Source organism: Piliocolobus tephrosceles, chromosome X, assembly GCF_002776525.5.
Source record: "Piliocolobus tephrosceles isolate RC106 chromosome X, ASM277652v3, whole genome shotgun sequence".
Lineage (NCBI taxonomy): Eukaryota > Metazoa > Chordata > Mammalia > Primates > Cercopithecidae > Piliocolobus > Piliocolobus tephrosceles.
Window position 1 is genome coordinate 5635643 of NC_045455.1, and position 72089 is coordinate 5707731.

At 36.6% G+C, this 72089-nt stretch overlaps 2 protein-coding genes across 9 annotated transcripts; one reads left to right on the forward strand and one right to left on the reverse strand.

Moving 5' to 3' along the window:
- Window positions 1–24489: 24489 nt before the first annotated feature.
- On the reverse strand, window positions 24490–40248 carry ABHD13 (abhydrolase domain containing 13). 2 transcript variants are annotated; one of them, XM_023217638.1, is made up of 2 exons: window positions 39968–40248; window positions 24490–29545 (listed from the first exon to the last, which is right to left on the reverse strand). In XM_023217638.1, the coding sequence occupies exon 2, from the start codon at window positions 29523–29525 to the stop codon at window positions 28512–28514; it is 1014 nt and encodes a 337-aa protein (XP_023073406.1). In that variant the 5' UTR covers window positions 29526–29545; window positions 39968–40248; the 3' UTR covers window positions 24490–28511. The 2 variants fall into 2 exon arrangements, with proteins under 2 accessions (XP_023073406.1, XP_023073405.1); XM_023217637.1 differs by lacking the exon at window positions 39968–40248 and adding an exon at window positions 34281–34484.
- Window positions 40249–40258: 10 nt separating this feature from the next.
- On the forward strand, window positions 40259–51119 carry LIG4 (DNA ligase 4). Of its 7 annotated transcripts, none has more exons than XM_023217632.1 (3): window positions 43099–43173; window positions 43946–44018; window positions 47262–51119. In XM_023217632.1, exon 3 carries the CDS (start codon window positions 47290–47292, stop codon window positions 50023–50025), a length of 2736 nt encoding a protein of 911 aa, XP_023073400.1. In that variant the 5' UTR covers window positions 43099–43173; window positions 43946–44018; window positions 47262–47289; the 3' UTR covers window positions 50026–51119. The 7 variants fall into 7 exon arrangements, with proteins under 7 accessions (XP_023073402.1, XP_023073400.1, XP_023073401.1 ...); XM_023217636.1 differs by having other exon boundaries at window positions 43127–43173; window positions 47342–51119; XM_023217635.1 differs by having other exon boundaries at window positions 43139–43173; window positions 43946–43994.
- Window positions 51120–72089: the final 20970 nt, after the last annotated feature.

Below are 72089 nucleotides of genomic sequence, written 5' to 3' on the forward strand. Positions count from 1 at the left end.
TTGTAAATTTCCTGAGGTCCTCCAAGCCCTGCTGAAATGTGAGTCAATTAAACCTCTTTCCAGCTAGGAGAAGTGGCTCACACCTGTAATCCCAGCACGTTAAGAGGCTGAGACAAGCAGATCACCTGAGGTCAGGAGTTCAAGACCAGCCTGGCAAAAATGGTAAAAACCCCATCTCTACTAAAAATACCAAAATTAGCCAGGTTTGGTGCAGACACCTATAATCCCAGCTACTCAGGAGGCTGAGGCAGGAGAATCACTTGAAACCAGGAGGTGGGGATTGCAGTGAGCCAAGATCACACCACTGTACTCTAGCCTGGCCAACAGAGCAAGACTCCATCTCAAAACAAAACAAAACAAAACAACAACAACAACAACAAAAAGAAACAAAGAAAACACCTCTTTCCTTTATAAATTTACCAGTCTTGGGTGTGTCTTCATTAGCAGTGTGAGAATGGACTAATACAATGCCCCAAAGAAATCAGTGGTTTACAAATAGATAACTCCCTTTAAGAAGGGACAAGATGATGTTGAAGATGAAGCCTGGCTATGGCAGACTATTTACATCAATTTGTGAGTATTTAAAAAAAGTTTATGCTCTAATTAAAGAGAACTGATGATTACAGCAGAAATCATAGACATTTTAAAGGGTTCAGCTTACAAAATTATAAGTAAAAAATTAAAGTTGAGCAAACTTTCCACTTGACGGGTACTCAAACTGTTATTCCAGATCAGCTGCAGAAAACAGCAGAGCTTACAATGAAAATTTTAGGCAAGCAGGATCAAGATCCTAAAGCACTCCTCTGAGGAATTGTAAAAGTAGATAAAGCGTTGCTTTGCCAGTAAAATCCTGAAGACAAAACACAATCAAAGCAATGGTTACTGAGAGGTAGAAGTGGTCCACTCAGAGCAAAAGGACACCAATAAAGAGCAAAAGTCATGGCAACAGTTTTGATGGGTACTCAAGACATTTTGCTTGTTTACTTTCTGAAGGATAAAAAAAAAAACATCTGGTTATTAGGAGAGTTTTTGAAAAAGTTAGCCAAAGCTTTAGCATAAAAACACCAGAGTCTTCCTTCAACACAGCAATGCTCCTGTTCGTTCCTCTCAACAAACAAGGGCTATTTTGCAAGAGTTTCAGTGGAAAATCATTAGGCATTCATTTTACAGTCCTGATTTGGCACTTTTTGGCTTCCTTTTTGTTTTCTAATCTAAAAAATTCAGGAAAGAGCACCGATTTTTCTTCTTAATAATGTAAAAAAGATTGTATTGAAATGGTTAAATTCCAAGGACCCTCAGCTTTTTAGGAATGGACTAAATGACTGGTAATCACAGCTTACAAAAATGTTCTTGATGGAACTTATGTTTAAAAATATAGTTTACATTTTTAAAATTTTATCTCTAAATTCCATTTTCCACGAGCTTCTTGAAGTTCACTCATGTTTTTGTCTGTGTGTGTATGTGTATAATATATGCATACACACAGTATGTATTCTATATACTATATTATATATAATGCATATAATATATAATGTACGTATACACTATGTAATATATAATTGTATGTTCTATATATACTATAAGTCTATATATAGTATGTATACACTATAGAGTGTATGTATGTATAGTATATATACTATAGCATATGTGGGTATATAACATAACTATATAACACATGCCGTAGTATATATATGTATACATATATACATGTTGCATATGTATTATATATAATATATAAGTACTATTGGATATATAGTGTTTATATAATATATAGCATATTGTATTATACTATATATATACATTACATATAAAGTATTAATATATAGTATATATACTATATATTATATATAAACTATATATAACAGTATACATAGTATATACATATATATGACTCTATGTATATGACATTTTTGGCTATTCTGTCACAATTAGTGATTATAATTCCAAGTCTAAAAAAATTAAAAGTAACAGAAAGTCTAACTATAAATGACATAATCCCTCTCTAGCTTAATCTTTATCATAAATATGTTTACCTCTGCCACTTTTAAGGATCAAGCTAAGGTAATGAAAAAAACATAAAGATCAAGTCTATTGCTATTTTTATTTTTAACTTAGCGGAGTTGACATTATTAAGTAAATAAAGGTGAAGAAATCCAATAGTAGTAAAGGTTGTTGATAATACCTGTCAATAAACATGACCAAAATCCATCATCCAAAATAACAAATCTTACTTGAAAGAAAAAAAATTGAATTAAATTGTATGTTAACAGATGTATGTTAACGGAAGTGTTTCAGAAAGTAGTCAATTGCTTTTGGTGGCATGTAAAGTAAATATGTAGTTTACTTGATCCAAACTATCAAGTGCCAATTACTGTGTGAAGAGTTGAATATAATGTGTTATTTTCATTCCCCTTTAGGAACATCTTCTTCTGTTCTTTTACCCTTTAAGGCTCAAATGTTTAGGTTATTTCTTATATTATCCTTTCCTTTCATACTGTTGCCTTCAACTTTCCTATGCATTCTTTTCCCTATTATTGTGGAAATACACACAGACATGCACACACACACACACACACACACCATAGTATTTACCGTTTTAACCACTTTTCAAAATATAATTCAGTAGTATTAAGAACATGCATATTGTTGTGTACCCATCCATTCTTGTGGTGTCATTGATAACTACTGAAAACCAATCTTCAGCTTAAGTCTCTCTCCCAAAATCTATTAGTCTATTCAGCATCTCTTATTGGATATTGTATCATTTGGCTTTCTCATGGGTGAAAGCAACATAAACTATATCTACCTAATTTAAATAGAAAAATATTTTATTAAAGGGATTTGGGGTGATGCCCAGAATCTCTTTAAAGGACTGGAGATGCATGCTCCAAGATGACATAACTATTACAAAGAAGTCTTTTCCAATCACAGTGCAAAAGTGAGCCTATAAAAATACCACAGCTGTTATCACTAGGCACAGATCCTTCAATTTGTACCACCATTTGCATTCATACCTCTGGAGACCTATTGCTGAACCTTCAGGAGCCAGAGGCTCTGTAATCCAGATCCAACTTCTGCTGTGGCTCATGGCTACTGCTAGCCTCAACATGGACTTCATGTAGCCTTCCTTCTGCATGTCACCAGTTTCCTTCTCAAATTCCAGAGCAAGTGTCTCTGACAGGTAAAATCTAGGTCATGCACCAATGGCCCACCCCCTGGGCCCACACCACCACCACTGCCAGTGTGAATGCATGCACAGAGGCCACCAGCCCCACACTGGTCAGCTCCCCAATGCTGCACCAACACTGCCACTAGTGCAAACATACACATGGACACCGGGTGCCTGCCCTCAACAGCCCCCGATGGACTACAACTGCTGGTGCTGTGAAAAACCTCACAGCCACCAGAAGCCCTGTGCCTGCCAGCAGCCCAGACCCAGCCTATGAGCATGCACCACACTGTGCTGCTGCAACTGCTGGCACAAGTGAACAAGCATAAGTCCCGCTACCACCACCCAACAAAGCACTTTGGCAACACCCATTGTCATGGTTTGAACAGTGGTCCAGAAACACCTCAATGCCTCCAGCGTAGCAGGTTTCTAACCTCAAGGGGCCAGAGAACAAAGCTGGGGGCCTGATACCAGCTCCCAAGATTTAGAGGACCCTTCCAAGCAGCGTTGAGCTTTGCCTTGGCCACCTGAAATCTTCAAGAAATGAAGACAGTCTACTGAACCCACCTTATATTACAATCAAATCCCCAAGGATGTCAAAGAAGATAAAAGAAAAAAAATACATCCAAAGGCCAGCAACTTCAAGAACTGAAGGAACATCTACTCATGGATGAGAAAGAGCCAGTGCAATAACTTTGGCAACTCAAAAAGTCAGAGTGTCTTCTTATCTTCAAATAACCACACTAGTTCCCAGACATGGTTCTTAACCAGGCTGAAATGGCTGAAATGACAGAAATATAACTTAGAATATTAATAAGAATGAAGATCATGGAGATTCAGAAGAAAGTTGAAATCCAATCCAATGATTCTAAGAAATACAATAAAACAATACAGGAGACGAAAGACGAAATGGCCACTGTAAGAAAACCAAACTGATCTTATAGAGCTGAAAAATTCACTGCAAGAATTTCAGAATACAATCACAAGTATTGAGAGCAAAATTAACCAAGCTGAGGAAAGAATCTCAAAGCTAAGAAGTCAGTTCTCTGAAATAATTCACTTAAACAAAAATTAAAAAATAAAGAATGAACAAAATCTCTGAGAAATATGAGATTGTATAAAGAGATAAAATCTATAACTCATTGGAATTTCTGAAAGACAAGGAGAAAGCAAGCAACTTGGAACAAGTATTTCAGGCTATAATCTGTGAAAATTTCCCCAACCTCACTAGAGAGGCCAACATTTAAATTGAGGAAATGCACAGAACCTCTATAAAATACTTAACAAGAATGCCATGCCCAAGACAAACAGTCATCAGATTCTCTAAGGTCGAAATGAAAGAAAAAATGTTAAAGACAGTTAGAAAGAAGAGGCAGGTAACCTACAAAGGGAACTCCATCAGGCTAACAGTGGACTTTTTAGCAGATATCCTACAAGCCAGAAGAGATTAGGGATCTATATTCACCATTGTTAAAGAAAGAATTTCCAAACGAGAATTTCATATCCAGCCAAACTAAGTTTCATAATGAAGGAGAAATAAGATCCTTTAAAGACAAGCAAATGCTAAGGGAATGTGTTAATACCAGACCTGCCTTACAAATGATCCTAAATGGAGTGCTAAATATGGAAAGAAAGGACAACTACTAGCTACTTGAAAACACAGTTAAGTACATAGACTAGTGACACTACAAAGCAAACACACAAACAAGTCTGCATAGTAGTCAGCTAACCACATGACAGGATCAAATCCTCACTTACCAATACTAACCTTGAATGTAAACAGGCTAAATGCCCCAATTAAAAAACATAGGGTGGCAAGTTGGATAAAGACATATGCTGTCTTTAAGAGACCCATCTCACCTGTATGACACTCTTAGACTCAAGTAAAAGGATAGAGAAAATCCTACCAAGCAAATGGAACACAGAAAAAAGTAGGGGTTGCTATTCTAATTTTAGACAAAACAGACTCTAAACAAAGATCAATTTGCATTTCTCTGATGGCGAGTGATGATGAGCATTTTTTCATGTGTCTGTTGGCTGTATGAATGTCTTCTTTTGAGAAATGTCTGTTCATATCCTTTCCCCACTTTTTGATGGGGTTGTTTGTTTTTTTCTTGTAAATTTGTTTGAGTTCTTTGTAGATTCTGGAAATTAGCCCTTTGTCAGATGAGTAGATTGCAAAAATTTTCTCCCATTCTGTAGGTTGCCTGTTCACTCTGATGGTAGTTTCTTTTGCTGTGCAGAAGCTCTTTAGTTTAATTAGATCCCATTTGTCGATTTTGGCTTTTGCTGCCGTTGCTTTTGGTGTTTTAGACATGAAGTCCTTGCCCATGCCTATGTCCTGAATGGTACTACCTAGATTTTCTTCTAGGGTTTTTATGGTATTAGGTCTAACACTTAAGTCTCTATCAGAGAAATGCAAATCAAAACCACAATGAGATACCATCTCACACCAGTTAGAATGGCAATCATTAAAAAATCAGGAAACAACAGGTGTTGGAGAGGATGTGGAGAAATAGGAACACTTTTACACTGTTGGTGGGATTGTAAACTAGTTCAACCATTATGGAAAACAGTATGGCGATTCCTCAAGGATCTAGAACTAGATGTACCATATGACCCAGCCATCCCACTACTGGGTATATACCCAAAGGATTATAAATTATGCTACTACAAAGACACATGCACACGTATGTTTATTGCGGCACTATTCACAATAGCAAAGACTTGGAATCAACCCAAATGTCCATCAGTGACAGACTGGATTAAGAAAATGTGGCACATATACACCATGGAATACTATGCAGCCATAAAAAAGGATGAGTTTGCGTCCTTTGTAGGGACATGGATGCAGCTGGAAACCATCATTCTTAGCAAACTATCACAAGAAGAGAAAACCAAACACCGCATGTTCTCACTCATAGGTGGGAACTGAACAATGAGTTCACTTGGACTCGGGAAGGGGAACATCACACAATGGGGCCTATCATGGGGAAGGGGGAGGGGGGAGGGATTGCATTGGGGAGTTATACCTGATATAAATGATGAATTGATGGGTGCTGACGAGTTGATGGGTGCAGCACACCAACATGGCACAAGTATACATATGTAACAAACCTGCATGTTATGCACATGTACCCTAGAACTTAAAGTATAAAAAAAAAAAAAAAAAAAAACCAACAAAGATCAAAAAGGAGAAAGAAGGGTATGATTTAATTGTAAAGAGCTTAATTCAGCAAGACCTAACTATCCTAAATGTATATGCACCCAGGACTGATGCACTCAGATTTATAAAACAAGTTCTTAGAGACCTACAAAGAAACTTAGATAACCATACAACAATAGTGGAAGACTTCAACACCCCACTGACATTATTAACAGATCATGGAGGCAGAAAACTAACACATTCAGAACCTGAGCTCGACACGTGACCTAATGGACCTAATAAATACCTACGGAACTCTCCACCCCAAAACAACAGAATATACGTTATTCTCATCTGCATATCTGCATACTTTAAAACTCACCACATGACTGGACATAAAATACTTCTTAGCAAAGTTTTTAAAAAACTAAAACCACACCATGCACACTCTCAGACCACAGCACATTACTACTAATAGTATTGATTTTTATACCATACAATTATATTTGCATTTAAACAAATGCAAAACCATACAATTACATGGAAATTAAACAACCTGCTTGTGAATGACTTCTGGGTAAATAATAAAATTAAGGCATAAATCAAGAAATTCTTTGAAACTAGTGAGAATAGATATACAACATACTAGAAAATCTGGGACACAGCTAACACACTGTAGGAGGGAAGTTTATAACACTAAATGTCTACATCAAAAAGTTAGAAAGATCTCAATTTAATAACCTAACATCACAACTAGAGGAACTAGAGAAAGAAGAGGAAACCAACCCCAAAGCTAGCAGAAGATAAGAAATAAACAAAATCAGAGAAGAACTGAAGGAAATTGAGACATGGAAAGAAAAAAAAAAAAAGACCAATGAATCCAGGAATTTGTTCTTTGAAAGAATTAATGAGAAAGACCGTTAGCTAGAATAATAAAGAAAAAGGAGAGAAAAACCAAATAAACACAATCAGAAATGACAAAGCACATGTTACCACTGACCACAAAGAAATACAAAAACCCCTCGGGGTGTACTATGATACCTTTATGCACACAAACTAGCAAACCTAGAAGAAATCAATAAACTTCTGGAAATATACCACCTCCCAAGGTTGAACCAAGAGGGATGAAACCCTGAGCATATCAATAACAAGTTCTGAAATTGAATCAGTAATAAGTCTGCCAATCAGGAAAGCCCTGGACTAGGCAGGTTCAGAGCCAAATACTATCAGATGTATAAAGAAGAGTTGGAACCATACCTACTCAAAGTATTCCAAAAATTTGAGGAGAAGAGACTCCTTTCTAATTCATTCTGTGAGGCTAGAATCATGCTGTCACCAAATCTGGCAGAGACACGATGAAAAACAGACAACTTCAGGCAATCGAAATTTAATAGAAAAGAGAAAACTCGATGAACATAAATGAAACAATCTTCAACAAAATACTAGCAATCCATATCCAGCAGCATATCAAAAAGTTAATCCATGACAATCAAGTAGGCTTTATCCCTGGGATGCAATGTTAGTTCAGCATATGCAAATCAGTAAATGTGATTAATGACATAAAAATAACTAAAAACAAAAATTACATAATTATCTCAATAGGTGCAGAAAAGATTTTTGATAAAATTCAACATCTCTTCATGTTAAAAATTCTCAATAAATTAGGTACTGAAGGACTATACCTCAAATAATAAGGGCCATCTATGACGACCCCACAGCCAACATTATGCTGAATGAAAAAAACCTAGAAGCATTCTCCTTAAAAATCGGAATAAGACAAAGATACTTTCTGTCACCACTCCTATTTGATACAGTGCTGAAAGTCCTGGTCAGAACAATCAGGCAAGAGAAAAAAAAAATAAAAGGCATCCAAATAAGAAGAGAGGAAATCAAACTATCCCTGTTTTCAGACAATATGATTCTATACCTAGAAAAACCCACAGTCTCTGTGTGAAAGCTCTGAGATCTGATAAACCGCTTCCATGAAGTTTCAGGACACAAAACCAACATACAAAAATTGATTGCATTCCTATACACCAACAACATCTAAGCTGAGAGCTAAATCAAGAATGTAATCTGACTCACTTTACCCACAAAAAGAATAAAATACCTAAGAATACAGCTAACCAGGGAGGAAAAAAAAATCTCTACAATGAGAAATGCAAAACACTGCACAAAAAATCGAAGATGACACAAACAAATAAAAAAAATTTCCATGCTCATGGATAGGAAGAATCAATATTTTTTAAATGACCATACTGCCCAAAGGAATTGTAGATTCAGTGATATTCCTATCAAATTACCAATGAAATTATTCACAGAATTATAAAAAAAATTGTTTTAAAATTCATATGGTACCAAAAGAAAGCCTGAATAGCCAAGGCAATCCTAAGCAAAAAGAACAAAGCAGGAGGCATCACATTACCTGGCTTCAAACTACAGTACAAGGCTACAGTAACCAAAACAGCATGGTACTGTTGCAAAACAGACACATAGACTAATGGAACACAATGGAGAGGCCAGAAATAATGCCCCACACTTAAAACCATCTGATTTTTGACGGTCAACAAAACAATCAATGGGAAAAAGGCCTCTCTAGTCAATGAATGGTCCTGGGATAATTGACTAGACATATGCAGAATACTGAAACTGGACCCCTTCCTTACATTATAACCCAAAATTAATTCAAGATGGATTAAAGGCTTAAATGAACAACCTAAAATTATAAAAACCCTGGAAGAGAAGAGATACATAGCCAACAAACATATGAAAAAAATGCTCCACATTAGTAATCATTAGCAAAATGCAAGTCAAAACCATAATGAGATACTCTCTCATGCTAGTCAGAATGGCTATCATTAAAAAGTCAAAAAATAACAGATGCTAGTGAAGTTGTGGGAAAAAAGGGAACACTTATACACTGCTGGTGGGAATTCAATTTAATTCAGCAAATGTGGAAAACAGTTTGGTAATTTCTCAAAGAACTCAAAGCAGAATTACCATTCTACCTAGCAATTCCATTATTCAGTATATACCCAAAGAAATATAAATCATTCTACCATAAAGAGATACGCACATGCATGTTCATCACAGCAGTATTCACAATAGCAAAGACATGGAATCAACCTAAATGCCCATCAACTGTAGACTGGATAAAGAAAATTTAAAAAACCTAGAAGCATTCTCCTTAAAAATCGGAATAAGACAAAGATACTTTCTGTCACCACTCCTATTTGATACAGTGCTGAAAGTCCTGGTCAGAACTATGAAATACTATGCAGCCATAAAAAAGAATGAGATGATATCCTTTGTAGCAACATGGATAGAGCTGGAGGCCATTACCCTAAGCCAACTAGAACAGGAACAGAAAGCTAAATACCACATGTTCTTACTTATAAATGGGAGCTAAAAACTGAGTACGTGTGCACACACAGAAGGGAACAGCAGGTGCTTGGGCCTGCTTGATGGTAAAGGGAGGGAGATGGGTGAGGATCAAAAAACTACCTATTGGGCACTACACTTATTACCTGGGTAGCAAAATAATCTGTAAATCAAACCCCTGTGACATGCAATTTGCCTATATAACAAACCTGTACATTTATCCCTGAACCTGAAATGAAAGCTAATAAAAAATCTAGGTCATATATGAAACCTGGGCCTTATCTGTGAGAGGGGCATCCCATAGTGGGAGATGGGCTCTGGCCTATTATGTGGATTAATTGCCAAAGCAGAGGACAAGAATTGACCATTTCAAATAATAAAAAAGTTCAATACCTTGTTTTATAGGCACTTCAAAATCATCATAAACCTGATTTGAACTTCTCATCTTTCTCCCATATCCTTGTGTTCTCCTAGGCAGAAACATAGAAGCATTAATTTTATACTTTCCTGCACCACTCCCAATCAGTTACATTTCAAGCATATCTTGAATCTTTCTATGCCTCTCCAGATCCACTACTATCATTTGAATTCAACTTTTTTTTTAACCTAGAATAACCCTAAATGGTCTCATTCATTATAACACCTGTATTGAAATACAGTTTACATGCAATACGATTTAATCTTTTCAAGGTACAATTCAATATTTGGTATTTTCAGAGAGTTGTGCAACCATCACAACAGTTCATTTTAGAACATTCTCATCACCCCAAAAAGAAGCCTTTTGTCCATTAACAGTCATTCCTCATTTCTCCCGATGCCCCTAGTTCTAAGCAACCACTGATCTACCTTCTGTCTCAGTAGAGTCACCTATTATGGACATTTTGAATCATTGGTATCATACAATATGGGTCTTTTGGGACTGGCTTCTTTCACTTGGCATAATGTTTTAAACGTTCATGCATGTTGCAGCCTCTATCATTACTCCATTTTCATTGCTAAATAACATTACATCATACGAATCTACCATATTTAATTTATCCAATTATCAGTTAATGGGCATTTGGGTTGTTTCTACTTTTTGCTATTACAAATAACACTGCTATGAATATTCAGGTATAAGTTTTTGTGTGGACATATGTTGCAGTTCTCCTGGAGTATAAATCCTGGGCCATACATTAACTGCATTTGTAAGATTTTATGAATTGCTAAACTGTTTTCCACAGTGGCTGCTCCATTTTACACTTTTACCAGCAGTGCCTGAGTGTTCAAAATTTGTCCACTTCTTAACTGACAGTTGCTTTTTGCTGGTGGTTTTTTTATTATGGCCATCCCAATAGGTATAAAAATATCATCTCATTGTTTTGATTCTCATTTCCTTATGACTGATGACATTGTACATCTTCTGTGTGTTTATTGGCCAACTGTAGATCTTGTTTGGATAATGTGTATTCAAATCCTTGGCCCATTTTTAAATTGGTGTGTTTGTCTTTATATTATTGAGTTGTAGGTGCTCTTTACATATTCTACAAACAAGTCTCTTATCAGATATATAATTTGCACACATTTTCTCCTAAACTGTAGGTTGTCTTTTCACACTTTTGATACTGCCCTTTGAAGCATAATTTTTAAATCAAGCCCAATTTATGTTTTTCTTTGTTTTGTTTTCGTCACTTACGTTTTTGTCATGATATCAAAGAAACCATTGTCTAACCTAAGGTCACAAAGTGATGCCTACGTTATCCTCAAAGAGTTTCATCGTTTTAGCTTTAAATTTAGGTCTTTGTTCGATTTTGATTTGCTTTTTTGGATGGCATGACGTAGAAATATAGATTCATTCTTTTGCATGAATGTTAACATTACCACTATTTATTGCAAAGAGTTTCCTTTCCCCATTGAATTGTCCTGGAACTCTTGCCAGAACATCAGCTGAATGTAAATATATGTTTGTAGGATTTCAACCCTAGTCCATTGATTTATGTCTATTCTTATGCCTGCATGTCTTGATTATTGTAGCTTTGCAGTAGGTTTCAGAATAAGCATAGATAAGATCTCTAATTTTGTTATTCTTTTTTAAGATCATTCTGGCTATTCTGGGTCCCTTGCATTTGTGTATAAATTTGAGGATCAGCTTGTCCATTTCTAGAAAAATAACAAAGCACCAGCTTAGATTTTGATAGGGGAACATATTGATCTATCTTTGGAGAGTATAGTAGTCTTCCTTTATCTGTATTAGGGCTGCCATAATAAATAACCAAAAACTGAGAGACCTAAAACCACAGAAATTTATTCTCTCACAGTCCTAAACAAGAGAAGTCTGAAATCAAAGTGTAAACAGGGCCATACTTTCACTGGTAGTTTCTAAATGATTCATGGGAATGTTTGGAGTTCCTGGGCATGAAGCTGCACAACTCCAATCTCTGCCTCCATTGTCACATGGCAATCGTGTGTGTGTGTGTGTGCACGTGTCTATGTGTCTTCATGTGGTGTTCCACTGTTTATGTGTGTATATATCCATGTCTCTTCTACTCTTATTTATAAGGATACCAGTCATATTGAATTAAGGGCTCATTCTTCTTCAGCAGGATCTCAACTTACATTTTAATTATATTTTCAAAGACCCCAGTTCCATATATGGTCACATGCATAGGTTCCAGAAATTAGAATTTCAGTATATCGTTTTTGTCATACACAAATCAACTCTCAATAATTCCCATTATCTTGGATTTTATTAATAATATATAAAAATAAAATTAATTTTCCATCTTGATCTTCAATCCTGCATCCTTATTGAATATGCACGATAGTTCCAGTGTTTTTTAGTGGATTTCTTTATGATCTTCTATGAACAAGATCATGTGATCTGCTAATATAGTTTTACTTCTTCCTTTCTTATCTATATGCTTTGTTATTTTATTTTCTTTCCTAATTGTCCAGAATAGAACCTCAAGTAAAATGTGGAATAGAAGTGACAAGAGTATATATTCTTGTCTTGTTCCCGATCTTAGGGGGAAGATTTCAGTCTTTCATCATTGGGTCTGATGTTGGCTGTATTTTATAAATGCTTATTATGATACTGAGTCATTTCCTGTCTATTCCTAGTTTTTTAACTGTTTTTTTTTTCTTTTTTCTTTTTTAAGGAGATAGAGCCTTTAAGGAGGTAATTAAGGTTAAATGAAGGCATAAGTGTGGGGTTGTAAACCCCCAGTACTGGTGTCCTTCTAAGAGGAAGAGACAATAGAAATCTCTCTCTCTCTCTGTGCATACACAGAGGAAAAGTCATGTGAGAATACAGTGAGAAGGTGATCAACTACAAGTCAGGAGGAGAGCCCTCACCAGAAACTGAATTTGTTGGCACCTTGGTCATGGACTTTTAGTTTTCAGAACTGTGAGAAAATAAATGTCTGTTTTTTAAGTGAATCAATCTGTGGTATTTTGTCACGTCAGCCCAAGTGGACTAAAACATATGGCGTATTGCATTAGTGAATGCTTAGAGTTTAAACCATCTTTGCATTCCTGTGATAAATGCCACTTGGTTATGGCAATTGATTCTTTTATATATTGCTGGATTTAGTTGGCTGGTATGTTATGAGGATTTTGTACCTATGTTTATATGGCTAGCTTGATCTTTAGTTTTCTGTCTTGTAATTTCTTTGTCTGGGTTTGGTATCAGAGTAACACTAACCTCATAGAATAACTTGGAATATGTTCACTCATCTTTTATTTTTTGGAAGAGTTTGTGTAGGATTGCTGTTAAATCTTCTTTAAAGGTTTGGAACAATTCACTAATGAAGGATCTGAAATTAGAATTTTCTTTGTTGGATGGATTTTGATTATTTATTCAGTCTCTTTACTTGTTTCAGGTCTATTCTGATTTTTAATTTCTTCTTCCATCAGTTTTGAGACCTTGTATCTTTCTATACATTTTGTCCCACTTGATCTAAATTATCTAATTTGTTGTTTGTTCATGGTACAGCAGTCTTGCCCTTATTTGTCATTTCACTTTCCATAGTTCCAGTTACCTGCAGTAAATTGCAGTACAAAAATATTAAACAGAAAATGCCAGAAATAAACAATTCATAAGTTTTAAATTGCACACCATTCTAAGTAGTGTGATAAAATCTCATGTCATCCTGCCTCACTTTTTTTTTTAAATAGAGACGGGATCTCACTGGAGTGCAGTAGTGCAATCATAACTCACTGCAGCCTTGAACTATTGGGCTCAAGAGATCCTCCCACCTTAGCCTCCCCAGTAGCTGGGACTACAAATGTGCGTCATCACATCTAGTTGATCCCAGGACATAAATCATCCCCTGTGCTGCATATTATACCCACACATTAGTCAATTAGTAGTTGTCTTGCTTATCAGATCATCCTGACATCCAACCATTGATATTATCATGGCTCAATGACCTGAGATCACCCAAAACACATGGTTCTTCTAACATACCAGAGGATCACTAGTAGCCTAACACTATGCCACACCACAACACACAAGTCATTCACGTCGTTTTCTCTCAGTGGGTAGGCAGCTCATCATCTTGCATTATCACAAGAAGAATAAAGGCAAGTACAGTACAATAAGATATTTTGAGAGAGAGAGAAACAGACTATATTTGCATATTTTTGTTACAGTGTATTTCTATAATTATTCTGTTTTTATTAGTTATTGTTAATCCCACGCTGAGCCAAATTGATAAATCACAGGTATGTATAAGGAAAAAATATGGTACATAAAGAGTTCAATATTATCTGTGGTTTCAAGCATCCACTTGGGATTTTGGAACATATCTCCCACAGATAAGTCGTTACTACTACATTTCTTTAAATCTTTTAATTTCAGCAGTAATGTCCCCTCCATTCCTGATGTTATTAACATAATTCTTCTCTCTCTCTCTCTCTCTTTGTTTCATCAGCCTAGTAAAAGGTTCTTCAACCTTATTGGTCTTTTTCAAAGAACCAACTTTTTGTTTCACTGATTTTTATCTATTGTTTTACTATTATTTATTTCATTAATTTGAACACTAATATTTATTATTTTTAATCTGCTTGCTTTGTGTTCAATTTGCTCTTCTTTTAGTGTCTCAAGATGGAATATTGGTCTATCAAGTAAAGAACTTTTTAAAAATACGGTATTTTACACTTATGAATTTCCCACTAAGCTATATGCCTGTTTTTAGCTGCATACTAAGTTTTGGTGTGTTGTATATTTATTTTCATTTATCTTAAAGCATTTTCTAAGTCTCCCTGTGGTTTCTTCTTTTACCCACTGGTTATTTAGCAGTGTGTTCTTGAATTTCAACATATTTGCGAGTTTCTCAAATTTCTTTCTGTCATTGAATTCTAGTTTCACCCTATTCTGCTTGGTGAATATGCTTTGTTATTTCTATCCTTTTAAATTTTCTAAGATTGATTTTATAACCTAGCCTATGGAATCCTGAAAGATCTTCCATGTGCACTTGAAAAGAATATGTATTCTGCTGCTTTTGTGTAGAGTATTCTATCTGTGTATGTGAAGTCTATTCAGTTTATAGTTTGTATAAGTTTTATATTTTCTTGTTGGTCTTCTGCTGATTTGTTCTATCCATTATTGAATGTGTAGTACTGAAGTCTATGACACGTTGAATTGTCTATTTTTTTCTTTCACTTTTGTCAGTTTTTCTTTTATGTATTATAGGGCTCCATGGTTAGGTGTACATGTTTACAATTGTTATATCTTTCTGATGGATTGACCCTTTATCAATATAAAATAATCCTCCTTATATTTGGTAACATTTTATTTTACAATCTAAACTGCCTGTCTTAATTTTATATTGGTATTATAACACATTTTTTAAGATTTTGTCGCTTAAAGTATCAATTCATTCTCTTACTTCTCTTACTTGTCTGCAGTCAGAAACCAAAAATCAGTTTCATGAGCTAAATTCAAGATGTTGGTAGGCTGGTTCCCCTGCAAACTCTGAGAGAATTAGTTTACTTGCCTAAACTTCTAGTAACTGCCTGCATTTCTTGGTTTGTAATTCCTTTCTCATATCTCTACAATCTCCTCCTTCTGTTGTCCTATCTCCAACTTATCACTTTGACATCCTGGTACCCTCATAATGACTTGTTACCACACGAAACTCACTTGATAATCCAGCAAAATCTCCCCATCTCATCTGGGGAATATTCAGTCATCCTACCACAGTGTCTGATAGAAATATAGCCACTTAAGTTTTCTTATAGTTACTGTTTGCATTTGTTATATCATTTACCATTATTCCACTTTAAACCTATTTGTATCTTTCAATATAAAGTATGTCCTCTAGAGAGTACCTTGCTGAATCCTATTGCCCACACCAATTGATTGTCAGCAATCTCTGACTTTAAACTGGATTATTTAATCCATTTGCATTTAATGTTATCATTTGGTATAGTTATATCTGCCATTTTAGTTTTTGTTTTCTATATGTCTCATATCTTTTATTTTCTCCATTTCTCCTTTACTCCTTTACTTTGCATTAATGTTTTTGAGTGTAGCATTATTTAATTCAATTCCTTTAATAATTTTTTCACTATGTATATATTTTTTGCTATATTTATTATATTAATATACATATATATTTAAACAGGGTTGCCCAAGCTGGAGGACAGTGGCACAATCACTGCTCGCTGCAGCCTCAAATTCCTGAGCTCAAGCCATCCTCTTGCTTCAGCCTTCTGAGTAGCTTGGATTACAGGAGTAGCTTGGACTACCACCTCGCCCAGCAAATTTTAATTTTTTTTTTTTTTTTTTTGTAGAAAATGGCGACTTGCTATTGCCCAAGTTTTTCTCAAACTCCTGGCCTCAATTCACCGTCTTGCCTTAGCCTCTCAAGGGGTTAGAAGAGCTACCACACCTGGCCTCACAATATATTTTTAAGTGATTTCCTTATTGGTTTATCTAAGACTTACCATACTTATCATAGTTTATCTACTTCAAATTTATGCTAACTTAATTTCAGTGAGATACAGAAATGTAACTTCTACATAGCTCTCTTCCCTCTTTCCTCTTTTGATATTGTTATACATATAAACATCTACTCATGTTATAAAACCAAAACCAAAATAAATTCTTTTAATTTTACTTTATAAAATTTTATATTTACTAAGGAGACTTAGAGATAAAAGCAAAGCAAGTATATTTATAGAGTTTGTTGTAACAGTCTTCTTACTTACCATTTTAGGTCCACTTTTTTTCCCCTGAGGATTCAAGTTACTATCTGACATCATTTCATTATTCCACGGCAGCTTTGCTCCTACCCACTTCCTTTGTTTTTATCATCAAATTACATATTTATTTGTTGTAGACTGAATAATACAATTATGCATATATATTTTATGCAAGTTATTTACATAATTTAAGAAAAAGAGAAGAAATATGCATGTATACTGTCTTTTCTAATTACATAATTATCTTTACCAGTGCTTTTTGTTTTTTTGTGTGTGGATTCAAATTACCATGTATGATTACTTACTTTCAGTGTGAATGACTTCCTTTAGTATTTCTCACATGGTGGGTCTGCTCACAAAAATTATGTTTTTGTTTCTAAGAATATTTTGCTTCATGTTCATTTCTGAAAGTTTTGTTGAATATAAGATCTTGTGTGACAGCTCTCTTTCAGCACTTGGAATATTTAATACCATTACTTTCTGTCTTCCACTAATCAATTCTGAAGATTAGTCAGCTGTTAATCTTATCGGAGATTTCCTTATACATGATGAGTTGTTCTACTCTTGCTGCATTCAATGTTTTCTCTCTTGTTTTTCAGCGCTTTTCCTATGCTGTTTCTAGGTATGGATCACTTTGTGCTCATCCTACTTGGAGTTCCTTGATCTTGGGTGTATAGATTGATGCTTTTGATCAAATTTGGGGAATTTTTGGTCATGCTTTCTTTGGATATTTTCTCTGCTCTTTTCTCTCCTCTCTTTCTGGCACTACCATTATGCATATGTTGGTGCAGTTCTCTGAGGCTCTGCTTATTTTTCTTCATTCTTCTTTGCCCTCTGTGTTTCAGATTGCCTAGTCTTGATCAAGTTTATGGAAACTTCATGAAGTCGATATTCAAGTTTGCTGATTACTTCTGCCAGTTTGATTCTGCTGTTAAGCCTGTCTAGTGAATTTTTCATTTCAGTGATTGTGCATTTCAACATCAGAATTTCCAGTTAGTTCATTGTTTAAAATAATTTCTATCTCTTTTGATACTTCTCTGATGAGACAGAGAAAGTTTGATGTAAAAGAGTTTGATGTAAAAACTGTTTTTACAAAAACGGAATTATCCCATGCCATAGCCATCTTCCAAGTGTTTACTTTGCTCTAGAATATGACTGTAAAACCAGAGTATCTATAGCATTTAAATTGATCCAACACACATACATTTAAACATTGCTGATAAATTGTCTTTTTTTCCTTATGACTGGATAAAGAACCAGGTAAACAAAAGTTGAATTTGCATTTATCCATAATGTACTACAATGAGCATTCTTTTTCCAAGTAAATTCATATATGTTAAAGAAAACATCCTATACTTTTGATCAACCTTACGGAAATCTAAAATAGCTTTTGATTTCTATATACTCAGAATCACAGAAAGCCCTTGCTAGGCTGGGCGCGGTGGCTCACGCCTGTAATCCCAGCACTTTGGGAGGCCGAGGCAGGCAAATCATGAGGTCAGGAGATGGAGACCATCCTGGCTAACACGGTGAAACCCCATCTCTACTAAAAATACAAGAAACTAGCCAGGCGCGGTGGCGGGTGCCGGTAGTCCCAGCTACTTGGGAGGCTGAGGCAGCAGAATGGCATGAACCCAGGAGGCAGAGCTTGCAATGAGCTGAGATCATGCCACTGAACTCCAGCCTGGGGAACAGAGGGAGACTTTGTCTCAAAAAAAAAAAAAAAAAAAAAAAAAAGAAAGCCCTTGCTAGAAGCGGCCACTGGAACCAACTGAGCCAAACAGCCACTTTTCACAAGGCCCTGAAAGGTGATATATCATCCCAAGGTCACACAACTTCTTATACAGAAGAATCTCTTTCAATAGCAGTTCAATCATATTTACAAGCTCATTAAATAAAATGATACTTTTTATGAGAAAACTGTGACATTTGATAGAAATATAAACCACATTTGTAGGCAAAAAATAAAACATTTTATATAGCTTGACATTAAATTGTTAACCGCATCACTATTTTGACAATCCGAAAGGAAGGAGGAAAATATGAGGCTGCTTCACCACATATTCTATTTAAATTTCTCATTTTATATGTGGAACAGTGAAGATTAGACTGCAGGCTCTTTAATTTCAGGGCTCCTATGATGTGTAAAGTATACTTGTTGACATCTTATAATAAGGTAATTCTAATCTAATATTCAGCTCGTCTTCCTCTTATTGGACCTAAGAAGCACAGCACCTTTAGTGAAAGAGTCCAGTGATATTAAAAAGGAACCATGTAATGTTACCGGACGGACTACAGGCCTCAGCCTTCTCCAAAATGCTGATGATCGGGGCACTCTTACCATGCCCCTCACTTCTTTCTGAATCCTCACCAGAAGCCCAGTTAATGTCCACATTGCTACCAACAGTCTCTTTAATGCAATCTACACTTTTTGTAGTACATTTCTCGAAATTCTTCTAGCCTTATTCACTATCTAACTCCAAAGCTATTTCCCCATTTCCTCTACCAAAATCTGTATTATCTCCCTATGAAAGCCATAATAAATTACCAAAATCTTGGAAGATTAAAACAATGGAAATTCATTCTCTGATCATTCTGGAGGCCACCAGTCTGAAATTAAGCGCCAGGAGGACCACCCCCTCCAAAGGCTTCTGGGGAGGAGTCTTCCCTTGCTTCTAGTTTCTGTGGCTGCTAGTGTTCCTCGGCTTCCTCGTCTCATGGTCTGGTCACTGCAGTCTCCACCCCCATCTTCACATATCCTTCTCCTCTCTGTGTGTGTGTCAAATCTCCCTCTGCCTCTCTTTTATGGCAGTTATGATTGGATTAGGAGCCTACGCAGATAGTCCAGGATAATCTTCCCAAGTCAAGAACCTTAATTTAATCACATCTGCAAAAACTCTTTTTCCTTACAAGGTAACATGTACAGATTCCAGGGATTAGAACCAGCTAACTTTGGAGCCATTATCCAGCCAATACAGAAACTAAAGAGATTTCATAACTAAATGTAACCTGTGGTTTGAAACTCAATCCTGTTAATATAAAGGACATTAATGAGATAATTAGCAAGACTTGAAAGGGATCTGAGAATTCAGTGGTAGTAAATTATTGGTTAATTTCTTGACTGTAATGGTTGCATTGTGAATGTGTAGAATATTTTTAATAAATACACATGGAAATATTCACAGGTGATGGTGCATTAGTTCAGGAACTTATTTTCAATGATTTAAAAATAATTATTTTACTGTACTTCCAACTTTCTGTAAGTTTGTGATTGAAAACAATACCACCAATAAAAATTTGAATGGAGAAAAAAGAAAGAAAAGGAACCGGATTGAGGGACTACTAATACTTCCAGAGGAAGAAGTGAGAGGTTCAAGCAGAAAGGGAAATTCAACAAAATGATATAGGACTATTTAATCTCAAGGCAGATCAAAAAGTGTGCTCTTCTGAGCTACATTGTAATTGAAGCGTATATTTTTCTCACATTCCAGTATTCCTACTCCCTTGCATTTTTTTTCCATCTCTTAGTAGCAGATAGTATATTTTGCTAAAATGACCTTCTTCTGAAAAATTCCCCATGATTTGCCTTTTATCTCTTCCACCTTTACTCACATAAATAAGAATTAGAAGGTAATGAATTACTCATTAATATGTTTTCTTGAATTTAAGGCTCTAAGCATCAATTATTCTAATAAAGGAAATAAATTGCACTATTAGAACAAAAATGATTTATATTTTAGATTAGCTACTCCCCTTATAAAATGGAACACAAATAATTGTTATAAACATATATATTCCAAATACAGGGTAAAATTTGCACATGGAAAAATTTAAATTCTCCTTCCCTTCAAAAAAGCCTTCTATTGTTTTTCTTTTAAGTGAAAAACACCATAAAACATCATTTTGGCCACCTACCCCAACTACCTTGTATTCCAGTAAACAAAATGTCATGTAAACCAACCTCTAAGGATTGCGTTTTAATTAACATAATTATTTTAATTACATGATTGTGTTTTAGTAAGTGTAACCATCACCTTGTACTGCATTAACACCTTTATGACTACCTTGAGTTTAATGCCCAGATTTATCCAACTGCATACTGCAGCCTTTACAAGCTTGTGGGGTGCGCAGTGATGCAAATGGAGACTACTGAAAGTTCTAGAGCTTTCCACTCCCGCAAAAAGTGACTCTGAGTACAAATGTATTTAAATGTTAATATATTTTCCATCAATATCATTATGTAGTGGAAGATTTTCTGTATGGCAGGAATTTTTTCATTCATTAAATGTTTATTGAATGTCAGCTATGTGTCAAAGGCATTGGTCTCTCCATTGAGGAGTGAGTGTTGTGCCCACCTTCACAAAATTTATAATCTATTGGGTGAAACTCTATACTTGGTGTCTGTGTGTCTATAACTCAAGGTGTTAATGAGTAGTTAATGACTAATGGCAGGATATTCAAATATAGGTAATGGTGAAATACAGTAATAGACTGGGAGGGATGGCAGGCTTGAAAAATTATTAAATCAGCTCTCATTCATCTCCAGGGCCACTTTTAAGAAAGAATTACAACTGTTTATTGTCTTACTCACTTTGGGCTGCTGTAACAAGTATCATAGACTAAATGGCTTAAACAGAAATGTATTTCTCACATTTCTGGAAGCTAGAAAGTCCAAGATCAAGGTGCTGGCAGACCCTATGTCTGGTAAGGGCACTCTTCCTGGTTGGCAGACAGCTATCTCCTTGTATCCTCACATGGCAGAGAGAGGTAGGAGTAGCTCTCTTCATGGGGGCCCTCATTCCTCCACACTCATAAGGTCACTGCCTCGCAAATCCCCACCTCCTAATACCATCGCTTTGGGGATTAGGGTCTCACACATGAATTTTGGGAGAGCACAAATAGTCCATAATATTTACTGTCTCCAGAGATTCTGCCCTTCCCACATCCTCCCTAATGCAATCTGTCCTGTGTTTTGAGGCGTGCATGCTCTTTGCAAAGAGGAGCCTGGAACTCACTTATACCTCAAGAAATATGCTCTAGAACAAAAGACTAAGAAAAATGCCCGTGTCACATTAATTCAAGTGTCTGCGTCATTTCATTTGTTTTAAAAGTAATGGTGATGATGAATTTTTAATAAGGGAACCATGGCTACAGGGTTAAAAAAGGACGGAAAGAAATCACAACTGGCACAGTCACTATCACCCAAACTGGATGTCCCATGACAAGGGCTTCTTTGGCCTTCCACTAATGTGCCCACCTGACTTTCTGGTTCTTCCTGTCTTATCCAACACCAGATCTATTGATACTGCCACACTTGTTGATCTCCACTGATCTCCGTTCCACATCCACTACCTGTACTCTTTGCTCCTCTCTCTCCTGAGCTTACAGTTACCAGTCTCTTCTGCTCTGCTTAAGATGGAGCCCTCAAGGAACATACAACCTGCACAATTATTGCCCCTCTTATTTTCTGTAGACTGCTGTAATTACATGGGTAACTTCCAATGTTTCTACTTTAATTATTACTTTGGGGTGCCTGTGTAACTTCGAGGTTTGTTGCTATTTTAGGTCTAAACCTTTAAGAAACGTGAAGTATTAAAGTAATGGCCTTCGTCTTTTTCTTCTTAAAGATGGAAAAGTTCGGACAAACTTTATAATCAGTGTGCACATTCTATACAGAAAATGTATGTAGTACTACAACATGCTCAGCACTGTGCCAGGTGCTATGTAAGACAGGAATCACATGACATTCCTGTCAGATCAAAAGACAATATATTATAAAGAAATGAATTGAATATAATCAAGTATCAAAGTACAAAATGCTTTGAGTGCAACGGGTATTCAGAAAAAGAAAAAAAAAAAAACTATTGGTAAAGCTACCATAAATTTGGTCAGGGACTCAGGGACCTAGAGAGGTGGGAGTGAGGTATTGGATCTAGAGGTTAAAGCACCAGATATAAATAAATGAACAGAAGAGGAGTAAGTTTGATTGGAAAGAGAAAGAACAGAGACCTTTTACAAGGTTTAGTTTGTAAAGGACTCTATAAAATGAAAGCTTTGACTTTGATCTACTGAGAAATGCAGCCACCGAAAATCACTGGATAGGGAATGATAGAGAGTTTTTCTGATAAGTTAGAAAGAATAGGGCAATGATCCAGTTTATATTCAGTTATTAAGAATAAACGACAAAAAGGAGTCAGAACAATACTTGGAACACAAAAAGCACCCAATAAAAATGTTGACTACTATGAAATAATTTGAGGGACTGGTATGGTAGTAGTGGAAATGTTGGGAAAATAAATCTTATTGGAAAAACAGCAAGATGTGCTTCAAAATATCAGGAATAAAAAGACGACTCCAAGATTTTTTGAGAGGATAACTCTTATGAGACTAACATCTAGATTTTCCTACAGAAACACACATTTAATGACTTTGAAAACATGTACGTTACTGTGTAATACTTATTTCAATTCATAGTCAATTCTTTTGGATTCCTGAATAACTGATCAACTTGTAACCCACTTCAACATTTCTAATCTATTCCAACATGAACAAAACTTTCAAATTGTTTGGGTAAATTAGCAAATAAATAGCTGTCCTCAATTTAGAATTAGAGACCTGGATTGACATCTTGGTTCACTCTAGGTAACCTTGAGCATGTTACTGAACCACTGAGTCTATTTCTTATAAAATGGGACTACGAATCACTCGAAGGTTTGTTGTGAGGATTCAATTAACACATTCAACACCTGGGCCTTATATTTGAAGACACTCAAAACATTTCCTTACCTTCCTCTCCCCTTAGTGAGATAGGAGTTATAGTCTCTAGCCAGATCCAATTGTTCATGCTTTTTAGTTATGTAATGGAATGTAAGGAAAGAGTTGGAGAGTGAAATGGCAATGTGAAAAAACTTATCTTTCAAACTTAAGAAATAGTCATCTAAAAACGACTTCACCCTAGGATTCAAGTTGGCAATCTTTCAGGGTAGTACATGAGAGACCCTAGCTCCCACCAGATCTACCCATACAAAGATGGGCTCCAATACATGAATTCTTCATCTTCCCTTTCAGGGGACCATTTAAGATTCATCATACACATCCTATGATCCAACTCATTCTGACATATTCAAGCGTGCACATTTCTTGTTAGGAAAAGCAAGGTATAGGCCCCTAAAGGCTGAGTTAGTATCAGGCCATTTTTTTGATCATTAAAAACCATTAACTAAAATACAAACAAGAGGAGAAAAAAAGCAGAATTTTTTAAAAAAGCATTTTATGAAATCTGAAGGCAACATAATAATTATGAAGTTAAAATGTATTCATTCCTAGATTCAATTAACTAAAGAAATACATTAGGGATTAGTCATTCACCAGTGGTTCATGTATAGTTTTAATATGAGCCTAAATTAAATGTATGTAAGAGGATAATACTCTCTGGGGAATGAAATATAAATCTAACTTCTATTTTTTTATCCACACCATTACTAGAATAAAATTCATTAATTTCAGCATAAATTAAGGAATTTTACATAACCATTGAGAAAACTTTAATGTCCTACCATAAAATTCTACATTAACAATTTTTAAAAAAGACTGAATACAAACTATCTGAAGACATTAATCAAATTTTTAATGTACCAATTTATTGCATGTCAGTACAGAAAAATAGAAAGTATATTTTAAAAGAAATTTATTGTAAAAAACAAATGTAAATGTTTGCTTGCCATGGTTAGCACACAATGTACTATGACATTCAAATTTGAGTTATAAAATTTTATTACTTCAAATAAAATATGGCAAATAACAAAAATGATTTACATTATGAAATGGGATTAACTTTATACTGAACATACTTGAATATGTTAAAAACAACTTGAATTTTCCATATACGCTGTACTGACAGAAATCATTATAAATTATGGTAAACACACACTCACCTGTTACATATGTATATACGGCACTTTTTGTAAAAAAGTGTCTCATATATAGTCCTGTGTTTAAACTACATTTTAAGATACAAAATATAAATGGAGGTATATTTGCGCCATTTGGCAAAAATGTGTAGACTGGTATTAAGATGACTGCATTTGTCTTGCCATACAAATGAATATATTATTTCCAATTTGCTAAAACGATGTGTGTGTATATATATATATATATAGTATTAAGAATAAACAGAAGTACATTTCATTTTCTACCCTATCAATTTAAAAAATAAATGTCTGTGCTCTGTCATTTCCATCTTTACCTGAGTAATATGAAAATACATAAATTTAAGTGGATAATCCAAAAGGGTTACTTATGACTAATTTTTCCTCTCACAGTTTTAAAAAATATATATAATTATCAAACACAATAGGAAAAAGGGAAAGGAGAAGAATCAGTGGAACATTTCAGTATCTCAACCGTGACTTAAATTTAAAAAGTGACTTCTGTGACATCCTTTTTACAGTTTACCTTACCTATCCCTATCCTCAAAGAGAAAAGGGTCTCCTTAATCTAAACTCCTCTTAAGCCATCTGAGCTTGAAAGATAATTTATAAAAAATGAAATACGGCCTTCACTCTTTAATTCCCCCAAACCTATTCCCACCAAGCCAAATCTTACAAATGTAAGAAATATGTAAGCATCAGATGGTATGAATTCTCAACAGATATTATAGCGTAATTACTCCAGTGACATATTACCCAAGCTGTAATCTATGTAATTATCAAGTGTCTACAGGTAATCATAAATTTCAGCAGCCCTGTAGCAAAATTCAGAACACCATTTTTATGAAAATATCAATTTTAAGTCAAAAACATTGCAATAACAGGGTAGTTGCAATGTCAAGTGCCACAGCCACTTTGTTAGAAATGCTTTGCATCCAAATGTTTTGCACTATTTCCCTTCACCAATCTCATTATTTTCTATATCTAAATGTAAAAACTGTGTCACACTTTTCTTTCTAGTTGTTTTATACTAGTATTCTATTACCTGTCACAAATTATTTTTTCTCTTAATTTGCAGAATTCTTTTTAGGGTCCTTTTTTATATTTTTTTCACCAGTTTTTCCCCCCAATCATTCCCTTTAAAATAATGGATGTGAGATTTTATTCTAAATGAGCTGCATCTTGCCATATTTAAGATCACTCTAGGATCCCCAAATTTATAGTAACTTAGTAACTTAGAGTTCTTTTGTAAACTCCGATAGCTGCTCTTGCATAAATAAGACAGAAGTTAATACACAAGATAGGTACATATACTTCCATTCACTAAGCTATGGGTCCAAAGTGAAGGAGTGACTCCTGAAGAAGTCTCATTTTACCAGGACCAATTGCTTTGGCTACAAAACTAGAAATATTTTCAAAACTGATGCCATGGGCTTCATGGACCCTGATACTAAATTTGTTTTCCACCTCTTACTCATCTAACGAAACAGTCTCAAATACAGATGCTACTGAAGAAAGATGTGGTACAGCCCTAGGCACAGCCTCTGCCCTTAGCTGCAGAAAGAAAAGCTCCTTAACCCTACGAAGATAATGAAGGTAGGGGACGGCAAACAAGTACTCTATACTTTTTGAAGTCCTGGCTTAAAATTTAAAAAGATAGTTTATCAACCTGGAGTATCAAAAAGAAAAAGCAGCATAAAAGCAAAATACTGATGAAGAAATAGCTTTTATACCTCATCAGCACATTCAGAACTAAAGCTGATAAATTTCTCTGTAGTGTAATGACTGATTACATAAAAACATAAGGTGTTTTTTTGTAAACTTTAAAGAATGATACATATATAAGGTATGCCATGTAAGCTCATGTCTAAATATACATTTTGTTGTATTTTCTTTTTAATACATTTATATTTAGAATAGTCATTCTACATAGCAAGGACTGACAAGAAAAGTAGCCTTTAATTGTGGTAAATTTATACATACAAAATATGCCTTCCATGATATGCATTACCAACTTGTTTTAAAAAGCGAGACTTTTTACAATTAATAATTTATAGAAAAACATTATTCTTAGAAACCATACTTGCTATAATTTATTTTTTCTAAACACTGGCATAAAGTGAATAAGAATGCTATTTGGCAAAAGTATTTCTAGCCCTATCTCCATTGAAAGTTTTAAATTGAGGTCAACATTATTGACCCATTATTTCTCTGTTCTAGTTGCTTGCAGAAAGCCACTAAATACAGCTAAAATATTCAAAATATTATATGTTAAAGCTGACATAATATTACACAAAGCTCAATTACATCTAATTTTTGAGGACTGCATGAAACAACTTGGCACAATTATGACTCAGAGCATGTATTTTTATTAAGGTAAATCCTGCAAGTTTTAAGGGGCTTTTTTCTAAGATTTTCTTACTTTTCTATGTATCTAAATCCTACTTCCCACCTATAGCTATTTAACTGCTAAATGTGGTAATCGGTTTTGTATCAAAAAGCTCCAGAATTCCTTCATTCCCACACTCCTACATGTAAAACTTTTAAAATAAATAAATAAGACTTCCTAAAACTGTCTTTTGATTGTAGGAGTTATATTTCACAGCAACTGGAACATTAAACCAAGAACATTGTTTTTTGTTGTTGTTGTTGTTGTTGGACTGTGTAACTTTTATTTTCAAGAAGTTCAATAAATGATATCTTGCCTTTGATAGGATAGATATAACTAGGTACTGGGACTTAAAATCAAATGTGAGAATTCTTATAAAGTAGTATGTACAATCCTGTAAAGATAAAAGACTTCCTCATTTAATTCTAACTAGTGCTAATCTTCACTACGACTGCTATGAGTGGTTCAGCTGAAGACTTACAAAATCGATAGAAGCTAAAATTCTCTTTGCCACCAAAGTTACAAATGTCAAAAAGTTCAAATATGCACATCAAAGCTGCAGTAAAATTCTAAATTTCTATTTCTACTTGCCATGATCCAGACTGTACCTAACAAAAACACGGTACATTTATATTGGAAAACAGGGTCCCATTTATTTGTAAGAAAAAGCTGGATCTCAGCATTCACCAGAGCAAAATTCAATGGTGACCTGCACACAGGTCTCAATTTCACTTCTTGCCAAAAACAAAATAGAGTTTACATAAAAATAGATATAACCCAGATAACCATATACATCAGTATATGACCAGTGCTATTTACATGTAAAATGTTGCATTGCATAATTCAAGGAATAAAATACCATCATGCATTTCATTTAACTTTTAAGGTGAAAAATGCAGTTACAGAACTAAGTTTGCTTACCATGATTGTCCCAATATTTACTTAAGAAATAATACCCAAAGGTTTCTTGTTTACATATCTCTTTCCACATCTAGCTATTCATCTGTGTAACAGATTACACCACTTTGGCAACAAGAAACTTTTGAACAATATCTAATATACTGACATATTAAACTAAAGATATGAATACCTAACCACATTGAAAGTTTTGATGAAAATGTATGAAATAATCCCAAGAATTAGTTTTTCAAATGTAAAAAACTATTTGGAATATCATAAAGGAGCAGTGAAGTCCTTTCAAAGTTTAATGTCACTCTTCAGACAGGTACAGACATAACACACTTCTAAAAGGAACATTCTTTATCATTCTGCACAAATCAAAATACAATGCAATAATCAAAAAGGGAAACATTATATAATTGTTACATTTGATGAAGTTTTTGCCATTTCTTCAGGAGAATGGCTCTTTACGACTTCTTTGATGAACTGTTCCAGTGCAGTGAAATAGCCTTGGCACTGCCATGTATCATTGTGAGTCCCATCTGGAAAAATGGCTAATCTCTTAGTCCGAGATGGGGAGAGTTCATAAAGTTGTTTCATCATTACTGGAGGAATTAATTGATCTGAGAGTCCAGAGATGAAAAGAGAAGGCATTCTACACTGAGAGATTTTTCTGTAGGACAAAAATTTATTTTTGTAGCACCATAAAGGAAGGTAACGCATTGGAAAGAATGAAAATAAAGTGCTGGCCATATGTGGTATGCTTAAAAATGTGTTCTCCACCATAATGGCTGAAATCCTATGTGAATTTTCAGAAGCCAAATGAATAGCCACTGCTCCACCCAAGGAACGACCAAAAAGAAAAATTTTTGTTTTATCAAGGTCAGGTCTAGTCATCACATAGTCTAACACAGCTTCGGAATCTAAGTAGAGTCCTTCTTCACTTGCTTCTCCTTCACTTTTTCCATATCCTCGATAATCAACCAGCAAAAGGTTAACTTTGAGGTTAACCAACATAAGTAATGCATTTGGCAACCTGTGACCTATGTTGCCTGCATTCCCATGAAAATAAATTATAGTTGGGGAATAGGGTGAATTGTCTCCAGTGTATCGTATCAAAATAAGATTCAGACGTATTCCATCTTTGGTTCTGATGAAAATGTTTTCATGTGGAATGCCAGTGGGCATGGGAACATAAAGACGTGAAGAGGATGGCTGTTCTGGAAAATAAAGTAGTACATCCTGGAATTTATACAGAATACCTGCTATTGATATGAATATTAACAAAAGTAAGATAATGCCTCCATACAGATGAAAAGTCACTATTAAAGGTAAAAGAGAAATACGGCAGAGAGCCCAAGACCATGAAGCCAAGGCTATTAGCCATCTTTCAACAAAGTTCCACAGCATCCAGGACTTTTCCATTGTAGCTCTCTGTAAGTATCCTAGAGAGAGAGAGGGAGAATATTAATAATTCAACATGTATCGATTATTTTTTAAAAATCAATAATATAATAAACTATGGTACTAGGCCACACGTAATTGTTAAATATGGTAATAGGCATAGTCCATCCACAAAAGTAGCTGCTATAATTTCCCTTGTCCTTTCTGTTCTCATATGTTCTACCATAGCCCTCCACTGTCCTATTTATGAAACATTAGTATTCTTCAAACTAATTTATTTTTAAAAAGTGCTTATTTACGGCCAGCTACCTTCATTTATATGTTCTCACTGATATGACCCCCCAAAAAGTTGATGCGATAGTGTCATTTTTTTTTTCTTAAAAGAGAAAACAAGTTCAGGGGCGTAAGTAGACTGGCCATCATCTGGCTCTCAATGTAGATGAGCTGGGAGGCAAACAAGCATGATTCTCCTAACAGTGGTACATTTACTGTTAGGTTACGTATGTCCAGGGCAAATTGAACTGAAGAGGCAGTTCAGAAATTCTAACATAGCAAGACCAATCTAATATACTTTGTCAATTTTTTTCATATACTGTAGCAAAAACTAAAGAAACTAGGATAAGAAATTGGGCAAAACAAAACAAAATTTAAAAAAAACTAGGGAAAAAAAGAATAAAAGTATCCCCCCTCTACCTTGAAGTTTTAATACTAAACTTAAATAATTTACTTAAACACTAGATTCTAATATTGTATTATTTTTAAGAAAATGATTAATGATTTATCTTTCATATCTAATGAAAAATAAATATATTGCTAGTGTCATGAGATCGGCAGTATCTTTTATATACTCTTTACTGAAGTTGCACATCCTGGGGTCAATAGACTGCTAAAATGTATTGATAAGGCAATAAATACTTGATGGTTCAGTGTGAAACAAATACACAGAAATCCTCTGAGAACCAGAAATAAATAAAGTAAAATGACTCACTGGAGAACAACTTTTAAAAAGATTACTAAAATATGTAACTGATATAAAGAAAGTAAAGAAAAACTATTAAAAGATAATTTTTTGTTTTCAAAAGGTTTATACATGTTGTCTTAAACAGGCAAAAGAACTGAGATATGTTACAAATTTTTTTATATACTATTCATCTACTTATGCTTATTTACTGAATTTTTAAAAATACATTTCCTTCTTTCCCACTAACCGAACTGCTATAAAGAAGTTATAGACTGATTATACAAATAATGAGTTGAATGATTTAACAAATTTCATTTTTTACTATTACTTCACTAAACATAGACTTTTACATTTGAATTATTCAAATGAACTGAACCTTTTTGAACATAAACCATTTTTCTCTGATTTCCCAGGAATCAACACTGCCACCCAGTGGTAGCAAGTTTTATTACAGTATCACATCCTCCCTGAATAACTACTTATCACCTATCTCCAGTCTCAACTGCCTTTTCAGTAGAATGAGAGTTTTTTAAACGCTTACCTATAAGGCTGGTCATTAGTATCAAGTAAGATTAATAATAAGATCATTCATAAATGTTATAGACACGTTAACTGTATTTGCTTTTGTGACTAGTATTTCTGGCTCTACTACTTTCTTAATGTGTTCTGCTCAAATTAGTTCTTACTTAAAAAATTATTATAAAATCAGATAAAATAGCTCCAAATATATGAATAAAGCATAATTTACAATGTGAATTTTACATTTACATTTGTATCAATTTACATAAATTTTCAACTTAAGAACTTTGAAAAGTTATTTGCGTTTTAGGAGCCTCTAACATCTAATTTTAGCAAACAATAATGAATTAAAATTTATAAGGCTGGGAAGTGTATTTCTCTTTTTTCACTATTGTATCTCTAATGTCTAGTACAGCACTTTATATATACTTATGACTAAAACATTTTTAAATAATCTAATTACATATATAAATTATTAAATTTATTTTAAAAAATAAAAGTATTCTGAGCAGTGGGCACATATGTTTAAAACAACATCAGAAAAAGAGGCATATTTGTTTGGGTCTTTTACTGGCTAGGAATAATAAGGGATAAACTTATAGTTTTCCACAAAACATTCCTGAAAAGTCACATTAACTAAACTGTTTTGTGATAAACAATCATAATCTTACAATGAGTTCTTGGACTACAGAAGTCGGAATAAAAGTCAATTCATCTTCAGTAGTATCAAATGGGAGTCATTGTTAAGAATAGGTTAATAAAAATTGCTCTGGGATGGTGGAGTGCATGGGTATGGGCGTGTTTTCTCTTTAAGATATTCTTACATTGGTGGTTTAGAGTAAGAACTCCACTCACAGATTGCCTTACTTTTAGCTAACTCCGCTTGCTAATAATCTCTGTTCCCTAGTCTGTATGACAGTTTCATCTCAAAGATGATCTTAAAGGAATCAGGACAAGTAAACAATATCAGGAAGGACTTTCAATTTACTGAATTTGCTGAAAAGTAGCAGCAAAGCACAATTACCATGCACCATCTGCTGAGATGTAAAAACAACTTCATACCCAGATGTTATGACAGTCAATAAAAACAAACACTGCCTCTAATAAAGTCGACTGCATGGATCCTACAGCCAGCATTATGTTTTCTATTTATTTTGTCAATAAATTAGTGTGAGTAAAGGGTTAACAAAATCTTTCTCCCTCTTCAGATAAAAAACGACCTCTCCTTAACCTTCCTGCACTGTTTCCCTGGAAACCTGATAAAGGTGGGATATCAGTTGTGTTTCTAAGCAACAGTGTAGTAAAAACGGCTCCTACTGATGAGCTACATCTGGATTGAGAGGACTGTGAGCAGGGCTAAACATGCCCAGTGGGAAGTATAAACAGGGGCTTTTCTGAATCGAATATGACTTGTAATTGGCTTGTCATTTGCTTAGTCCTGGATGCTATACTCATATGCTGTTACAAAAAGACATGAAGCAGCTGAGCAGGGGTGGCGCTCACTCCCACCCTTGTGTCATTTTCCACTAGACCTGAGCTATCATCTGGGAACAATATACCTAACACTGACATGTTGGGTTTTCAAAAAAGCAGAGAGGCTGACGCACAGTATGGTTCACTACGGTCTACTGGGTCTTGTGAGCATCAATGTCCAGTTGACCCCAAGACCACTGCTACTAGTCATGAAGAATGAGTGAGGCAATCAAGTATGTCCTATGTGGTAAAACACTTATAAAATGTGTCTTCAGAAGAGATGTATTATTTGTCAGGTTCTTCTGCATGTGAAATCCATTTGCTGAGAAGATCTTAGCATCATAAAAATCAGGAAAAAGGATGCATTTAATACACTCAAACTTGTATCAACTAGAAGGGCTGCTAAGTGGGAAAGCCCATCAGACCTGTTCTATGTAGAATACAGAAATGTAGATAATCAATAACTTCTCATCTTCCAGTCTTCTTTTACATCATTATTGTATGTATTTTTAACCTTGTGTCTACATCTTAAATGAATACATCACAGTCCCATTACTCAATTTTCTGTTTGCTGTGTTATCAGATCTGGTATTACATGTCAAACATTTCTAAAATCCACCAATCTGTGGTTTTAATCACCCCCAGTAACTCCTTAACCATTTGCTATCTGAGAACTTGCTGAGTTCCCACAATGATCTCTCATAAAATGTAAACTTCACTTTAAAATAAATCTAGTGGATTTTTCTCAATCCACACTGCAACACCAGACCCCCAAAGTGTCATCTGCTGTTGGCTTCTCCTCTATACTCAAATTGCTGTTTCTCTCTGCCCTATACCCCGAAAAGCAAGCATTTTCCAAGGTCTTCTCCACTCTTTTATGTTATTACGTTCTTTCCCTCAGTGATTTCATTCCTTTTCATGGTGCCAATTATCACACCTGTGTATGAATTATTCCCAATCTACAAATCTACTCTTCACCTACAATCTTAATTTACCCGTTCCTCACGTACCTGATGCTTTACTGATATTTCAAACTTATCCAAAACTAAACGCATCCTGCTCCCTTCCCAACGTTTTGCAGGCTTTATGCTAATTATGCACACAAAAAAGCATGACGTGTAAACAAATGTATTTTTTAAAAACCCAGGATATATAGCAAAGATTTAAGTGTTACAGTTTATTATAACCTGTACCAGTCTTGTATTTGAATGAAAAAAAAATCAACCTTAGAAATAACTTTTGTGCTTTCTAAATGAAGTGGTTTGAAGTGTCACATTGATATTAGTGAGTGTGTCTCAAAAACTAATCTACTGAAAGCATGACTAATCTTTATCATCATGTACAGTATAAATTAGATATGATTGTTTTCCTTTTAAAAGAATGGTTTTGTCGTATTAGTGACATCCTGCTATACTACATAAGTAGTTTGATCATCTGATGCAATTTAAGATATGGTGCTCATCTTGAGGATTTACGGTCCTAATTGGCTTGTTGTACACCTCTAGTGCTCCCTACTTACTGTCTCTAAATTTAAGTCCATTATTGGTATGTAATAAACAATTTGAGACTAAAAATAAGAGCAGTCTAGAACTGTAAAGCTCTCACATCACCTTGCTGGCTAACAGTGTTAGCTGAATGGTAAGTCAGCTAATGGCATGAGTGATGGCTACGCTTATCTGATGTGTACTAATCATCTCCTATGTTCATACAGGTACCTGGAGGATCACAAACGGTTCCATTTTTAAGGAAAATTATTTAATTTAAATAACTATTTTATAAACTGATGCTTTAAAAAAAGAGATCAATATTGAAGTCATGCCCACCATGAATGGAATGAGTCCTCAGAACATCACTGCAGGCTCCCAGGGAAGTTATGAAATCCAGCATGCACCACTGAAGGAGGCCTATAGTTGATTTCCCAGCCTCTTCCGGAAGAGATGGTCATCAGATTCCAATGCATCCTAGTATACTATACAGCCCTTGCTCTCAAGTAGCTTGTGATCTACTCAGTAATGTTCAAGCGACTCTTGAGCTACTCAGGAGACAGACATGTATACAGATAACTACATATATCTAACATAAGTTCATTTAATTATAGAGCAGACAAAGAAAAATCAAAGAAAGATGACAATTGTCCTTACAAACAGCAAAGGAAAATCAAAACCTTAGCTATATCTTTCCTTCACAACATAATTTTAGTAGTCTCTGGATTTCATCAAGGTTGATTACTTAGAGAAACCAAGTGAAACTTATGCAATGTTTTAAAAGCAGGACAAAGCGTAACTCCAGGATTAAGAATCTCTATTACTTTCCATCAAACAGCTGTCTGTGACACTTATTTTTATTCATTTAGCACAATTATTCACAGAAACTGCAAGTATTCAGCATAATCTAAATAAATACTTGGCAAGGATAGCATAGAGGAATTTAGAGCTGTTAAACTGGATGGACTTTGAGGGTTCTATGAAATCTGAGATCTTTCTATGCCAGTGGTTCTCAAAAGGTGGTCAGAAACCTGAGGGTCCCCAAGACCCTGTAATGGGGTCCACAAGATCAATATTATGCTCATAATAATACTAAAATGTCATTTACCTTTCTCACTGTTTGACATGTGCACTAACGGTGCATAAGCAATGATTGGGAAAATTGCTGGTGCCTTTACAAGAATCAAGGTAGTGGCCTCACATGTTGGAGTCACTGTATTCTTTATCACCATAAGCTCACAGTAAATGAGGGAATAATCCAGTTCACTTAAGAATGTCAAAGTAGTAGTAAAAATTACTTTATCTCAACTAACAAGTACACATCTTTTTAACACACTGTGTGATAAATGTGTGACAAAATTGGAAGTGCACATAAAGCATGTTGTGCTGTGTATTGAAATACATTTGAATTGTGAGCTGAACTAGCTCCTTTGTTCAGGTGACAATATTTTTATTCAAAAAGACAACTGACAAACTATGGTTGTTCAGACTTAGAGGTTTGGCAGATATTTACTAGAAAATGAATGAGGTTGCCAATAGTTCCTCAACACTTAAGAGACCTTTTTGATGGCACTGTGGTAATCTATTAATATTAAATGTGCCACCATTTGGAAGAATCTGCATAACTCAATAAACCAACATATTCCAAATGACCAATGAATGGTGTCACAAAATCAAGCAAACATGAGTAAAAAATTCACTACAAATCAATAGATTTTGATGTAACAAGAGACAAAAATTTCTCTAATGTAGGTTTCAGATGGCATGATGTAACTGACCTCTAAGGAAGTGCCTCCTGTTGAGTGATGGAGTCAGTCGCACCAAAGAGTATCCACAGTTCTCTATTACAATACCCTTCTCTTTACAACGACAAATTTGTGTGAGCCTCACTTCCTTCATGTTTCACTTAAAGAGCCCAATAATCCGCCTGCCTTCTATGAGGCAGACATTAAATTACAAAAATATAATCCCACATCTCTACTTTTTGTAATTAAAATTGTTTTACATAAAATTTTATTTATGTGAGTATGTAATGAACTTACCACTGCTATTTTTAAATGAATTAAAACTTTAATACAAAAAAATCTTTGGGACCTTTACATTTCTAAAATGTAAAGGTATCTGAGACCAAAAAGCTTGAGAATCACTGTTCCACACTATTTAACCATATAACTGTATTGCCTTACGCCCCGAGACTTGCCCTCTTCAAATTAAGATATATTACATTTATTTAAATCCTTTCTGCATTATTACACAAATATATTTAAAGTTTTTACCCAGTAATATTTTCTCCAAAAATTAAAAATAAATAAAAACTTAAATATATCAAGAACTGAAACTCAAGAGTATAGTAATACATTTTAATTATTGCCGTAAGGTTAGTAGGAGAGTAAACTAGACAAAATCTACTATATCATAGATAACATTTTATAATAAAAATTGTATTTTAATGAAGGTCAGAACTGCCCTACAAATTAAATTCTAGTTATTCTAATTACTTTTAATTAAAAAGTGTACATTGGGCCAGGCGTGTGGCTCATGCGTGTAATCCTAGCGCTTTAGGAAGCCAAGGCAGGGGGACTGACTGAGCCCAGCAGTTTGAGACTAGTACGGGCAACATGGTAAAACACCGTCTTTACTAAAAATTACAAAAAATTAGCCGGGCATGGTGGCACGTGCCTGTAATCCCAGCCACTAGGGAGACTGAGGCACGAGAATCACTTGAACCCAGGAGTCGGGGTTGCAGCAAGCTGAGATCATTGCCACTACACTCCAACCTGGGTGACGCAGTGAGACTTCTCCTCAAAAAAAAAAAAGTGTACATTGTATTGCACATTGTATATTGAGTTACGGATTCTGCCACTAGCAAGTGGTCTTTTAAAAATACAAAAAAGTGCATTACCCATAGGTGAATTACAACAAATTTCCCAAAAACAATTTGGCAAAAGGCTAAACAATTTCAAATACAATTAAAAAGTCCTAAGTCATAAATGTACTATTATTTCTTTAAAGGTCTTAAAGTTCATCCTAAATTGATAATTTTGGGAACAGCTTGTTTAAAAATAAAAACAGTTCATACATTAAAAAAGAAAAAGATGACTACAAGTGGAAAGAACAATGTGCAGGTTCAAGTGAAGACTGTAACAAGTGGAAAGCGCGTTCATGTGTCAATGCCAACATCCACATCCCAGCAGAGAATGAGGACCCCACATCCCCTGGTGCTCATTAATTACTCTGGGTGAATCACAGCTTCCAATCACATGTGAAGTAATGTGGAACTCAGATTCAGTATTCTTATATCAATCTCTCTCCTCTTCTGTTAAGCATTGGGAAGTTAAGAAACCATGCCAGCTGCACAGCTAAAATGGAAACACAAATAGCTGCTATCAAGGTGTTGGCTACACCACAGAATGAATTATCTATTTCCCTAATGGTTACCCACATGCCATCAATAATGAAAAAGTATGTATTGATAGTCCTATGGGACAAATGAACAGTAACTGCCTATGGAGATGCTGGATAATATCTGGATAGTTCAGACAGCATTTTAAACTAGGATTTAAATCTGTATGAGCAGATAGCTCAAAAATTATACCAGGCAGCAACTTAGTAGCTTTTTCGTGTTTGAAATTCTTGGCAAATAGAGTCAACTCTGGCAGAAGTAAATGAGAGATTATTGTTACTATGGAAGCCAACCACAATTTGTTCCGAGATTATAAATATCTGAAATGTTCAAAAAAAAACCACAAGCCTAAAACTGTAGTGATGTTAGACTGATAATGAAATTCACAAAGTTTCCAATTTATAAATGGGCAATGTTCTAAAACTTTACCTATAAACTAGATGGATGAAACTCAGAATATTTGTTTTATATAAAACCAGTGTTATACAACATTACGTATGCCAAAGTAAGTACAACGAGAAGCCTTACTAGAAGTATCTAGATTCTCAGGCTAGCTCATCAATGCCTATAGTCCATGTACTGGAAATACTACATCTTTGCAAGGGATTTCAGCAGAATTCACTGTTGTAGGAGTTAACACCGGGTGAAACAGAAACATAAAATGTAATAATGGATTGCAAAATCGGTCATTTGAGGAAAACTATCTTCATTAGAAGAACTGGAGCGTTTTTTAAGTCTACACACACACACACACACACAAAACTATTTAAAGGTCTTAAGACTTTCCTGACGCAACTAAACAAGGATTAGAAAGACTTCAAAATCTGAGTAATACATTAAACAGAGAAACAGAAATAGATTCCCCTGAGATAAGTTATGAGGACAGATCACGGGAAAATGTCAGTCCAACAGCTTCCTGTACCTATCACTAAGTTACATTGCTAGCCCAAGACAATTTGGTTAGTAAACCCTCTTATTCACATGCCAAGAGGCCTTTGACGTGCCCAAGAAGAGGGCAGTGTGCCAAGAGCTACCTGTAGGTACCTGGCTTGCTTTCATCATTCCAAGTTAACTATCAATCGGAGGCAGTGTGGTGCAATGGAAAGGAGACGCTGTTTTGGGTCATGGTCTGTTGTTAATAGATAGGTAGCTTTTGCCAACTCACTTAGCCTCTCTAAATATATATTTCCTCATATGTAAAAGGAGGATGAAAGATTAAATTGAAACACTGTTGAGATAAAATGTAACAGTGTGTTAAGTGCAGCTACTTCTATGAGACAAAATTTAAATTAATTATCTACTATAGCAGAGTATGTGAAAGTAAGGACAACTAGAAGTTCTATTAGTCCTGGATTAAATAATGGACATAATTCCCTAGAGGCTACCGTATCCGAATACAAGAAGTAATCAGAGCAATGCACTCTTTTTCTGTTAAAACCAAACTCAGCTAGTAGATCCTCCAAAAAGCTTTCCTTGGACCCCTACTCCCTCCTGCCATCCATTCCATATTCTGTAGTTTGTGCAAACTTACGTGGCAGAAGTTACTATTACAGCGTAATTAACCTGCTTACACAGGCTGTGAGTTCCTTGATGACAGAGATCTCATCCTATCCAACTCCACATTTTTAGTATGCAGCAGTGCCTCATGCATAGTGGGCCTCTATTAACAATTATTTAATTCAGCAGCTGATGTCTTAGGTAGGATTTCATGGCATTAACACTAAATGGGCAATCACGAAATCTTACACAGTGAAATAAAATTTGGTATTTTAGTCAAAGACGAGTGATTTCCCTAAGCATGCATACAAATAAGTATTGATCCACGAACCCTCTCCCGTCAAAAGAGATCAGTGAAAATCCAATACCAACACACAAAGCCAATATACTCATCTCTCTCTATCCAGTTACTATCACATAGTAAACATAAATAAGAGTTGTTAAATGGGGACGGACTTTTTTTGGTTTTGATACTTTGGGCAGTAACACTAGTAATTCATTTTACTTAAATGTTGACTAAAATCTACAGCAAAACTGACTTCGATTGTATGGAGTGCTTTTTTGATATTTCCTGAATGCCCCAGAACTTCCTGCCCTGATATTCACAGGTCTAACCCTGTTACCGGCGTGATTAGATTGGGACCCTCCCTTTCTCCAACCTAGTAGCTGCAATTATTCTATTTTACTTTTCATGTCTGTGGGGGAGAGGAGGGTTGCATTTTAAAGATCATAGGTTTTTGAAATGCAATTGACACAGAACACTAAGATACGTTTTAGGTTCCAATTACAAAACGACAACCGGCGAGCCTCTGGCAATGCGCGCACCTTAAGTTTCCAAAACAGGTATGTGGCTTCAGTTTGCTGCCCCTGGTGAGGGGTGAGCGGAGTAGAGGCAGGGCTGCAGCCCAGAACGGAACGGCGCCCCGAGCTGGTCCTCCACAGCCCCCGGCGCTCGGCCCCCTCACGACCCCCCCGGGAAGCCGCACTGGCCCCGGGGCTCCCCCCCACGGCCTCCCGGGAGGGTTTCGCGCCTGTCTTGAGGAGCCGGCGGCTCCCCACGACCCTCCTAGAAGGCGCGGACCGGCGCTCGGGCCCCGCGGGCTCGGGGTCCCCAAGCCGCACTTACTCAGACTCGCGGACAGGCTGCGCAGTCGGCCGCGGGCACGAAACCGGGCGCCGCGCAGCAGCGTACCCCCGCGTCGCTTCCGTCGCTCCTCATCATCCTCCTCCAGCCCAGGGGCCGCTGCCGTCGCCACGGTCTAGCCCGCAGCTCCTGCGGTGCACTGTGGCCCCACTTCCGGCCCCCGCTCGGGTGTCGCCGGCAAATGCCCCCGCCGGCTCCCACATAACCTGTTCTCCGTCTCCGCTCCCGGAGTGGGAACCCTGCCCGCTCTCCCGAGCATGCGCAGAAGCCGCTGCCCGGGAGCCCCTGCGACGGTGGCCCGGACGGAAAAGATACCTCGGCGGCGTGGGCCCGGCTCCCTGTTCCACGACCTGGGGATCTTGGCCTTCAACCCTCCTCCGAGCACCAGGAGTCCCTCCAGTTACGTACCCCAGTCCTCCGCCGTAAAGAGGTGCCTGACCCGATGAGCTCGGGAGTCCACCATCGCTCTGCAAACAGCAGGTTTGCGGAGGAATTTGTTCTACCTGATAGGGTTGTTGAGAGTGTCGCAGTGAGGTCCAGGATTTAAAGCGCTTCTGTTTTTCTCCCTTTACCCCTACCAGAGTGGACTGCCAAGGGCGAATGCAGGTTTTGTGAGGCCTGAACCTTGTGCCATTTGGAGAGCCCTTTTAAAGAAAAATAATGTAAAATTATTTTATTTTTGCAAATTTTACCGAGGTACACGACCATGGGAACACCTCGTTAGGGCCCCTCTCAAGGCCTTGGAAGTGTTCACCACAAAAATGGGCCCTTGAAACTTGGGCTTCATTAGCTTCACTGTCAACCCCCCTGTGCACTGAAGTGTACACACTTGTTTGTTTACAGATGTGTGCCTCCCCCTCCCTTGGGCTTTCCTTCTTCTATGTCCCCTATTTTGTATATACAGAGGATATTTCATAAATTTGTGGGTTTCTTTTTTCCCCCCCCTTTTGAGACGGAGCCTGGCTCTTGTCGCCCAGGCTGGAGTGCAATGGTGTGATCTCTGCTCACTGCAACCTCCGCCTTCCAGGTTCAAGCGATTCTCTCGCCTCAGCCTCTCAAGTAGCTGGGATTACAGGAGCCCGCCACCACGCCCGGCTAATTTTTGTTTTTGTGTTGTTGTTGTTTTGAGACGGAGTTTCGCTTTTGTTGCCCAGGCTGGAGTTCAATGGCAAGATCTCGGCTCACCGCAACCTCCGCCTCCCGAGTTCAAGCGATTCTCCTGCCTCAGCCTCTGAGTAGCTGAGAATATAGGCATGCGCCACCACGCCCGGCTAATTTTGTATTTTTCTTTAGTAGAGACGGGGTTTCACCATGTTGGCCAGGCTGGTCTCGAACTCCCGACCTCAGGTGATCCGCCCACCTCGGCCCCCCAAAGTGCTGGGATTACAGGCATGAGCCACCGCGACCGGCCTAATATTTGTGTTTTTAGTAGAGACGGGGGTTCACCATGTTGGCCAGGCTAGTGTCGAACTCCTGACCTCAAGTGATCTGCTCACCTCAGCCTCTTAAAGTGCTGGGATTACGGGCAGGAGCCACGGGCCCGGCCTGTGGTGTTGTTTTTGTTGAACATATATGTCTTGCTGCCAGCTCGAGAGCTCCAGGTCAAAGCTGGGTTCTTGATTCATAGCTTCCTAATGTCTATTACCGAGTAAGTGCCAAGCACTGAAGTATACCACCTACATAAGTAAATTAATAATCATGGCAACTCTAGAAGATACTTAGTGGAAAAAACCCTTGATTGTCTTTGAACCAAGCAACTAAAATAACATGATAAAATGGAGACTGGGCTTTGAATCAATTTGGAGTTTGCCGGTTTCATAATTCATGGTTCCTCTCATGTAACTAATACGGAGTCCAGCTTCTGACATTGTAGGAACTCAGTAGAGGTTGAACAAGGTACAGATGTACACGAATAGGTATTCATAAGATGGGCAAATGGAGACTCCTCTACCTTAACAGTATTCTTTTTTCCTCCAAAATAAATTGATAACTAAATTGAAGAGTAGATACTCACAAAACAGTATCATGAGACTTTACAACATCACAGATGAGTTTAGATATTCAGACTACTTAGGTCAATTAGACATACAAAGTAAATAACTGAATGTTCTTGGGCTAGACGGAACCCTAAGTTCTAGCTACACTACAAACTAGCACTGAATTAAATGTGTCAGTTTTGAAAAATGAGGTTTTTATAATTTACACCACCTCTAAGGCACTTAACAGCTCTAATATGTTTTATCAGGGCCCATTGCAGCAAAATTTGTTTTATCGTAAAGCAGTATTTTATGCTAAAATAAAATAGTTCTAAAAGTTGTTCCCACCACTCTTTATGAATAACTTCTCACTTCTCCATGGCAAAGGAGGACGGACCACAGCAAAACTTCGGTGGAAAACAACAGCTCCTGGAACATAAAAACTGGGGTTGTTTTTAATCTTCCCACCCTGAATATCTAGCACCATTACTATATAATAATAGGTGCTCAATAAAGGTTTGTAAATAACTTTATTTTTAATCCTTAAACAGATACTAGAAGAGTCCATAGTTGATTTCTGGTCATGCAACCGTTCTGTATTGTAAATTATGTATTGTTATGTATTATTTCTGTATTAAGAGAACTCAGACTACAGTAGCAAACAAAGAAAAAAAAAACAGCTCTATATAGTTTGCAAAAGCCTGTTTTTTAAAAGTGTAAATGAAACAACCGACGTTTTGAGGTTGGGGGGGGATGCCTGTTCTCTCTTGGGAGCTTTCACAAGCAGCGAAATAGTATAGTTACCACTGTTTCACGTACAGAGAACAAGAATTAGAGGCTATCACTAGCCAGGGCACAAAGTGATCTTAGGTCTCCCTCAAGACAAAATCCGCTGGCGTGCGGGATCAACTGCTTGCAAAGAGCATCTGCTGCTGAGGCCAATAGGAGCCCTGTGTACTCAAGACCCTAACCAGGATGCTCCAGGTCCCGCCTCCCCTGCCCCGTGGGGCGGGGCCCTCCCACCTCCCACCTCCCACCTCCCACCTCCCACCTCCCACCTCCCACCGCGAGCCTGGCTGCGCCGGCGTGCTAGAGCCCAGTGAGGGCACGGCCTCGGGTCTGCCCTGCGCCTGCGCGGCCAGCAGCTGGCGGAACCGGCATCTTCTGGCGCCAGCTTCCGGCTTAGCGGCTGAGCCTCAGGGTTGACGTTAGGTGGGAAGTGTGTGGGGTGGCAGGTGGGGGTTGGGGGGGGAGTTGGCATGGGGGTGGGGGGATGAGATGTGGCAGGTTGGGGGTGTGGAGGGAGTCAAGTGTGGGGTGTGGTCCAGCAGGCGGCGGGAAGTCTGTGGGGCAGCAGACCGGGGGGAGGTCTGTGGGGCGTCAGGCGGGGTGTCTGTGGGACGTCAGGTTGGGATCTGTAGGGTGTCAGGTTGTGGGTCTGTGGTGCGTCAGGCGGGGGATCTGTGGGGCGGCAGGTGGGGGGTGTTCGGGGCGGGGTTTGGGGTCTGTGTGGCGGCAGGAGGAGGGGGAGGTCTATGGGGAGTTGGGCAGGGGGTCTGTGGGGCGTCAGTTTGTGGTCTGTGGGGCGTCAGGTGTGGGGTGTGTGGGGCGGCAGGTGTGGGGTGTGTGGGGAGTCAAGTGGGGGGTGTAGGGCGTCGGTTGGGGGTGTGGGGGACCGGGGGGGTGTCTGGGACGTCAGGCGGGGAGGTCTGCGGGGCGTCAGGCGGGGGTCTAGGGGGCGTCAGGCGGGGGTCGGTCTATAGGGCGGCAAGCAGGGCGTTTGTGCAGCGGCAGGTAATGGGGGTTGCCGAGTTCACGGCGCTGTAGACTGCGCCGCGTTAGAAGCCTGGCCTCTTGATGCTGTGCTCTTATCTAGACCCAAGCCCCAGGTCGTGGGACGCTTTCTCCCATTTTTGACTCCCTAGAACTGTGTTGCCTGCTTTACCTGCGTGCATGCTGATGCTTTCTCATGGCAACCCCGCAGGAAACCATCAAGATCTCATTTTACAGCTGGGATTCCCTGGTTAACAGAGGTAACGGAGCTTGCCCGAGGCCAGGTATTCACTGGGAATCCGTTAAGTGTTGGGGGAGAGTAGGGGAAACGGGCAGAGAAATGATTTAGACTCCCTCGGGATTTTCCATTTTCTGAGAGGGTACAGGGGGCATTGGAGCGGGAGAGACTTTGGGCTTGGAGGGAATTACTTTATTTCTCTTCTTATACTTGGTTTTTCTTTAACTTTTGGGATCCCAGAGCCCTTCTAGCCTCTTTGTCCGCTCATTTCTTTCTGCTGAGATTATCCCAAATTGTCACTAAGTGCTGTGGAAGATAGACAACTGTAAATCCTTTGTTTCCTAGGGAAACACAGCTTGTCAAGGGTTGCGTGAAGGATACTTCAGTTGTATTAGTCACTTTCTCCTTTTTTTCCTCTGCCTTTTTTAAGTGCAATAACATAGCACTTAATCACCTTCCATAGTCTCCTACTTCTGAGTAAAACCTGCCGATTTGTTTTCATGTGTCACTTCAGGACAATTTAGTCAGCAACTGAATGAATGATGAATCGTTATTGTGTACTAATTGCTTGCATTCATACTCCTGAAAGCTTTGCTTATTGTTAAAGAGTGAAGCTTATTCCCACCTTTTTATCTCAGTATTTTACGATATTTATATTTTAAATGTTGCTTGGATCGGCAAGCAGTATAGTATTAAAATAATCAAGACTTACTACTTTTTAAAGTACATTTTGTAGGTTATCTGATTGTATCTCCATTCTAATTTCTACATAGTTTTTAACCCATTTTATACTTTAGGAAACAGAAGCTTAGATAAATTAAGTAATTGCCCAGTATCACACAGCTGTTAAATGTTACTATCCACATTTGAACTCAGATTTATTAGAGTCCGAAACCTGAGCCCTAACCAGGAACCTCCTCATTTGTCTTATTGCAAATGGAATGAATCAGCTAAAATCCTCAGAATCCAAAAAATAAAATTAGCATGTAAAAATGAATGCAAGGCCTAATCTTTGACTTTGTATGCCATTGTAATGAGCAAAAATACTTAGGCTAGTTTATAGCAGTTTTGGAATCCTTGTTATCTGTGTAGCCATTTTAGGATACATGTGTATCCACACCATTACCTACATTTTGTCATTATAAAGTAATTTAAGTCCTTGCCTGGGATTTGTTGAGCGAAAGTTTAACTTTGAGACTATATAGAATCTATAGATACATCTGTAGAAACTATATACCAATATTTGAACATTAAAGAAATATTAACCTACTTCATTTTACATAGTTTATGTAGAAATTGTAGATCTAGCATTGTGTACTGTGATATACTCCCTTGAGGGGGCATATTTTGAGAGATAGGGCAGTGAACATACATAACCAGGTGTTACAGTCAGTTATGCAAAGCAGATTCAGAGAGAGGAAACAACAGTATATTCAAAGATAAAAGTTTCAGAAAAGTGGTCTCTCATGGTTTTATCCCTTGATCTCACCCACTCAGTAGAAGTTGGGTTTCCTTTGTCAGAAATTAGACTGAGAAGTGCAGCTTTTTTCTCTATAGGCCACCAAATAGCTGTTGTGAACCATTGCCAGGGCAGTCAGAGCTCCTGAATATTTTTAACCAAACTGAATCTCACCCACTGTGCGTCTGCGTGTGTGTGTGAGTGTGTGGTATGTAACCAGACCATAGCTTTCCCTAGTGTGCTTATCCAGGAGTCAACTCTAGGTGTTCAGTAATTCATTCAGCAAACCTCCTACATGTCTGCCACTAGTAGCACAAATTACAGCACAATTTCTGGCCACTAGAGACTGATAGTATAGTAAATGTAGTATTGTAATTAGCCATTTGATTTATTTTACTGGATACTAGATAATGTAGCCTTGTGCATGTGTGTGTGGCTCATTTGCTGTGATGGAGAATTGGAAGATGGGGAGTCACATGTTCTCTGCAGTGTAATAGATCTCCCCATTCCCAGTAAAACTCTGACTCCACTGCCTGAGATACATGGTGTGCCAGGAGGTGTCTGAAACCACAGGATAAAACAGTTTCTATTCATGGCGCATACATTTTACTTGAAATCTATTTTTGGAAAAGTTATTTTAACATTACATAGTTTAAACCATATTAAAATTAATATATTTATCTTCCAGTAAAACTTGTATGAATATTTAAAACTAAAGAAATTTACACTTGTGAAATTTTAGGAAATATTCTTGCCCTAACTCAGCAAGGTACCCATTATTTCTTCTCTGACTTTAGCAGATACTTTAGGGAAAAGCTCTCCCCTCAGGACATTTTACATTTGTTTTATTTTGTTAAAGCACCTGAGCACTTGGCATTTTATTATACTCAGTTTCCATTGCACTCCCCCCAACCTTTTTTTTCTTTTTCTTTCTTTTCTTTTTTTTTTTTACAGAATATATGTTCTTTTAAAGCAGAAACATGCGGTATTTTCCCCTGGCACGGTGTATGTAGCACATTTCATATGTAGTCATTAAATACTTAGGGAATAACTGGCCTGGAAATACGAAAAAAATAAGCATGCTAATAAATTTATACTTATGAGACAGTAAGTGACTATGGTAAAATAGGTAAAGTGAGGATTTTATGGGTAGGGCCTCTTGAGTTGGGATCGAACGCTGGTGTGATTTGGCATAGCTAGCAGTGAAGAAGTTAAAGGAAACACAGACATAGGCTTTGCTTGGCTGGAAGAAGAGGGTACCTGTGTTTTCCTTTGTTTTGTTTTTTGATTAAGGGCCCTGCCTATGATTAGGATTTCTAGGAAGTCAAATTTCAATTCAGCAAACGAGTGATTTGTTATAAACATCTGTTTGAAGAAGTTCATTTCTGGTGCCATGTGGTAATCTGACAGGGAAAGAAGAGACATATGTGAAGGGCCTTCCCTGAGAACTCAGAAGTGAAGTGAATTAAGCCTGATGAGTTTTTTTGTCACCATTATCAGCAATATTTGTTTATATTATGTGCTAAATAATTAATATATAGAATAATTGGAATTTAAGGAGAAAATTGAAATGATTTCTGTATTATAAATGCAGGAAATATAGCTATACAGCTGATGATACTTTTCATAGTAACTTCAAATTAGGGTTAAAACAAAATAGTTGTTATTAAATGTAGAGGTTGAAAAGATACATCATTTAGAGCATTGGTCTATTTAGCAAACATTAATAAACATTTATTATGATCTTGGTGATCATTGTAAGGTCTTTACATTAAATGTTTAGTTGAATCTTATCTTTTACTTAGAGTTATTCTCTTTTTGCTTTACTAGTTAAACGAGAAGATTCATCACCGCTTTGATGGCTGCCTCACCAACTTCACACACTGTTGCATCTCACGTTCCTTTTGCAGATTTGTGTTCAACTTTAGAACGAATACAGAAAAGTAGAGGACGTGCAGACAAAATCAGACACTTCAGGGAATTTTTAGATTCTTGGAGAAAATTTCATGATGCTCTTCATAAGAACCAAAAAGATGTCACAGACTCTTTTTATCCAGCAATGAGACTAATTCTTCCTCAACTAGAAAGAGAGAGAATGGCCTATGGAATTAAAGAAACTATGCTTGCTAAGCTTTATATTGAGTTGCTTAATTTACCTAGAGATGGAAAAGATGCCCTCAAACTTTTAAACTACAGAACGCCCACTGGAACTCATGGAGATGCTGGAGACTTTGCATTGATTGCATATTTTGTGTTGAAGCCAAGATGTTTACAGAAAGGAAGTTTAACCATACAGCAAGTAAACGACCTTTTAGACTCAGTTGCCAGCAATAATTCTGCTAAAAGAAAAGACCTGATAAAAAAGAGCCTTCTTCAACTTATAACTCAGAGTTCAGCACTTGAGCAAAAGTGGCTTATACGGATGATCATAAAGGATTTAAAGCTTGGTGTTAGTCAGCAAACTATCTTTTCTGTTTTTCATAATGATGCTGTTGAGTTGCATAATGTCACTACAGATCTGGAAAAAGTCTGTAGGCAACTGCATGATCCTTCTGTAGGACTCAGTGATATTTCTATCACTTTATTTTCTGCCTTTAAACCAATGCTAGCTGCTATTGCAGATATTGAGCACATTGAGAAGGATATGAAACATCAGAGTTTCTACATAGAAACCAAGCTAGATGGTGAACGTATGCAAATGCACAAAGATGGGGATGTATATAAATACTTCTCCCGAAATGGATATAACTATACCGATCAGTTTGGTGCTTCTCCTACTGAAGGTTCTCTTACCCCATTCATTCATAATGCATTCAAAACAGATATACAAATCTGTATTCTTGATGGTGAGATGATGGCCTATAATCCTAACACACAAACTTTCATGCAAAAGGGAATTAAGTTTGATATTAAAAGAATGGTAGAAGATTCTGATCTGCAAACTTGTTATTGTGTTTTTGATGTATTGATGGTTAATAATAAAAAGCTAGGGCATGAGACTCTGAGAAAGAGGTATGAAATTCTTAGTAGTATTTTTACACCAATTCCAGGTAGAATAGAAATAGTGCAGAAAACACAAGCTCATACTAAGAATGAGGTAATTGATGCACTGAATGAAGCAATAGATAAAAGAGAAGAGGGAATCATGATAAAACAACCTCTATCCATCTACAAGCCAGACAAAAGAGGTGAAGGGTGGTTAAAAATTAAACCAGAGTATGTCACTGGACTAATGGATGAATTGGACATTTTAATTGTTGGAGGATATTGGGGTAAAGGATCACGGGGTGGAATCATGTCTCATTTTTTGTGTGCAGTAGCAGAGAAGCCCCCTCCTGGTGAGAAGCCATCTGTGTTTCATACTCTCTCTCGGGTTGGCTCTGGCTGCACCATGAAAGAACTGTATGATCTGGGTTTGAAATTGGCCAAGTATTGGAAGCCTTTTCATAAAAAAGCTCCACCAAGTAGCATTTTATGTGGAACAGAGAAGCCAGAAGTGTACATTGAACCTTGTAATTCTGTCATTGTTCAGATTAAGGCAGCAGAGATCGTACCCAGTGATATGTATAAAACTGGCTGCACCTTGCGTTTTCCACGAATTGAGAAGATAAGAGATGACAAAGAATGGCACGAGTGCATGACCCTGGATGACCTAGAACAACTTAGGGGGAAAGCATCTGGTAAGCTCGCATCTAAACACCTTTATGTAGGTGGTGATGATGGACCACAAGAAAAAAAGCGAAAAGCTGCTCCAAAGATGAAGAAAGTTATTGGAATTATTGAGCACTTAAAAGCACCTAACCTTACTAACATTAACAAAATTTCTAATATATTTGAAGATGTGGAGTTTTGTGTTATGAGTGGAACAGATAGCCAGCCAAAGCCTGACCTGGAGAACAGAATTGCAGAACTTGGTGGTTATATAGTACAAAATCCAGGCCCAGACACGTACTGTGTAATTGCAGGGTCTAAGAACATCAGAGTGAAAAACATAATTTTGTCAGATAAACATGATGTTGTCAAGCCTGCATGGCTTTTAGAATGTTTTCAGACCAAAAGCTTTGTGCCGTGGCAGCCTCGCTTTATGATTCATATGTGCCCATCAACCAAAGAACATTTTGCCCGTGAATATGATTGCTATGGTGATAGTTATTTCGTTGATACAGACTTGAACCAACTGAAGGAAGTATTCTCGGGAATTAAAAATTCTTACGAGCAGACTCCTGAAGAAATGGCTTCTTTGATTGCTGATTTAGAATATCGATATTCCTGGGATTGCTCTCCTCTCAGTATGTTTCGACGCCACACCGTTTATTTGGACTTGTATGTTGTTATTAATGACCTGAGTACCAAAACTGAGGGGACAAGGTTAGCTATTAAAGCCTTGGAACTTCGGTTTCATGGAGCAAAGGTAGTTTCTTGTTTAGCTGAGGGAGTGTCTCATGTAATCATTGGGGAAGATCATAGTCGTGTTGCAGATTTTAAAGCTTTTAGAAGAACTTTTAAGAGAAAGTTTAAAATCCTAAAAGAAAGTTGGGTAACTGATTCAATAGATAGGTGTGAATTACAAGAAGAAAACCAGTATTTGATTTAAAGCTAGGTTTCCTAGTGAGGAAAGCCTCTGATCTGGCAGACTCATTGCAGAAGGTGGTAATGATAAAATACTAAACTACATTTTATTTTTGTATCTTAAAAATCTATGCCTAAAAAGTATCATTAGATATAGGAAAACAATAATTTTAACTTTTAAGATTGAAAAGACAATAGCCCAAAAGCAAGAAAGAAAAATTATCTTAAGAGTGTAGTATTTGATCATTTTTTATGATTACGGTGAAATAATTAAACAGTCTAAAGGAGGTGTTTTATAATATCCATATAGAAATAAGAATTTTCACTTAAAGATACTAATAAGATACATTTAGAGACTTTTAAAGTCATGAAAAGCATTAACCTTCTCAACAGTATATTCTAAAAAATCAAAACTTTAATAATAGTTTTTATCTAGTAAAAACATTGCAAGAAAATAGGGTAGAATTGTTATAATTGGACTTGTAAAAATATGTCTTTTTACTCAGGGTTTAAAATGTCCCTTTTAAATGTGAAATGTAAACAAATTTGTTTTTTAAGGTTAAGGCCAAATGTAATAACAAAACCCTGTCAATGATGGTTTTAGCTAAATTAGAGGAAGTTGTATGAGACTTAATGATCTAAAAGCTTAAAATTGAATTGGTTTGATTAAAAATAAAGCTTGCAATTTTAAAAGTAGCTCACATTTAATTTCTTGTGTTAAATAGAACATGCTTAAAAGGAAGTATTTTTATGTGAATTTGCATTCCAGTATAAATAGTATTCACAAAACAGATTTTTGTAGATTTTATCTATTGAATAGGTGTCAATATGGTATGCACATTGTAACTTTCATTAGAAATAAATTGCTTTGACTTTTAAAAATGACTTTTATAGTTAGATTATTTAAAGTCAATATATATAGTATAATATATGGATTTATATACTGAATTTTGGAATACAACCTATCTCATGACCATATTGAAATGTATGGAATTTGATCCGTGAGATACTATGTGTGCATTATTTGAAAGTAATTAGAAATTTTATCCAAACCGTGGAACAAATGTGTGTGATTTTGTTATACTTTTTAATTTAAATAAAATGTTTAATGTACTATTACAATAATTTCTTATGTTCTATTCTTTTTAAAACAATTCATAATAGTTGTATCACACAAGAGTTTCTGGTGTCAGGAAAAAAAATTTTTTTTTTTTTTTTTTGAGGCAGAGTCTCGCTCTGTTGCCCAGGCTGGAGTGCAGTGGCACAATCCCCGCTCACTGCACCTTCTGCCTCCCAGGTTCACACCATTCTCCCACCTCAGCCTCCCGAGTAGCTGGGACTACAGGCGCCCACCACCGCGCCCAGCTAATTTTTTGTATTTAGTAGAGATGGGATTTCACTCTATTAGCCAGGATGGTCTCGATCTCCTGACCTCGTGATCCTCCTGCCTTGGCATCCCAAGGTGCTGGGATTACAGTGTGAGCCCCCACGCCCGACCCAGTGTCAGTAAAATTTCTGACTGGTGCCAACCTATTTCCTCTTTAAGAGCCTTTGTATTTCACATTACCAATGAGCTGTATTAAAAATTTTAAACTTAACATACAAAATAAATATTTAGTGTAACGCATGTATAAAGCAAAGTGTATGCTTCATTTAATCAGCTTTCCTCAATGAATTTTGAAAATATTTACAATTCACTAAAATATAGCTCCATCATTTAAAATTGTACAATAGTTCATTGCCCTGTAATGTAGCCCATTATTGTTCAAATTTTACACTATTTCACCATGCCACCCACACCTTTTTTTCCTTTACTTTTTTTTTTTTTTTCCTGACAGAGTCTCACTCTGTCACCTAGGCTGGAGTGCGGTGGTGCAATCTTGGCTCACTGCAGCCTCCACCTCCTAAGTTCTAGCTATTCTCCCACCTCAGCCTCCCGAATAGCTGGGATTACAGGCGCCACTAGAATAAAGTACATGAATAAAGGCACCAAGTCAACTATTTACAGGATAAATATTCTGAAGCCAACTGAAAAACACACTTGGCTCTTAATTCTCCAAGGCTATGGTTTCTTGCCAGAAAACAAGACAGCAGATTTACCAAGAACTGCTTGCTCCACCCTATTCCATATCTCTGATGACTTAGAAGTAACCTCAAGGAGTTCATTTCAGGCTGATGGCAACTTCTTTAAAAGTCAGGTGGCTAGAGTAGCTGCCTTATACTCATGTGTTTGATCTGGGATCTACGTGAACAGGGTTGCTTTGGCCCCTTGGAATTCTCACTTTTGGAAAAATACATTGTGTTTAAAATGTTTAGCTTGGAATTCTTTGAGCCCTAGAATCCATCCTGTAAACAACACTACAATTCACTTTCGTTCAGTAAAATAAGTTCTTATGCTCATTAGTAGCCCTTTGGGTAAAAAGAGGGATAAAGTAATCCCTGCCCTCAAAGAACTCGCAGTGTATTGACAGATAAAGATAATCTGAATACAAAAGGTAAGTGTATTCCTAGTTAAAGGAATGATGGATTGTCCTGGAAAGTCATGGTGTAGGGGAAAGAGCACAAGCTTTAGAATCAAGTCATTCGGGGCTCAATTACAGTTCAGCCACCAATTATCTGTTATTTTGAGCAATCACAACTTCTTTGAAACTTAGTTTCTCAAGTTTCAAATGCAAATGACACCTGTCTTGTCAGAATGTTTGAGGACAGAACCATAGCTCCCAGTACATACTAAGGACTCTAGATTTTACCTGCTATTCTTACCCACACCCAGGTTAGTAAGTGAGTAACTGGGGGAAAATGAGTAGAATTTCATCGGGCATAGTGGTATGGAAGGTTTTTCCTGGAGGAGGAGAGATTATAAGTAAAGCCATAGGGGATACAAAAGTGTGTGGAGATATTTGTAAAGCATTGAGATTTAGGGGTGAGGGAGAGAGACAGGTTAAAGTAGGCTAGGGTAGATTTTGAAAGGTCTGAAATGCCACACTACAGAATATGCACTGTATCCTGCGCTCAAGATAAATGCATAAAGAATTGTAAGCAAGATACTTTAGTCTCTCGTGTAAGGCTTTTTTTTTATTATTTCATTTTTTTTGTTTATTAGACCACTTTCTTAAAGTATGATAAACATACAAAAGACAGTACATATTTGAAGTATACAACTTGATGAGTTTGGAGTTAAGTATACACCTTGTGAGACCACCACATTCAGGCCATAAACTTATCCATTAGCTTCAAAAGTTATCTTCTTCCCCGGTGTTTATTGACCGAGTCCCCATCATGCCTTCTGTTATTTAATGAGACACAAATATGAGTGCCTCTTGAATTCTAGGCTTTGTCCTAGCCCTGGACAAACAACAGTAATCAAAGTGGGCAGAAATTCCTGCCTTCGTTGAGTTTACATTTCAGTGGAAAAGAGAGGAAAGAGAAAAATTCATGTTTCCTTCTCTCTCTGATTCTCCCTCTTTGGAGGCTATTTCCCTCAGCATTTCAAAACCATGTATTTTCTGACTGGTGCTTCTTTTCACATGCAAGCATTTCTAAGAATTGTCTAAACTTCTAGTTTCACTTTCTGGCTTTTCACTCTTAAAATTACATATATAATGTTCTAACAAAGTCTTTGACCTCTTCATTGATACACCCCATAAATGTTAAGAGCTTGTTGGGTGTTCCTTTAAAGGAACACAGGCACTTACATAGCGTTCACCAGGAAAAAATGATAACCATGTTCTGAAGTTATGTATTTGGAGTGAACATTGAAGAAGGAAGATAATCCACCCAACTAGTCAGCTAGATGAACCAAATAAGCATTAGTGATTCTGACTGATAGACATCATGGAGAGGTTGCCTTAGATGGAACACATGCTTCCTTTGATACTTGAAAAATTTTGGAGCACAGAAAAAACACGGAAGCCTTCCAAAATCATTTATTAGGGCTTAGTAATCTTGATATTACCCTCTATCAAAAATAGCATAGAATGTAGAGTGACCAGAACTTTCATATGTTGCTAGTGGGAAGTTTTAAAGTGATATACCTACTCTGAGACTCTTAAACATGTGATTTGCTCATCTTACTCTGAGTTAACTGTACTTCAAAAAATTATTTAAATGAATATTTGAAACAACTATTGATTGTATAGTTATATATGTAAAACATCCCAATAATGCATTTTTAATTAATATTACAGTTAGAAGAGCAAGAAAGTATTTCCAATATTTTAAGAAATGTGAGGATAATATGATATTAAATATATATTATGGCATGTAGCTGTATTAATAGATTAAATGCAGCAATAAAAAATTGGTATATGAAATTCAAAAGCATTCTTTTTTAAGCAATAAAAACAAAAATAAATAAAAATAGGAGACTTCTTAAAAGTGATAATGCTTCAAAAAAAATGCTGGTAGCTTTTGAGATTTTAGGATGATGGTGGCAGTGGCATCATAGTTTTTGAATCCCTATAAATTCCCACACAAGAATGAAACAACTGCATAGCAATCAAAAAACCCATGGACAACATCTACAATAGGACTAAGTGATGAATAGATGAAAACAGGTGAGCTGTAATACTTGCATGCATGGCATTCATACGTGTGTGAAGAAAACAGAGGGACCTGAGAAAAGCAGAAACTCCTTAGCAGGGATTTACTGGAAAGCACAGTGGGCAAGACTGAGAGCAGCACCTGAAACTAAGAGGGAGTTTGTCCAGTGGAATAGCAGGTGAGGGAAAGGAGCCCTGGGTAAATCTGAAGGGCCTGGTACCTATGAATTCTCAGAACTGAGCCACCATTGATGCTTTTCAGGTCAGGACCTTATGACGAAGAAAAACTGGTGGCAATGGAATAAAAGGTGAGCAAAATTGGGGCAATAGAAAGACAAAGGAAATAGAAGGTCCACATGAAGGTGAAGAGGAAGCAGCCAACATTTTAGAAAGCAAACCATTATGGTTTTGAAAAGCAACACAAGTAGGAATTCTGTGACTTTAGAAAAATTACCATTAACTACACTTTCTTCTAGATGCTCAGAGAAGCTAAGCTAACCTAAATACAAGGAACCAAATGATATGGGGGCTAAATTGACACAAATAAGAAGAAAATAGTGTAAATGAAAGAATGCATTTCTGCAGAGAATGAACTCACATAAGAAATGTCCCTAAAGCAGATCAAAATTGTAACCTGTAGCTTCAAAACATCTGAAAGATTTTTTTTAAGTACAAGAGGTGAAAGAACAACATATTATTTCAGAACTGGAAAAACTCAGAAATTAGCTGACAGAACTTAGGGACTAGATATAAAAGAAAAAAAGCTATGCGCCATTGGAAACTTAAACCCATAGAAGTAATTAATATGTGTAACAGAAAACATATTAAACTACATAAAATATTGAACCACATAAAATATCATTAAGTCAGCATTGGTGGGGGTGGACCAAGAAGAGGTCTGGGACATCTGCCTCCTTCTGACATCACCGTCCCCTAAATCTAACCCTTTAAAAGGCGTGTGACCTCCTGGTCTTTGGTAATTCAGTAGGACACAAATGTGATGATCTCTGAGGTCCTTTCCAACTTAAACATTGTGGTACATCCAAGAGCCGTTTACTGGAAACCTTGAATTAATTTATTGATGCACCTTTTATATTTATTAATTTACCTACTTACCCTTGAGATGGGGGTCTTGGTCTGTCCTCCAGGCTGGAGTGCAGTGGCGCAGTCATGGCTCACTAAAGTTTCAACCTCCTGGGCTCAAACAATCCTCCTACCTCAGCCTCTTGAGTAGCTGGAACTACAGGTACATGCCACCATGCCCTGACGACTTTTCTTTCTTTTTTTTTTTTTGAGATGGAGTCTCGCTCTGTCGCCCGGGCTGGAGTGCAGTGGCGGGATCTCAGCTCACTGCAAGCTCCGCCTCCCGGGTTTACGCCATTCTCCTGCCTCAGCCTCCTGAGTAACTGGGACTACAGGGGCCCGTCACCTCGCCCGGCTAGTCTTTTGTATTTTTAGTAGAGACGGGGTTTCACCGTGTTAGCCAAGATGGTCTCGATTTCCTGACCTCGTGATCCGCCCGCCTCGGCCTCCCAAAGTGCTGGAATTACAGGCTTGAGCCACCGCGCCCGGCCACCCTGACAACTTTTCAAAAAAAAAATTGTAGAGATGTGATCTAACTGTGTTGTCTAGGCTGAGCTCAACTTCCCGCCCTTCAGCAATCCTCCTGCCTCAGTCGCTGAACTTTTATTTTTACGGTGAGATCTTGAGCTAGTATCCATGGTTGGTTTGGGAGATGGGGCTGGGTGGTGAGCTGATAGAGTGATCCTGGGGAGGTGAGGGAATCTCTATACGTGCATCTAGCAATGACTTTTTCAAGTCATGGTTTTTCCAAGGAACAGCTCTTCATTTCCATCAGCCTTTGGTTTGGATATATGAGATTCTTTTTTCTTATGTAAATGAAATGTCTTTCATAGATGTGATACTTTCACTAATCTCTAACATCAGTATATGTATGAACAAACCACTTCCTAAACAAATGCACCTTCAAGACAAATAATCATGCCCTTTTCCCCACAATACAATTAGATAGAATTCTCTCCCTTTTGTAGACAGATTGTGTATAGAAATACAGGACCAGCATTGCCTAGTGATTAAAAGTCAAACCTTACTTACATAACTCTGCATAGTATTGTTGCTCAAATAATAGTAAGTGTTTTGGTATTAATGTTAACAGGCTTTCTGTTATGGGATAAGATAAATAAATGAAACAAAAATCATGAATTCTTGAGAATCGCGATGAGCTGGAATTTAATTACCCAGTGTGAACTAATGATGGTAAAATGGTCATAGCTTTTGATGCTCTTAATGAAGAGCATTACCATTTCTTAGATTTTTCTACTTGCTGGTTAAGGAATAGATAGCCATCTGGCAGCTACCGTTAGATTTAAGGTGTATCCTTGCAGGATATGAAAGGAAATTGAATTCATTGACTAATATGAGTCTTCAGATTCTTACAAAATATATATCTTAGTATTTAAGGACAAAAATATCATTCAGCACTATGAATTCCTGAAATTCATACTTTATGTAATTTAAGGGAGTAAGGTACATTCTTTTCCTCATGACTCTAACAGGGGTTTCTACAATTATTGGAGCAAGACTTTTGGGGTTTCTGAAACTAAATTACCAAAAGAAGTGTACTGATTTTTTTTCCATTTCATTCTGTTAATTATTTCCTTTCTGCTGGCAAGTTGGTATTGTTAATAGCTGTAGAGGATGCTGGGAGTTATGTAATTTAGTCGTAAGTAACAACAAGCCATTTATAGGGTGTCTGGCTTTGGGGTAGAGCATCATTTTTCAACAGATAGTTTGGGAACCTCAAGGTGTACAAAGATGTTTCCATATAAAGTTAGTAATGATTTTAATATATTTGGCTTTTTATATAAATTGATAGATAACTAAAGTTTCCTTTAAAATTGAGTAAGTTGAAAGCCTGTGAGTAGGAATTCAGTAAGCACTTGTAATAGTTGAGGATGACAAGTGGCAAATGACTCGTTTACTGAATCATTTCATCATTCAGCAGAACATCCCATGCTACAAAGAGGTTATGGCCATTATTCAGTTTTGAATTGTTTTTATTCCTAATCATATACAACTTAATTTGTCTCATAATATATCTTTGGTAAAAGAAGGAAAAATAAGGTACATTAAGACAACACAAGTTAATGAAGAGCAAGAACATAAGAATATTACAAAAACATATCGAGGTAATTGTCACCAGATTAATAAATTGTATTCACCCGATCAAAATTCCTATATATCATATCAAGTTTTTCCTAGCAGTTCCAAAAGCAATGTTACACAAAGGAGAAACTATATTGGTAATCATATCCAGTTTACCTTTTACTTGTTAGTAATAGAACACCATTCATAACCTCAATGTATTTATTTGTAGAGTTGTGTTTGCAAAGAACTCCAAACATTCTCTTTTTCTAGCCACTTAGAGAAAATCCATGACCATTTTCAAAAATCTAATCCACTTGACTTTCTGGAAGTCCAATTTGCAAAAATTAAAAATCAGAAAATTAAAGTATTTTAATATATTCTTGGTGCTGAAACATATAGTTAATTTTTAGCATACATTTAAATATGCAAGGGGATATAGTATGCTATTTTATAATTGTTTCCAACAAATCATGGCTACTTTCATAATTTATTTAAAGAGGATTCAACTGAATTTACTTATTAAAGAAAGAAAAATTGGACTTACGAATATTGTTCCAGTTACTATTATTACACAGCAAGTGGATCGGAAACTTAGTGGTATAAAAAGACATTTTAATTATGGTCAGGTATAAAGTTTGTTCACAGTAGGTATGTCTTACATGGTTCTATTATGTCTGGGGACTTAGCTGGGTGTAACTTTCTTCTCATCTCTTGCTGGCTTTGAAGACGTGACAGAACATGGATCTCACGGCCTCTACGAATTGAGTTCAAGCAACAGTCATGAGAGTGGGGAAGTGATAGTTCCCTAGTTTATCCTTCAGAAGAGAAAGCAACAGTAGAAAACTAATGTAGATTTTCAGTCCAAGAAGTGGGGTGCTGCTTAACAAATACCCAAATACCTAAAAAGTGACTTGGGAAAAGAGTAAACGGTAGAGTCAGAAGAAAAGTTGAGGTGAATAACACAAGAAGTGTAAGTTACTGAGCAGATTGTTATTAGAAGTTTGGATTTCAAGGTCACTGGCAGTAAAGTCTTAAAAGGAAGCAAGGAACATATTATTGGAAAGTGGGGGAAGTGGGATCATTGTTACATAGTGCTAAAATCCTTAGGCAAATTGTCTCCTGTAATTATGTAAAAATCAGAACTTATAGGTGACAAACTCAGTTATAGAGCCAAAGAGATTTTCAAGCAAGGTGCTGGTTTCTTGTTGCTTATAAAATATGGTAAGATTTAAACAAATCTGTTTTTGTCTTTTAAACAAAAAAGAACTAGAAGTTGATGATTTTGAAAATTCTCAGCATCTCCAGAAAGCAAAAACTGCTGAAATTAAGAAATTGCTCCAAAAATATGGTATGCAGAAAATTCCAAAGGTATGATTATGCAAACTTTGCTCAAAGCTCAGATATACCTAAAGATCAGATAATTCGATTTCACAGAGTCCTTTCAAGAGATCCTTTTAGATCTTCGCAAGCAAGCTATGGGGCCCATAGGAAGGTTAAGCATGTTGTCTTTTAGCCATCTGATACGGTTTGGCTGTGTCCCCACCCAAATTTCAACTTATAGTTCTCATAATCCCCATATGTTGTGGGAGGGATCCAGTGGGAGGTAATTTAATCATGGGGGCGGTTACACTCATGCTGTTTTCATGATAGTGAGTGAGTTCTCACAAGATGTGATGGTTTTATAAGGGGCTTTTCCCCTTTTGCTTGGCACTTCTCCTTCCTGCTGCCATGTGAGGAAGGACGTGTTTGCTTCCCTTTCCTCCATAATTGTAAGTTTCCTGATGCCTCCCCAGCCCTGCGGAACTATGAGTCAATTAACCCTCTTAAAAATAAATACCCAGTTTTGGGTATGTCTTTATTAGCAGCATGATAACAGATTAATACACCATCTCAGCAGGAAGATGAAGTGGAGGAAGACTTACATTGCACTGATCTATTGTGTAGCTTTTGTTTAGTGGAATAAACTCAATTAAAATCTTCGGGGGTCAATATTGTTGAGAAAATTATTTTAGCATAAACTCTACTAGCTTGGAGTACAAGAAACAGAGACATTATAAAATAAAAGGAGTCTGAGGGACCATAAAAATTCTACTGGTGGGAAGCAGTCTCCGAAAACTACTCAGCTGCAAACATATGCTTTCCTTCATGAAAAGAAAAGAACCAAAAATGGCATATGATCTGTGACTTGAGAGATAATAGATTTCAGAAGTTCGAGGACTGCCATGGCATGTACTCAAAGAAGGCATTCCAATAGAGGAAACAGGATATTGTTGGATTTTGAAAGGGTAAAGCATAGCAAGTCAAGAAAGGACAAATGCATTTTTTTCTCTAACGCACCTCCTTTTATTACTATATATTGCATCATGTCTGGATCTATTATTTTTCCTTCTCACATCATGTACAAAATTTAATTATACAGTACAGCATTCTAAACATCATCCTAACACACACACATGCGTACATTTAGTCCTAAAAACAACTCTATAAAATAGATACCATTATTTTACTACTTTATAGAAGAGGAAACTAAACCATAGGACGTTGTATAACTTGCCCAAGTAGAATAACCAGATTTCAAATCCAGGTTTGTTATTTCTAGGGTCTGTACTCTTTATCACAGAGCTACACATGTGTTTTCCTATTCAAGCAGAGAGGTTTTCAGCAGTGGACATCATTTCACACATGTCAGTATTAATATCTGAGAAATAACAGTGATACTATGGATAACAAAAGCAGAAAAGTTTCAAAAAGAAATGGGGTGAGAAAAAACTGTGTAGACGTACTCCAAATATATTTATGAAACATTCAGTAAACAAAAGAGGCACTGAAGCATAAAGGATTCATTCACATAGAATTATTCATAGTCTCAAAGATCTAAACCCCTTCTTTCTTCTAGACAATGGTTCACAACTGGAGCTGACAATCAGTAAGTATCCAGATGTTGCCACCTGGAGGGGTGTCAAGACTATGGTGCTACTAGCATCTAGTATATCCAGGAATGCTATTAAATATCTTACAATGAACAGAACAACCTCCATGAATAGTAATTATCCAGACTAAAATGCCAATAGTACTAAAGTGGAGAAAACTTATTCTAGAATCTTCTGCAATGTGTGAGAAAAGACATTATATTACTTGTTAGTAATACTTTTAGACCATACATATTCACAGCTGTATTGCAAATCAGTGTTCCACTCATAAAACAAATGCTAATTCCTACTTATTTCCTTTAAAGGAGTTAGGATGTAGGTTAATTAGTGTTTGCAAACTTCTTTGAAGATGTAAAGACCTATGTAAATACTGCTTATTATTAATTACCATTCTGGAAGAACTGCACTGTGACCCTACTTGTTCACTAGTAGAGCCAAGTCTCAAAGACCTGAGCAATGCTGAATTATTTTTGATAAGTTAGAATATTGATAATGAGAAGGATAGACATCAGGGACCTAAGCCAATTTTAGATAGCTGGGATATGACTGTATATAAATTGGCTCATTAAGGTCAAGAAAACTATAGGTTTTGATTTGGGATGTTTGCCATACTGGAGTAAATTTCTTTCAATTTTGCAATAGTATATGTCAGAGAGGGTGGTAGCAAGAATTTAAAATACAAATTTAAATAATTATAAACATGCAAAAATAATTTATAAAAATACATTTATATTATTTATATTACAAACTTATATTCTCTGGCCAATGAGTCACTATGTTATTTGGAGTGTATCTGTCTGTTCAGACAATAAAATGATTTACAAAAACCTTAAAAGAAGATACTAGGTATGATAACATTTCTTTCTAGGTATGAAGTATAAATCATGTCAAGTAAATATAATATTATACTTTGTATAAATATCTTTAAATGTTAAGATAGCTCTTGGTCTTCATGATCATAACATTTTCCTGTTAGGGCAGAATCTAACCCTATAGATTTATACGGCAATTACATTGTGATCTGCTAAAATGCCTGCAGCCCTATTTTTAACTCAGTATCAATCTGGACAAAGGACTTATTGGTGACAATGTAAACCAAAACTAACATTTCAGTCCCCAGTTGACTGAATGGACCTCTCCTCTCAGTTAAGGGCATTCCAAAGTTAACCTGAAAAACTAGTTCAAGCCATGATGGGAAGTGGGGTTCAGACATGCCTCATTATACTCTCCTCCCTTTGGAATTCAGGCAGAATTGACCAGCATTAACGTTAAAACAGAGATCTTAAGACTGACAAAACATATTATATATAGCAATAAGATACTAAATTGCATCCTGACACTAGTATAGCATTACATGACAGATAGCAAACCATGAAAGAAGTTTTACCCAAAATATATTTCTTTGATGTATTTTGAAATGGCCCTGCAAAACTCTCTTGTTGAGGAAATTTACATTCTATAGTGAATCCCCTTCCCTTTCCAGTCTTTTACTTTCTCATCCTGAAGAGATTAGCTGAGAGTCTAGCACCTTTTAAAGGTCTGAATAGGAAACACTTGCCATCTATTGCCTCTAAGGGCAGACACCTATGGGACTTCATCTATGTAATAAGAACACTGGTCTCCACAACTGTTTGTCTTAATCCAGACACCGCTTTCTATTGATTCTGTCACATGATCCTTTGGGTGTCACTTCGCCAGCTGGCAACCTCTGTGGCTGGTGGCACCTCTGTTTGGGTTTTGCTTGTGCCCACTGGGCTCATTCCACCCACTCAGCTTGGCAGGCTGGGCTCAGCATGCACGACAGGCCTGGATCACACACCTGTCAAGGGCAAGCCAGGTGTTGAGTGGCAAGGGGTGTGTGGGTAAGTGAGCACAGGGTCTGGCCACTGTGCACAGCCAGTCATTTCAGCTGCAGAGGGGCAGGCAGCTCTAGGCACTGGCACAAGCAACCTGGCCCCATGTAAGGCTACAGCTGAACCAGTCATACTGCAAGTGCCTTCTGCTGCAGGCACTGGTGAATAAAGTGGCGCCTGAAAGCTTGGAGATGTCAGGAACCACATAGCCCCAAAGAGTGTGTTATAGCATGTTACAGCCCAGGCTCAGGGAGTCCTGCAGTTTGGGCCCCCAGAAAGGCTGAAGCTCTTCTCTCCTTCTTGCTGCCCACAGTGTGGCAATCGGTAGGGGCATGTTTCAATGGGGGTTCAACCTGTTTGTGTTGCAGCTCTTTCATTCCCACTGCCCCACTGGAGCCCATAGCTCCTGGGCTGGCCCAGACCTGCTGCTGCTTCCCATCATGTGGGGTGGCTGCCTAGAGCCAATGGAGTGTGGGAGGCCTAGAGTGCTACAACAACTCTGGCTTGGGGAACCGTGAGGTCTGGGACCCCAGAAAGGTCACCACTCTTTACCCCTGCAGTCCAGGAGCATGTTACTATCAGCAGCTTGGTGAGCTGACCAGCCAGGAATGAGTTACAGCGCCTTTCACTCCCACCATTTGGCAGGTTTCAAGTTCTTGTCCTGCATCCAGGAAGAATGAGGTAATGTGGACGATTGGAGGGTGAGCAAGGCAGAGAGGACATTTATTGAGCAACAGAACAGCTCTCAGGAGACCCAAAATTGGTAGCTCCTTTCCACAGGCAGGTCATCCCAGTGAGTTTCTAAGTTTGGCTGAGTCTGGGGTTTTTATATGCTCAAAATGGAGAAAGCGTGTGCTGATTGATCTATGGGCAACCACAGGTGGGTCTGGAAAAAGCACCATCTGATTGGCCAAAAGGCATCAGTGAAATTCTCACTCTGGGTCAGACTCAACCTGGAACTGGCAGCTTTTGATCTTCTAAATTCTATGGCCAGTCACTGAAAAGTTCTACATCTATCAGCTTAGCTTATTTACACTGTTTCAGTGTTGTGATGTAATCCCACTTTCATTCACAGATTAACTCAGAATAGGTTCATTATATACCTTCTATGTGCAAAGGCATGATGCTTGGCACAGTGTGGGTTCAGATACTAGAAAATGTTTATCCGTTGAGAGTTTTTAATTTAGAAGGAGAAAATATGATTGCAATATTTGATCATATATGAAACTAAGCAGAGTGATATTAAATGTAATGCGTCCGTATTTGGAAGATTCTTTTTTCTGAGATGATCCGGGAAAGAAAGTGACACTTGAGTTGGTACTTTAAGGAAAGAGAGGAATTGATAAGGATGGGTCAGAGAGGCCTCCTGCTGCATTGTTGGATTTTAATATTTCGTCTAAGGTGGTTTGAACCTTTCAAAGAATGATTTATTTTGTTTTTGCATGTTATAACTGCCTCTCAACAATTATTTTTGGCAATTGGAAATATTTGTTTTGGTTTCAATGAGTGAACTTTACAAATAAATGTAATAATACCTTTAATGCTTTATTTTTCTCTTATATTTTTAAAATGTACTAGCTATTTAGTTCTCTATTAGGGCTACATTGTAATTAAATACAGCCCTGACTTTTTTTTTTGTCTCCTCTGGCTTGTATTTTGATCCAATATTCTTTACTTTCAGTTAGCACCTAAAATGAAGTACCTTCTACTTTCCATACATTCTTTCTCTTCTCTTTCCATTTTTATAATTGTATATGTCTAATATTATATGTATTGTCATTTGACATCCATGTTTTAAAATGTTTCAATGAATATTTTTGTGTCAAAACTTCTATAATTATTTCTTGGTGGATTGAGATTTGTTTTCTACAGATTTCATCAGGTAATACTTATGGAAACAATTTCCCAAATGATTTCATTTTTATAATAGCTTTACTATGACTTTTATATCTAAAGTTTAGTTAAGAGGAAATGGAATCCAAGGCTCACATTTTCTTCATTTAAATATCTTAACTCACTATTTCATTGTATCTGGCATAATGCATTGCTATCAAAAGTCTTTATATATTTTTCTTTTAAGGAAGGGATTTTCCCTAGATGCCAAAATAATTTATTTTTCAAATGTTTCAGTTATTTTCTTAGAATGGTTTTTGGTGTTGAGCATTCAGAGTTAGTTCTTCCAGGTACACTGTATGCCTCTTTAAAATATAAGTTCAAGTCATTTATTATCCAAAATACTTTCTTGGATTATATTCTTAAGTACTTTTTCCAATATTGCTTTAGTTTTCTTCTTTGAGACTCCCATTATATGTATGTTGACTACTCTTTATTTTCCATTTCTCTCTCTTTCTCTAGAATACCTTTTATCTCTTACTTCATTGCTTTATGATTCATTTTTTTCAAATTTTGATTTCGTATTTTCATTTCTTCTACAATAATTCCTATGCTCTTATGTTCCTTTTAGTTTAGGCTTAATTTCTGAAATAACATTTTCTTTTATTTCAAAATATTTTCTGGGCATACTCAATTCTCTCTTAATATTCTCCTATTGTTCAGATATCTCAGTACTGATGTTTTCTAATTTTGATGTATATTGCTTTTTCTGCATATATTTAATTATTTTCTTAATTTACTATGGCATTCTTTGAGATAATAGATTATATGTTTTTCTTTCTTTCTTGGTTATATTCTTTAGCTGTGTCTTCATTTTTTATGTCACTGATACGGTTTGGCTATGCCCCCACCCAAATCTCATCTTGAATTGTAGCTCCCAAAATTCCCATGTGTTGTGGGAGGTGCCTGGTAGGAGATAACTGAATCATGAGGGTCGTCCCCTGATACTGTTCTTGTGGTAGTGAATAAGTCTCACGATATCCGATGGTTTTATAAGGGGAAATCCCTTTTGCTTGGTTCTCATTCTCGCTTGTCTGCTGCCATGTAAGACATATTTTTGCATTCTGCTGTGATTGTGAGGCCTCCCTAACCACGTGGAACTGTGAGTCCACTAAACCTCTTTTTGTTTATAAATTACTCAGCCTTGGGTATGCCTTTATCAGCAGCATTAAAACAGACTAATATAGTTACTCATATTTTTTACCTCATCTTTCTTACAACATCTTTGTATGGATTTGGGCTGCAGACCTTGTATGGTGCCGTTATAGTAAAGTAAGATTGATTTTCCTGTATGTTCAGAAAGAATTTTCTGTTGTTCAAGATTTGGAGGTGAGCCAGGGTGACTTTGCTAGCTTCATATTTGTGGGGTTTCCTCTCTTGTTGTTTCGCAACATACTAAAAATGCAGCCTTTGTATGTAGCCATCTCTCCAATACTTTAAGCTATCCACCTCCTCTTATCTCCCCCATCACGACACCTCCTGTTTTCTTTACTTTCAGCATTTCTGTTCAGTTAAATGTGAGACATGTTCCTCCACAGATCCCCCTCAGTATGAGGCTCTGTCCTTCTCTGAGAATTTCAGAGATCCCTAATGACCTAGGCTTCCATAACCCAGCCCCTAACACTCCACTGACTTCAAGCTTTCAAATTTTCCTTCAAATTCTAAGCACTGTTTTCAGATCCTTCACCCTCAGTGGGGACTCCTCTTTCTGAAAGTGAGTGTTGGTAATTTCTGAATTTCCAGTTTGTTAGAACCATCAGAAGTCCCCCTTGTCTTCCTTCTTCTTTGTCTAATACAGCTGCTATGTCCACACAGTTCTTGCTGTTGTGATTGGCATAACCCCATCCACTTATATTGCACAGTTTGTAGCAATACTTTCCTCCTAGTTTTGTTGACAATGTTCATATTGGAGTTTTTCTTGGTAATTCTAGTTGCTCTGTCTGTTTTAAGGAATAATGAATATTACACAGATTACATAATTGATTTCCATTAGTGAAAACAGTGCAAGGTAGTGTAAAGTATAAAGCTGTAGTAAGGAAAACACTGTGGTTGTGCTACATGATTAAACAGATCAAGGACTTAGAAATTCCAGAAATAAACCCAATTGTGTGTGAGCTTCAGTATATGATGAAGGCAACATTTCATGTCATGGTGGAAAACACGTATTATTTAATACGTAGTTTGAGGATGATTTTGTAGTCATCAGGAAAACAGACAGTAAATTTGGAACCCTCTCTCATTGCTTAGACCAAAGTACATTTTAGATAAAACAGATATTTAAAAGAAAACAAAGTCATACAAATAATATAAATTTAGGGAAGGCTATTTTAAGCATTAAATATATAAAACAAAACAAAAAACAGAACCCAGAGGAAAAAAGATGACTGAATTTAATGTATAAAATTCATAAAAATGCTATGTGGTAAACACCATAAATAAATCAAAAGAGTTGATGCAGTAGGAAAAATTCTGTATTAAAAATTTTGTATTAAAATAGCAGAATAATGACATTTTCCTTTATGACATTTCCTTTATGTCAGGAAGGGCATCTGTAAGAAAGGCTATTAACTAAACAACAACAAAGAAAAGTGTACATAAAAATATTCAAAACCGTAAAATATAGATTAAAGAAAACAAATGACTATAATAATTATAAAAATTATCCACACCATCTATAACAAAATAAGACAAACTAAAGTCACATTTTTCTTACTGTTATCAAATTTGGAAAGCAAAACTTTGATAATACTTTGTTTGGTAAGGATGTGAGAAAATAGATACTCTCATCCTTTTTTGACAGAAACATTTATATTTATATTATGTGTTGATTCTGATTCACTATTGGGGGGCACACGGCAGTGCCCATAATCAAATTTAAAATGCATTTATGCTTGGAGGAAGTAATTTAATTTCTAAAGATTTATCACATAAATATAGTTACACATGTACAAACAGATATTTTCAAGGTTAGTTACTGAAGAATTATAATGCTGAAGAAGAGGAAGTAATTTAAATGTTAATTAACAGAATTTTTATTAAATACATGATGATATATCAGGCAATAATAATATGCAACCATAGTCATGCGTTGCATAATGACATTTCAGTCAACAGGATTGCGTGTACAACAGTGATCCCATGAGATTATAATATCTTAGTTTTACTGTCCCTTTCTATGTTTAGATACACAAATGCATACCTTTATGTTGGAATTACCTGCAGTATTCAGTAGAGTAGCATGCTGTACAGGGTTATAGCCTAAATGCAATAGGCTGTAGCAAATGGCCTAGGTATGTAGTAGGCTGTAATCTGGGTTTGTGTAATACACTTTATGGCATTCATAAAAATGACAAAATTGCCTAACAGCACATTTCTCAGAATGCATCCCTGTCGTTAAGCAACACATGACTGTATTTTAAAAGAATAAGGCATTTTGATGTGTACTGCTATGAAAAGATCTTCAAGATATATTAAGTAGAAAAACATAGAAGGTGTAAGACACTATGTGGAGGCTTTCACCATTTGCACTGTTTTATAAAAGAGGAATGAACGAGTGTGCTCACACATGGTATCAGCTCTCTTCAGAGGTGCACAGGAACTGTCAAAGTTTCACCTCCAAAGAAGGAAACTGAGGATCTTGGGAGGCAGAGGTGAGAACAAGAGGTTTAGCCTTTCTCTTTACACACTCATTTGTACCCTCTAAATTTGGTTCCACGTTTATATATTATCTATTGAAAATAGAAAAGACCAACAAATGAAATACCTATTTACACCAATAATTCTAATCACTGCTGTCCTTTGAGGTTTCCAAAACACAGGTCCTGTTGTCTGCTTAGAGGTGCAGGAAACATTCTAGCCCTTGCCTGTGTGACGGTGCAGTGACCATCTCTCTAATATAAAAGTGTTATCTTTGTATGAATTGTAGTATTGAGAAGCTATATCAGTTTGGTTATTTAATATGTAGAAGTTAAAAATTAAAAAGTTTATTAAAAATATTAAAAACAGTATGAACAAAAAACCGATTTTAATCACATGGAAGTTCTGTTGGGGTTGAAGGTGTGTCACCTAACTGAAACAGCCAAGATTAAGAAGACTTGACTACATCCTTGACATGTTTTTATAATGATTACATTTAGCTGGCATTCATGTTTGACATCAGAACAAGTCAAATTCAAATGATGTTTTGTCTTATTTTTCAGGAATAAGTAATAATTCTAAGAACTTAGTGTAATCACAACAGAGATTCACTGCTTTCTGTTCTTGCTATTATTGCACTGACTATGAACACAATTGGGCATTAGTTCTTGTACTGTAAATGTAAATAAAAAGATAAGACCTGGCGTGTCAAAAACGGATCCACCAGATTGGCTCTGAGATGGGAAATTAAAGAAGAACTTGCCAAATGGGTTCAGTTTCTTCTCAGCAGTGTCGTCTTTCTCTCATCAATGTCACAGAGGAGATGGTTGGGTAAGATACTTTCACCTCTAGAGTGTCTCTCAAATTGGGAGTTCTCCAAATACACTGGTTTTCTTTAGCATACATTTATTAATTGAAGGAGTTGTCTTGTTTTTTTAGTATGGAAATCCCCAATGTGAAATGAATTTGAACTGTTTTCAACAGAGAAATCTAGTGATGTGTTTCTTATCATATTGCCTCCTAAGTTCATGAGGATATCACCAGCAAAATGATTTTTCAGACAATCTGTGAACAGCCAGGCACAAATGCCTGCCTTGGTAGTAACAGCTGCCAGATTATGATTCACTGAACAGGACAATAAATTTCAGCCTTATTGGATTTCGTTAATTATGTAAATGAGGTCACAGTAGAGGCAGTTGCTAATTATCAGCTACTACTGAATACCTGATGGGAGAGGTGGAGATGATATGCATCATTTTAACTATACTCATTTATTTGAACAGAGTAAGAGGGAGAGAATTACAGTTTTCGTGATCTAGTTCTTGGTTAGCACCACTCTTTAAAATGAAATCCCACAGATATGGAAAGAAGTATATGCAAGGATGTTTATCACAGTATTATTTGTGTTAGGAAAAAATCTGGGGCCATCTAAACAGATTAATTAAAATAGAACACTTCATATGATACATACCTGTGAAACTATTGAGGAAGATGTAGTCACATATATATGTAATACAGCTGATATAGTATGTAATTTAAAAGTATATTTTAAATGTATAGAAAAATAGAACTGTAATCATGTGTCAAAATGTGAACACTATATATAAGTGATGTAATTATGGGTGCTTTCTTTGTTTTGTGTTTTCCTGAGTTTTTCTAGTACTTTTGTAGAGAGGCAAAAGTTCTAAATAAATAGAACTGATATGGACTTCAAAGATGATGCTGGGTACTGAAACTAAATACCAAAATCAGAAATCTTATTTTGTTCTCCAGGTAGAATTCTTAAGATACGTCCTTTTTCCATCTTAGCTCATTTTAATGGTTCAGTAAGTTAATTTACTAAAAAATTAAGTTTAATTTTAGCGATTTAATTTTTTAACAATTCCTTTATGTTTTTATTAACCGGAAAGTAGGAGTTATGTTTTCTCTAATTGTATGTGGTCAGGCATACTCCAGTAATTTATTGATAGTATGGCTGACACCAAATAGAAATTGGAATATCACAGAGCTTCACTTATTCTTCTCTGCTGTAAAATCTAATGTAAAAATGATGGTGTGATCCGGTCGACAAAGAACTCTATGAGAATGAGGCCAATACATACGTTTTTCCTCCTTTCTTTAAACAAATAACTGATTTCGCAGCACCACATATCAGAACACAGTGAGACAAAAAGTAAACATTCACCAGGTGCTCCTTGTGAAAATGATAGAAACTATGAGTTATGAAGGTAGCAACATACATCAGGTGCATTGTAACCAAATCATATGATACCTGTTTTCCGTCTCCTCTAGGGAACCTTTAGGATGAGCCTGATGATTTGGTGCAGTTTAGCATTCCTGACCCCCATGTAGATCATAAATCTTGCTTGAAGACCGTGCCTATTAAGAACAACAAACAAAAATCAGAAGAGAGAGAGAGAGAACAATTTTAAAAAATGGCTTAGGGCTGAGAAACCAGAGAACCTCATTTCCTGGCAATGAAAGACACCTTATGTTCATTAATGATCCCCATTATCTATTCATCAGTGCTTCCTCTTCAACACTCAAATTATGCTTCCATTTCTCAACGTGATATCCTTGTTCTAATCATCAGGCTCTCCACTGGCCCAGGTCTCTCACCAGTCTACAATAAATCATTCCTGGAAAAATACAGGAAATATATATGTATTACCATTTTTATCAATGCCTATGTTCACAGAGATTCCAGAGCACCCCGACCCACCTCTCTGCCTATAAATGTCCGCAATATTTTGCAAGACTCATTCCTAGTCTCACCTGCTCCATTCACCCCTCTAATCTTTCCCCTCTTGGAACTCCTATTGTGAGTCTAGCATAACACATATAATTTGGTACTTAATCACTCTTTGTTTTATCTAGATAGGCTTAATAGTTCTTGGGGGAAATTCAGTCTTTTATCTACATTTTTAGCTTTCTCCCTTAGTTATAACTTATAGTATAATAGTATACATTAAATACCTATTAATAAATTGCCTAGATATTATTGTTCTGTTAAACTTTTATGCTTGTATTTTTGTTTTAGTAGTGTTTCCACAAAAACAAGTTGGTAAGTAAATATTCTATGAGACTGCTGATTTTTCATAAAAATTTAGATAAAAAGAAGCTCCATGGTAGGTCAGTAATGTCTAACTTCAAAGGAAAAAAATATCTGGGCTAACAAGGAGAAGTGGAGGAGGAAATAAAGTTAACTTTAGAAAATATCCAAAAACAAACTGTAGAAACTAAATGATTTAACATGTTTGGGGTGGGGCCTGGGTATTGGCAACAGCTGGATGCACCTGCTACCAATGTTAAGTTGTTGCAGTGTTGTTTATGTGCTTGGACTCTGGAGCCAGAGTGCCTGAGTAATATTGCTGGCTGAGTGACAATGGGATATTAGTTTACTAAGAAAAAGTTGTGTGATTTTGGGCTGTTAGTAACTCCAAGGTTAGGTGTACGAGTAGGTGAAATTGTGACAATACGAGATCTTCCTCAAGGGACTGTTGTCAAGATTAAATGTGTTAACACCTGTCAAGAACTTAAAATAACTTTTTGATACCAGGGACTGTTAAACTTTTGTGAGGCCTGAAACTTACACAACTTCCCAGCCTTTCTATAACAAAGTTTTCAAAAATTAAGAATGTAAAATTAGATATGAGATCAGGTGACATCACTGAGAAAGGCTGAGTAAAGACCTCAAACATCCTTCCCTCCCAAAGCTATGTAAACAATGGTAACTTGTCAACATCAACCTTTTCGGCATGCCGTTAATTAACTAAAGGCTTCAACAATCCAGGGAAGAATTATTTAAGAACAACAGCTTGTAGAATTGCTCCCAAAACTTTTTGAGGTAGTTTTATCTTTATTTTACAAAAAGAAGAAACTGAGGTTTGGGGAGGTTAAAATCTTGCCTTACTGTATTGAAAATGGGAAACAGGCCAGGTGCGGTGGCTCATGCCTATAATCCCAGCACCTTGGGAGGCCAAGAGGGGCAGATCACTTGAGGTCAGGAGTTCGAGGGCAGTCTGGCCAACATAGTGAAATCCCATCTCTACTAAAAATATAAAAATT

What these genes read in the sequence shown, in the direction of transcription:
- LIG4 (XM_023217631.1), top strand. Translation starts at nt 43,931, where the DNA reads ATGGCAACCCCGCAGGAAACCATCAAGATCTCATTTTACAGCTGGGAT. An exon ending in CGGAGCTTGCCCGAGGCCAG is followed by an intron (nt 44,019 to 47,341) that starts GTATTCACTGGG and finishes TTCCTTTTGCAG; the next exon opens with ATTTGTGTTCAACTTTAGAA.
- ABHD13 (XM_023217637.1), bottom strand. Translation starts at nt 34,344, where the DNA reads ATGCTGGATTTCATAACTTCCCTGGGAGCCTGCAGTGATGTTCTGAGG. An exon ending in GAGGACTCATTCCATTCATG is followed by an intron (nt 29,546 to 34,280) that starts GTGGGCATGACT and finishes CTCTCTCTCTAG; the next exon opens with GATACTTACAGAGAGCTACA.